Raw genomic sequence first — 54,483 nt, 5'->3', positions numbered from 1 at the left:
AGACGCCACCTTAGGGAGGATGGTTAAGCAGAAGGGAAAAGCAAGATGTAGGAAAATACAAAAATACATTTGACAGTGTGTAAGTTTAACCTAAAAAGTATTGAACTCTATTGTGTATGTGAAGTGTTTAAGAGTGAAGGGCACTGATGTCTGCAATTTACTTGAAACATATCAAAAAATAAGATAGTTGATGGATAATAGGTGTCTGATAAATATAGCAAAATGTTAACTGTGGAATCCAGGTGGTAAGTATATGTATGGGTGTTCACTATATAGTTATTTCAAATTTTCTATATGTCAAATAAAATTTGGGGGAAAATATATTCAGTATGATCCCTTTTATTTTTTAACTACAAAATGTTCTTTCCACATGTTCACGTTTAGATATCTAAATGCATGCAAAGGCCAAGAAAGTTTACACACTAGAATGTCAGAGGGAGGTCGAGGGTCACTTGCTTGTGCTTTATCTGTACTATTTAAATGTTTTTACGAGATGCATAAATGCATTATACGTTACTTGGCTGTCAAAACCAAATTTAAAAAAGAATGAATTTTTAAAAAGTAATAATTGGAAATCACACTGTACTGCCCCTGCCCCAAATACATACACATAAAATTGAATTAAATCCAGTGACACTGATTGAAGAGGGGTTGCTTTGAGGGTTTAGATGAGATAATGTGGGGGGGAGGGCGCCTGGCTTGATTTCCTGAGTTTGAGCCCCACATTGGGCGTAGAGATTACATAAATAAAATTCAAATGAGATAAATGTGGAGCTTATCTGACACATCAGAGGAGCTCAGATAAGGGTGTCTCCCCCCCACCCACCCCGCCCCGCCGTTATCATTACTACCACGAGTCACTGGGCTTGGTGAACTGGCAAGAGCTTTGGAGGAAGTCTTCCGTCAGATATAAAGACCCACAGGAAGTGCGGAGTCACAGCTGAGCACACCAGTCAATAGCCAAATCTTTCTCCTCAGGCCTCAGAGGACCACTGTGGTGTCATGGGCTGGGCGGGGCTTCAACAGACAAGACTTTTGCCCAGGCTGTCAATACCTACCCACTTCCAGACAGAACCCCTGGCACCAGCACCAATGACCAGAAGCCCGGGGGCAGAGATGCCATTCTGCCACTCATTGCCTGCACTGATTTCCAAGCTGTAGGTTGGAAGGCCAAAAGGCATGGAGTTCCTTGTGTCCCTTGAGTTCCTTGTGTCCCTGGGATGCTACTCAATTAAACCTGGGCACCAGGGCTGGCTTCCTGGGCTTGTAACCCCAGCATTTGCACAGGGTCCCTCTGTGAGAAGGCCTTCACACTTGGTTTAATGCTCTGCTGTTGCTTTCTTGAAATTCTTGATCATTTTTGAACAAGGAGTCCTGCATTTTCATTTTGCACTAGGCCTTGCAAACTGCAGCTGGTCCTACTACATGCCTTGTGGTTTGGATTTATTTCCTTAAAGTGGAGACCTTGAGACATTGGGTTTTGTGCTTTATCCTTACGTAATTGAAGAAAACCCTCATCCTTTAACACACTACTATGCACTTGGGTTCCATTTAGTAGGTATTAATTGAGTTCCTAGTAAGTGCTGGATATGGTGCCAGAAGGAAGAGATACAGAGAGAAACATAACATAGGCCAGATCTCAGGAAGCCCTCCTACTATGGTAGACAATTTTATCAGTGGGATAGAGATGGGAATAGAATAGGAATAGTTAGCCTAGCTTAGGGGTCCGGGAAGGGCTTCCTGGAGGAGGTGATGGCTATGTGGAATCTTAAGGAATGAGTAAGGATTAGCCCTATCTATCAAACGTGGTGAGTCCTACCCAGGCAAACATTACAGTCTCAGCATAGAGACATAACATAACAGGATGTGATGGAGACTGCAAAAGATTTATGCAAGATGAACACATAGATGAAATCTTCATTTATAAACACCAGTAAACATAATATGTATTAAAATAAATACATGCATTTTATAATAAAGACCAATATTTTACATAAATAAAATACATATTACCCTGTAAGTTATCTCCACCACTAGATTTGGGAAAACAGCACCAGTTTTAGTTGGGTTTCCGGGGAACTCCAGTGTCTAGATGTTTAGACAACGGGTCAGTCAGCAAATATTTATTGAGCGCCTACGTGCCAGGTGCTGTGCTAAGTACTGGAAATTCAGCAGTGAATACAGAGATGTGCCTGCTGTTACAAAGCTGACATTCCCGGATGGGTCAATACACATTTTGAAATGAATGAGTAAACGAAAGAAAAAAAAAATTATTACCCAGTAATACGTTTTCAGGAGAGGAGCAACATGACCATTTTTGAGTTTTAGCTGAACACAGAGAAATCTCACTTTTTCTGCTAAAATAACTCAAATCCGTGCAACTAGTCGCAACCTCAAAGGTGAGTCAGGCTTGCAAGAACTCAGAGCCTTGGGGGTTGAGAGTCCCAGATGCTGTTTAATTATCTTTAGGTGACACCCCGTATCTGAAAGTTCCAGATGTTCATGCAAGATAAAACCATGTGTTTTTTTTCTGTTTTTTTGCTTTCGTAGGCCTCACCGCCAGCCGCCCGCCAAGCTGCTCCGCACGTGCACTTCGCGGAGCCCAGGAGACCCGCAAACCCAGTTGCCGCAAGCCGCCGGGGCTGCGCAGCGCGGATGCACGCCCAGGCCCGCGTGATCCGGGACGAACCATCTGTGCCCGCCGAGGGGGGGATGGCAGCTCAGCTCCGCGCGGAGTCAGGGCCCGGACGCTAGGAGTCCCGAAGCAGCGCGGCCTGGGGTCCCTTCTCGCAGGACGGCCGGGGAGGGGCGGCTTTGCCAGGGCGACGGGGCTGGAGCTGCGGGCGGGGTCAGCCTTCTCGCGGGTTCCACACCTCCCCACACCCCCCGACGGTGAACTCGGCTGCAAGGCCCGGGCCCACCGTTCCGGCTCCAAGGTTTCCCACCGGGGCTGGGGCGTGGAGATCGCGGCGGCCGGAGGTTCCGTGCGGGAGGTGGGGGACGGGGTCGGGGTGTCTGGCGCCCGTTGGGCACACGCGGTGCGCGCTCGGGGTCGTCCCAGGAGGGACCGGTGGACGCATCACAGACCTCGCGCGTCCCACCGCCCCCGGGCCTCCGGGACCGCACTTCCCGCGCCGGCTAGCATGGCGGACAGAAAACTGGTGGTGGTGTTTGGAGCCACAGGTGAGCGAGCACGAGCGCAGCCCCGCGGAGCCTGGGAGACGTCCCCAGGGTGGGTGGATGGGGCCTGGAGGGAGGGTCCTGCGTCTCGGACCCCTGACCCGGCCAGGGCGGGGGGGGGGGGGGGCCAGGATGGAGGCAGCACCTGGGCGCACAGCCCCTTTCACGTTTTAAAAAAAAATTAACTTTTTCGAATAAGTGGCACGTGCACATAGTACCAAAACTAAATCTCCCTCCCACCTCCGTCCTGACAACCCCATCCATCACTGTCATCAAGTTTCTAGAGTATCCTACCAGACAGGTTAGAGAGACACAAAGATTATTTTTTTTAATGGTAAAGGGTCTAGGGCGCCTGGGTGGCTCAGTTGGTTGAGCGACTGCCTTCGGCTCGGGTCATGATCCTGGAATCCTGGGATCGAGTCCCGCATCGGGCTCCCTGCTCAGCGGGGAGTCTGTTTCTCCCTCTGACCTTCCCCCCTCTCATGTGCTCTCTCTCATGCTCTCTCTCAAATAAATAAATAAAATCTTAAAAAAAAAAAAAAATCTTAGGGCGCCTGGGTGGCTCAGTTGGTTGGGCGACTGCCTTCGGCTCAGGTCATGATCCTGGAGTCCCTGGATCGAGTCCCGCATCGGGCTCCCTGCTCGGCAGGGAGCCTGCTTCTCCCTCTGACCCTCCCCCCTCTCATGTGCTCTCTGTCTCTCTCATTCTCTCTGTCTCAGATAAATAAATAAAATCTTTAAAAAAATAAAAAAACTTAAATAAATGGTAAAGGGTCTTATTTTGCCCCCATCTGTTTTTTTTTTCTTTCCTATATATGTTTTTAAAATCATAGAACAACTTAAGGTATAAAGCACATACCGTACAATTCACCCATTTAAAGTGTGCAGTTCGCTGATGTCTAGTATATACACAGAGCTCTGTGGCCATCACCACAGGCCGTTTTAGAACATTTCGTCACTCCCAAAGGAAACCTCATACCCACTAGCATTTCTCCTGACTTTCCCCAGCCCCTGGTAGCTATCAGTCTACTTTCTGTCTGTAGATTTGCTCATTCTGGACATTTCCTGTAAATGAAATCATACAGGATGTGGCCTTTTGTGAATGGCTTCTTTCACTTGGCATCATGTTTTTGAGGTTCATCCACTTTGGGGTTTTTTGTTTTGGGGTTTGGGGTGGGGAGGAGGAGCAGAGGGAGAGGGAGAGAGAGACTCTTAAGCAGACTCCATACCCAGTGCCACCCTGGAATCACTACCTGATCCGAAATCAAAAGTCGCTTAACCCACTGAGCCACCCAGGCGCCCCAAGGTTCACCCACTTTTCAGCATGTGTCAGTACCCCACTTCTTTTTATAGCTGAATAATATTCCATTTTATGGTAGACCACATCATGTTGATCCACTCATCCATTGATGGACATTTGATTTGTTTCCACCTCTTGGCTATTGTGAATAATGCTGCTGGGAACATTTCATATACAAGTTTTCGTGTAGACATGTTTTTAATTTGGGGGGTGCATGCTTAGACTGGACTTGCTGGATCATATGGTAACTGTGTCTAGCCCTTTGAGAAACCACCGGACTGTTTTTCAAAGTGACTGCACAGGGGCGCCTGGGTGGCTCAGATGGTTAAGCGTCTGCCTTTGGCTCAGGTCATGATCCCAGGGTCCTGGGATCGAGCCCCACATCAGGCTCCTGGCTCAGGGAGGAGCTTGCTTCTCCCTCTCTCTCTGCCTCTCTCCCGGCTCATGCTCTCTCTCTCTGTATCTCTGTGTCTCAAATGAATAGATAAAATCTTAAAAAAAAAAAAACCCAAAACCAAAGTGACTGCACCATTTTATGTTCCCACCAGTACTGTGTGAGGGTAGTTGTACTTGTGCAACTTACCTTTTCCACTCCAGGAGAGTTCATGTTCACCTGTGCAAGTCGTACATACAGATCTGCCACATTCTTTTCAGTCACTTTGGCATGGATCGATCACTTATTTAACCAGATTCTTTTTTTTCTTTCTTTTTTATTTTTTTAAAGATTTTACTTATTTGACGGAGAGAGACACAGTGAGAGAGGGAACACAAGCAGGGGGAGTGGGAGAGGGAGAAGCAGGCTTCCTGCGAGGCAGGAAGCCCGATGCGGGGCTCGATCCCAGGACCCTGGGACCATGACCTGAGCCAAAGGCAGACGCTTAACAACTGAGCCACCCAGGCGCCCCTTTCTTTCTTTTTTTTAATTTTAGATTTTATTTATTTGAGAGAGAGCATGAGCAGGAGGGAAGGGTAGAGGGAGAAGCAGACTCCCCGCTGAGCAGGGAGCCCGACTATTTAACCAGATTCTTACCCAAGGACATGTCATTTGTCTACAAATTTCCACTATTGCAAATAGTGCTACAGCCAGTTTTCTTACACATATATTTATGGATGATTTTTATTTTATTCCTTTTAATGATTTTACTTTTTGTCATTTTTATTTTTTTTAAAGATGTTATTTTATTTATTTGACAGAGAGACAGCGAGAGAGGGAACACAAGCAGGGGGAGTGGGAGAGGGAGAAGCAGGCCTCCTGCAGAGCAGGGAGCCCGATGTGGGACTCGATCCCAGGACCCTGGGATCATGACCTGAGCCGAAGGCAGATGCTTAATGACTGAGCCACCCATGCGCCCCTCTCAGTCATTTTTTTTTTTAATGTTTTATTTATTTTTTCATGAGAGAGAGAGAGAGAGAGAGAAGCAGGCTCCCCGCCTAGCAGGGAGCCCGATGTGGGACTCGATCCCAGGACCCCGGGATCATGACCTGAGCTGAAGGCAGTCATTTTTAAATCTATTCTAAAGGTGTTTTTTTTTTTTAATTTTTAAGTCAATTTTTAAGTTTAAGCACCCAAAGTGGGGCTCAAATTCACGACCCCGAGATCAAGAGTTGCATGCTCTTTTGACTGGGACAGCCTGGGGGCCTCTCAGTCTTTAAAAAAAAAAAAAAAGGAAGAAGATGGTAGGTAATACTGTATTTCTTAAGCTGAGGGGTGGGTACATGGGTGTTGACATCCCTTTGTGTATGCGTTAAATATTGTAATACATTTTACTTATTTATTTTGTACAAGTAAACTCATGACCCTAAGGTTGCTCGTTCTACCGCCCAAGCAGCCAGCTGCCCCATAATACATTTTAAACATTTTTTTAAAGATTTTATTTATTTATTTATCAGAGAGAGAGAGAGAGCACAAGCAGGGGGAGCGGCAGGCAGAGGGAGAGGGAGAAGCAGGCTCCCCACTGAGCAAGGAGCCTGATGCATCCAGGACCCCAGAATCATGACCTGAGTCAAAGGCAGCCGCTTAACCGACTGAACCACTCAGGTGTCCCACATTTCAAACATTTGATAAAAGGTGTGATGCCTGTTAAAACACGGAGGAACTTTGAAAACATGCTAAGTGAAAGAAGCCGGACATAGCAGGCTATATATTGTATCATCCCATTTGTGGGAAACATCCCGAATAGGCAGATGGATACAGACAGAAAGTAGATGAGTGGTTGCCAGGGCTGAGAGGGAGGGCGATAGGGAGTGAGTGCTGATGGGCATGGGTTTTCTTGGGGGGTGGGAGGAATGAAATGTTCTAAAATTGACTGTGATGATGGTTGCATGCTCTGAATATACAAAAAACCACTGCACTGTATGCTTTATGTATTTATTTGACCTGAAGCAGTGAGTCTTACTGGTGAAATTCGAGGCAAGTATGATGCGTGCACAGTGGGAGAAGTCTCAGCTGCCCAGTATAAGTATTTGTTTACTCTGGGCAAAATCAGCCAACTAGTATACAGATTTTCCAAAATACTTTTTAAATAAATACAAATTATCTACCCTTTAAAAGGTGGGTGAATTCTATCTCAATAAAGCTGTTATTTTTTAAATGGTGTAAGGCGTTCAGTGAGGATCACGGGTGAAAAGTGTCTGGGTGTCTGGCTGGTGTGGAGTGTTCCCTTTGGGGCTTCCCCTGAGCAGGACCCCCAGGCAGGTCCCACCCTGCAGGTCTTTCTGTCTCTTCACAGGTGCTCAGGGAGGCTCAGTGGCCCGGACGCTCCTGGAAGATGGGACGTTCAGGGTTCGAGTGGTAACACGGGACCCTGGGCAGAAGGCAGCAAAGGAGCTGGGGCTGCAGGGTGCAGAGGTGGTCCGGGGAGACCAGGATGACGAAGCCAGCATGGAGCTGGCCCTGAGTGGGGCCCATGCTGCCTTCATTGTGACCAACTACTGGGAAAACTGCAGCCAGGAGCAGGAGGTCAAGCAGGTGAGGGCAGGTGGGAAGATGTGGGGAGGCTGGCCTAGGAGCAGGGCATCTTACAAGGGGCTCCCTGGGAGGCAGCTCCAACTTGCTAGAGAGGGGCTGACCCTGCCTGTGACCACTGTCCACTGCAGGCCTTTTCCCTCCTCTTCCATGCAGTCCTCCTGGACTTTAATGAGCGCGGGAGGCAGCTGCTTCCTCTTCCAGTGACTTTTGCTTAGATGTCATTCAGACACCATAGTTTGCCCTTTCAGTGTATAATTCAGTGTATACTCTCAAAGTTGTGCAGCCATCACCACCACCTAATTCCAGAACATCTTATCACCCTGAAAAGAAACCCGTACCTAGGGGCGCCTGGGTGGCTCAGTTGGTTAAGCGACTGCCTTCGGCTCAGGTCATGATCCTGGAGTCCCTGGATCGAGTCCCGCATCGGGCTCCCTGCTCGGCAGGGAGTCTGCTTCGTCCTCTGACCCTATCCCCTCTCATGTGTTCTCTCTCTCTCAAATAAATAAAAATCTTAAAAAAAAAAAAAAAGAAAAGAAAAAAAAAGAAACCCGTACCTATTAGCAGTCACTCCCGGTTCCTCCCTCCCCTAGCCCCCAGCTGATAATCTACTTTGTCATCCAGTAACTTTTTACACTTTCCAAAAAACCAACTCTGTTGACCTATCATTTTGTGATAATAAGATGCACACATTTTAATTGTACTGTTGGATAAAATTTGAATATAAATATACCCACATATTACCAATCTAATCAGAACACATTTCCATCAGCACAGAAAGTCCCCGTGTCCCCTTTGACATGTTGGATGTTTCGGTTTATTCTGTTTTCCATGCACATTCTCTCTAGTTAGTTGGTTATTGAGCCCAGGCAGCACGGGGAGGGATAGGAAACAGAGAATGTGAGACGTGGCCATTGTTCTATCCCACTGAAGATGGGGACACTTGCACAGAGCCCGTCACACACAGGTACTCAGGGATCTGTGGAATGTGATGGCAGAGGAGAGGCACCTGCTGACTGGCCAGCACATTAGCTTTCAGCCCTGGGTCATCCACAGCCAGCCACAGCCCTGCTTTGGACGTGGGCCTTCCCTGCCCTGGGCTTTGTTAGGAAAAAGGGCCTTCGTAAAATAAAGGGAGATTGGACTGGACCACTGGCCTCCAGACTTGTTTTTAGCCTTGACATTGTCTTTGAATACATCTTACATGGAAGCCCATCCCACAAAGTGGAGAGGACAGCTTTTCTGATGGATGGCAGTCTTGGCTCATTATCCCAACTGCCTGTGTTCACATCCCGTGGCCGCCATTACAAGCCGAGTGGCTTAAAACAACAGGAACTGACTCTTCTCCGGTCTGGGGGCCAGAAGTCCAAAATCAAGGAGCCTTCAGAAGGAGGCTCTAAGGGCGATTCCACTCCTTGCGTCTTCCAGCTTCTGGTGGCTGCTGGCTCTCCTCATGGCCACATCCACCCAGTCTCTACCTTCATGTGGCCTTCTCCTCTCCATGTCTCCTCTTCAGTCTCTTACAGGGACCCTTGTCCTCAGATTGAGGGCCCACCTGGGATGATCTCAAGTTCCTTAACTATATCTGCAGATTTTTTCCCCCAAATAAGGTCACATTCACAGGTTCTGGGGGTTAGGATGTGCACATATCTTTTTGGAGGCCACCGTTCAATCCCCTACACATTCTTATGTGGCAGGTGGTGTGGCTGTCCCAGTTTAACCGTTGCCAGAAGGTTAGGTCGCTGGTCCAGGATCTCGAGGCTAGTGCATTGCAGAGCAGGTGTGGCCCCCAAGCAGTGTTTGTGCTTCATCCCTGAGCTGTACCACCTCTTTAGCGGCCTGCTGGGGCCCTTCAAGGAGCATGGCTTTGCATGGAGCAGGCAGAGGTGGGAGAGCTCCGTGCGGCCCTCTCCCAAGCAGAAGACCTACCCCCACCCATCACAGTGCACGTGGGAGGGCCGCAGTTGAGCATATCGGGAAGTACAACCACCCGGGTGATCTGGAGAAGTGACGCTAAGACAGAAGGTTCACAGTGGTGTGTGAGGGCGTGGTACCATGTGCGAGCATCATTCCAGAACAGGGAGCCTTATCAGAGGGTGAAGTGGTGTCAGCCTCTTAGCATCAGGCACAGTGGCAATGGGGGTGGGAGAGCCAGGGCTCTGACTGGGGACACATCCTCCCTCTTAGCTTTGTGGCTTCTCCTTTCTTTCTCACCAGGGAAAGCTGCTGGCCGATTTGGCCAAGCGCCTGGGCCTTCGCTACGTGGTCTACAGCGGCCTGGAGAACATCAAGAAGCTGACGGGTGGGAGACTGGCAGCAGGCCACTTTGATGGCAAAGGGGAGGTAGAGGAATATTTCCGGGACATCGGAGTTCCCATGACCAGTGTGCGGCTGTCCTGCTATTTTGAGAATCTCCTCTCCTACTTCCTGCCCCAGAAAGCCCCCGATGGAAAGAGCTACTTGCTGAGTGAGTGCCCTACTCCTTCCTGAGCGTCCGCTCTCACTGAGGGGAGCTGTGGGTGTTGTAGAAAATGGGCTTGTCCTCAGATGGTTCCGGGTCCAAGCCCTGGTTCCCTCATGTTAGGCCTGTGACTTTGCACAAAGCATGTAACCTCCCTGGGCCTCTGCTTCCTGCTCTGTGGAATGGACGTGACTGACTCTTGCAGGGGCGATGAGAAAATCTGCCAGGAGGCAGTGATGCGATGCTTCGTCCCAGAGATGAGCACACTTGTTACTTCTCCTTCGGGAGTAAAGAGAGGACTTGGAGGATCAGGTCCAGTGGTAGGTGTCACAGAGTAGGAAAACACTTTCTTCTCCGTCTGTAAATGGGCTACAGGGAGCCTTAGGCAGCTCGTGTCCTGTGGTTGACCAGGGTCCTCAGCCGGCCACCCCTCCCCTGTGCGTGAACAGCAGGGACGGTGAGCAGTCTGGGCCTGGTGTTGGCACACTGGCATCGCCCTTTTATAGTTTGCAGAGCTGGTCGGGGATACCTCTTGTGTTCGGACTCTAGCTGAGCTCTGTCCCCACAAAGTCTCTGGGTGACCTGAATGGGCAGCTGTGGTGGACCCTTCTCATGGGCGCGGAAAGTGGCAGGACCCAAGTGCTCCTGCTCTGCCTCCCCAGCCACCAGACCACCTTGGCAGGTAGAGTCACCCACCGACTCCACACATTTAGGGAGCACCTGCCACGTGCCACTCTGGGCCAGTCCCTGGCCTCGGCATCCAGCATTCCTGTTAGCATAGTTGGCTTTCCAGGTCAGGAATCCCAGATACCACAGAGTGCACGGGGGCCAGCGGCTCGGGAGCAGCCCCTTCATTTCCTTCCTGTTCCTGTCTCAGCCCCGGGAGGGTGGGCAGGCCCAGCGTTCGCCCCACTCTATAAATGGAGCAACCAGGGCTCAGGGCGTAAACAGGGGCCAAGGTGGCAGAGCTCGGATCGCATCCTGTTTCCTGAGTGAACCCTCCACCACAGACACTGGGGGCGCTGACCTGTGCCCGTGTCCTGGCGGTGGGCATGGCAGGAACATGTGCTAGCACACCTCCCCTCCCCCCCCAGGCTTGCCCATGGGTGATGTGCCCATGGATGGCATATCTGTGACCGACCTGGGTCCCGTGGTGCTCAGCCTGCTGAAGATGCCGGAAGAATACGTCAGCCGGAACATTGGGCTCAGCACCTGCAAGCACACAGCAGAGGAGTACGCCGCCCTGCTCTCCAAGCACACTGGGAAGGCCGTGCGCAATGCCAAGGTGGGCTCCCGCGGTCCTGGGCCCCGGATTGGTGCCATCCCAGCTCCCACCAGGGGGCTCTGGCAGCCCGTTCTGGTCACTCTCACCCCCAGTGGGGGCTTTATGGGTGGTAGGGAAGCAGTATCTAGGGCGGCCCCCTCACTCCGAGCAGGGTAAATCTGAATTCATCACTGTGAACCTTTGTCATGCTGTACTTGGGAGCCAGGTGTGGCTGCTGAGCCAGGTCTGGCTTAGGCAGTTGACTAACTAGTGAGGAAGTTTCCAGGAAGAGGGGATACGAGGGTCCAAGGCAAGGCATGAATACACAGGGGTGCTGGGCTTCTCTGGGGTGTGACTTGAGGGAGGGAAGGGGAAGGAGACCAGAGAGATGGGCCCCACCCGTCTCCTCTTGGCCTGGCTGGGTGGGCGGGAGGCCCTCTGGCCCCCTCTCCCCGCTGACCCTCAGTCTTCCTGTTCAGAACCCCAGGTGCCTTGTTTCTTATTGGTTCTTCCCATTATGGTAGTGAGACTGACTTATTAAAGAAAATCTGGGAAACTCCCAGGTCATTGAAAGATAAAAACCACCCCCAGAGCCCCCAGACCCGAGCAAAGCAATGATGGGGACGCCATGGCAGGGCGTGTTTCAGGTGGGTCAGACTCCCCAGACTCGGATCCTGCTCCCAGCCCTAACACCCACCAGCGTGTGACCTTGAGGCACAGTCCCAGACCCTCTCTGCCTCAGTATCCTCATCTATAAAATGGTTGCATGAATAATATCTCCTTCCCTGGTTGTTAGGATTGAACGGAGTAATTGATGTTAAGTGCTTCCTTAGCGCAAGGAGGTGCTCTAGAAAACATGCCCTAAATGGCCGTGCATTACGTCTCAACAAAGAAAGGTCTGATGCAGCTGTGGACGATTTCAGGAGCTGAGTTTACATTCAGTTTGGTCAGGAAAGGAGAACAGCTTCGGTTTTTGAGTAAGAAAGTGATGTTTGCAGAGTTCTGGTTTGGAAAGGGCTGAGAAGTTTCCATCTCATGATCTCAAAAGAACTCAAAAGGATTTACGATTTTTTTTTTTAGTAATATCTACACCCAATGTGGGGCTCTCACTCATGACCCCAACATCAAGGGTCGCACACTCTTCTGACTGAACCAGCCAGGCACCCTTTGAAAGAACAGGATTTAAGTTGACTTAAAACAGTGGTTTTTGAACTTTTTTCAGAGGAACTTACTGGAAAGGACTTGGGTCGGGACTGGGTTGTCCACAGCTGGGGTGACAGAGATGCTGACAGACCCAACAGACTCCCCTCTGTTTCTAGACGACCCCGGAGGACTATGAGAAGTATGGCTTCCCTGGCGCCCGGGACCTGGCCAACATGTTCCGTTTCTATGCCCTGAAACCTGACCGTGACATTGAACTGACCCTGAGGCTCAACCCCAAGGCCAGGACGCTGGACCAGTGGCTGGAGCAGCACAAAGGAGACTTTGCTGGCCTCTGACCCCGCCATCTCTCAGCCCCGTCTGGGGGCACGGGGAAGTGTCACAGTGATCCGTTCTTGTGTTACAAAAAAATTATTTTTTAAATAAAGGCCATTGTTCTCACAGATGGGTTCCAAAAGAAGAGGACTTTGTTTCAGGGACTCGGGTTGGGGTGGCAGCTGCTGGGGCATGAAAATTCCAAAAGGAAGCATCAAGTGGCTCAGCACCCCTCCCCTGCCGGGGGTGGAGGGCTCAAAACACAGGATGTAAATGCAGTTATAAGTTTTGTCCAGTAGGTGGGAGACAGCGCTGTGACCACAGCTCTGACTGCTGCTTCAACTACATGGGACCATGTAGGGTCCAGGGCACAGAGGGGATTCCCCAAGCCAGCCAGCAAGCCATGCCTGTTGACCGCGGGTGAGGCCAACCGCATGTTCCTTCTTGGAGCTTGAAGGTGTCACCCTCTGGGGTGGGGCCTTCCCCCTGTTGCGGCAGCCCTGAGATGTGGGTGATCTTCAGAACAGGCCAGGCAGAACATCTGAAGGGCGATGGCAGACTGTGGAGCCGAGGCCGCCAAGACTGCACACTGCTGAAAACGGGTGACGCGCTTCAAGCAAAGGCTGGGGGAGGCAAAGTCAAGGAAGTGACAGCGAGGCCTCGCTGATGGTGTGCGCACAGGCTGGGATGGTGGGTCTCGTTCAACTTCTCCGGCTCACTTTAGAAAAGAGGAAGGTCAACGCCCAGAGAACACATGTCACGTACCGGAGGCCCCGTGGCAGGCTTGTTTTTCATCTACGGATTTGCATAACCTCCATCCTAACCAAGTCCCACCACATACATTCGATCCATTGATTACTTGAAAGAGCTTTTTTTTTTTTTAAGATTTTTATTTATTTATTGAGAGAGACAGTGATAGAGAGAGAGCATGAGAGGGGGAGAGTCAGAGGGAGAGGCAGACTCCCCGCTGAGCATGGAGCCTGATGCGGGACTCGATCCCGGGACTCCAGGATCATGACCTGAGCCGAAGGCAGTCGCTCAACCAACTGAGCCACCCAGGCGCCCCTGAAAGAGCTTTTGTTTGACAATCTAAATACAACATTAACCAAAAAGGTTATGCTCTCCTCCTTGAGCTTAGGTTGGTGGGAGAGCCAGATATAAATATGCATGAATACTTACAGATTGACACAGGGCTGCAGAGAAGAGGTGGCACAGATAATAATGGGAGGAGGGGGCCTACTTTAGGGGGACAGGGACAGCCTCTGAGGTCTGAGGGGAGGGCAGCAAGCCCCCCCTCCCCCACAGGACAGGAAGGAAGACTGACAGTGTGGGCTTCCAAGAGAATGACAGGCCATCTGCGTCCAGCCCCATGTGAGCCAAGTCCCCCAGGTCCCAGGGTGGGAAATTCACCTGCTTGGGGCTGAGACTCACTGTGATGAGATCCGGGAGTGGCCCGAGGTCAGTCCGGAGCCTGGGAGGAATACCAGGTGCAGAGCAAACCAGCGAGCCCACACTGGGTTCCAAAGTGACAGGACCCAGGCACATCGCTGAGCCTCGCCAGCCTGCTTACCTGGTGCTACCTGGCCAGTCTGTTCCGAGGGCACCATGAGATCATTTGTGAAAGCAGTGTCTGACACCTCTGGGTCACCCTCCCTCTCCTGACACACATGGTCAAACCCTGCTAGGCTCCAGTGCCCTTCGGCCTGTTCCCTGTCTCTTGTAAAGGGTGGCACCCACTAACCCCATCCCATGTGTGGCCAAAGCAGCTGACCTCAGTGGCAACAGCCCACGTCCCAAAGCCAATGAAGCAGATAGAACTGTGTGCAACAATCAGATGCTCCACGTGCTATGAACTATCCAACCATGGGTTGGATATGACCATGACCCACTGGTCATTCACCAATGAATGTATTGGGTTACTGCGCACATAACCCAAATCCCCAACAGTAAAAATACTCTATGATGTTATAATGTCATGATAGATCTGTCCAAACCCACAGAACGTACACCACCCAGAGCGAACCCTGATGTAAACTGTGGACTTTGGGTGATGATGACGTATCAGTACAGGTTCATCAGTTGGAACAAGTGTCCCGCTCTGGTAGTGGTGACAGTAGGGGAGGCTGCGCATGTGGGGCCAGAGGGTGTATGAGAAATCTCCGTACTTTCCTTTCAGTTTTGCTGAGAACTTAAACCTGTTCTAAAAAATGAGGTCTTACAAAACAATCCTAGTATTTTGTTTTTTTAAAGATTTCATCTATTCGACAGAGAGCACAAGCAGGGAGAGGCAGGAGGAGTCTCCCTGCTCAGCAGGGAGCCCAATGCCAGGCTCGATCCCAGGACCCTGGGACCATGATCTGAGCCGAAGGCAGACGCTTAACTGACTGAGCCACCAGGCACCCCCCAATCCTAGTATTTTAAACCATCTGATCTGTAACGGACTTTCATGGCGACCCTCTTCCCTTGTCTCTTGGCAATAACTAAATGGGGCTGGAGAGAAACCCAGCCCTTCCCGCACCCTGGACACTGAAGTTGAGGTGCCCTGCCTGTGCCGTCACTGCAGCAAAGACGCGCACGTGGGTCATACCCAGTGCTGGGAAGTCTGGTTCAGCACTACACAGAAGGGATGACTCCAGGCACCACAACCCCCTGCTGCTGGTGGAGGTGGCCCAGCTAGATGGATGCCATGCGTGCCTGGTTTTCTGAAATCTGGTGCCTGAAATAGAGTAGTTAGGTGTCATTTCTCACTTTCCTAACTGTGGTAAAATATAAAGTTTACAGTTTTAGTCTTTTTTTTTTTTTAAAGATTTGAGAGAGAGCAAGAGAGAGACAGGGAGGGGCAGAAGGAGAGGGAGAGAGAAAGTCCAGCAGACTCATGCTCAGGACAGAGCCTGACACTGGCCTGATCCCAGGATCCCGAGATCACAACCTGGGCTGAATCCAACAGTCGGACACCTCACTGAGCCACTCAGATGCCCCCCGTTTTAGTCATGTTTAAGTGTATAGTTCAGTGGCATTAATTATATTCACGGTTGTGCAGCCCTTACCACCCTCCAGCTCCAGAACTTTCTCATCTTCCCAAACTCCGTTCCTATTAAACACTAACTTCCCATTCCCTTCCCCACCCCACCCACTCCCTGGCCCCCCATGAACCATTCTACTTTGTGTCTATGAGCTTGACTACTCCTAAGTACCTTATCTAAGTAGCTGCCAACATTTTAAAATGAGACAGCTTTCAGTGTTATTGATAATAGCCAAAGACTGGAAATAACTCAGATGCGTATCAGGGAATGAATGGAAAACAAATGTGGTCTATCCACAGAATGGAATTTACTCAGCCATAAAAAGGGGAACTGATTCATGCTACAACAGGAATGAACCTTGAGACATTATATGAAGTGAAACCAGAAGGAACCAGAAGAGGTCACATACTGTATGATTCCATTTATAGGAAATGTGCCAAATAGGTGGATCATAGAGGCAAGAAGCAGATTCGTGGTTGCCAGGGTCTGGGGGACCTGGAAATAGGGAATAACTGCTAATGGACGTGGGGTTTCTCTTCGGGGTGACGAAACTGTTCTAAAATTGTAGTGATGGTTGCACAGCACTGAACTAAAATCCACTAAATTGTACACTTTAAATGGGTGAATTGTAGAATACAGGTAACCTCAAAAATGAAGTAACTACAATCTCCACATAAAAATCTGGATGCCCAGGGCGCCTGGGTGGCTCAGTCATTAAGCGTCTGCCTTCGGCTCAGGTCATGGTCCCAGGGTCCTGGGATCATGACCCGCATTAGGCTCCTTGCTCGGCGGGAAGCCTGCTTCTCCCTCCCCCACTCCTCCTGCTTGCGTCCCCTTCAGACAGGGCAGCTGATCTCCACCACTCCCTATGGTCTCCCGGCACGAGGGAAGCAGGTCAAGGCCCATTCACTTTATGTAAAGTTGCTGACTGGCTCATCTGCGACCCTTCATGAGGATCATGCCAAATAGACATAACTTCTCATTAAAAAAGATACGGGTTTGGGACACCTGGGTGGCTCAGTTGGTTAAGCATCTGCCTTTGGCTCATGGCATGATCTCAGGGTCCTGGGATTGAGTCCCACATCGGGCTCCCTGCTCAGCGGGGAGCCTACTTCTCCCTCTCCCACTGCCCCTTCCCCTGCTTGTATTCTCTGACAAATAAAATCTTTTTTTTTTTTAAGATTTTTATTTATTTATTTGACAGAGAGAGACACAGTGAGAGAGGGAACACAAGCATGGGGAGTGGGAGAGGGAGAAGCAGGCCTCCTGCTGAGCAGGGAGCCGGATGTGGGGCTCGATCCCAGGACCCTGGGATCATGACCCGAGCCGAAGGCAGATGCTTAACGACTGAAGCCACCCAGGCGCCCCTAAATAAAATCTTAAAAAAAAAAGATATGGGGCGCCTGGCTGGGTCTACTGGTAGTGTGTGTGACTCTTGATCTCGGGGTTGTGAGCTCAAGCCCCACCATGGGTGTGGAGATTACTTAAAAATAAGATCTTTGGGGGCATCTGGGTGGCTCAGGCAGTTAAGCGTCTGCATTCGGCTCAAGTCATGATCTTCAGGTCCTGGGATCGAGCCCCGCATCAGGCTCCCTGCTCAGCGGGAAATCTGCTTCTCCCTCTGCCCACCCCCCATTCATATTCGATCACTCCCACTCCCTCTCAAATAAATAGTATCTTTAAAAAGTAAAAAAATTTTAAAAATTAAAGATCTTTAAAAAAAATAAGAGATACAAAGTACAGGTTTCCCAGCGCTAAAACATACCTCAGCAAGAGCTATAAGTATCCGAATTCAGTGACAGACCCCAGTGCAGCAGAAGGGCAGAGCGAGGGTGGGGCAGTCTCTGGACACCTAGGTAGCCAAGAAGCTTATGAGACTGGAGGGGATTGTTGTCTTTGAGGAGGGGTTTTCATGACAGAGAAGCAAGCATTCAAGTCCACTCAAACCCAAAGGCCTCAAGAGGAAGAGAATGGCTCAGGTGGGAAACAAATCCGAGCAGAGACCTGCCGGTGGGTCGGAGCCAGGCTCCAGTGCCCAGGTCAGCCTCACCCACGCATGCACCTTTCCCTCCCCACCTACTTCTCCACTCCTCTCTGTGCCCACCAGCTCTTCCCAACCTCTTCACCCAGCCCCGCAAGGGCTCCCACAGCTCACCTGCTCAGCCCAGAGCCCTGGTGGGTCTGAGCTCTGTGCTCAGGGCCACTCTGGTTGTGCCAGGAATCGGGGCTTTTGTGAGACAGCCTCAGCTGGGAGCCCCAACTAGTTAAACTACAATGAGCAAAAATTTTAACAAAATAAATAAGTAAATAAATAAATAATCACTGTTGCTCTGAAAATAATAGAAAAATCTAGTGAGGGAGACAGTGACATGCACATCTTCTCGTGGGCTCTCTGAATTTCAGAACATTCAATCCAATCAGCACACTGTCCCATGGCAAGCTCCCTGCTCTGGGATCTGGGCTGGAAGGTCAGGGCTTGTCAGAGCACCACCCAGCCACCAGTGTGTGTATGCTCCTGGGCTGGTGCAACTCTGGACAAGGCCAGCTACCTCTCCAGCTGGCCCCAGGAAGGCCAGCGGTGATGTGGGACAGCCCTGTCAGTAGACAGAACACCAGCAACCCCACTGCTAAGCCCCCTGCAGAAAGTGGTTTGAATTCAAATTTCAAAGAAGAAATGACCACAATTTATGTTTTAAGTATCTTTTTGCAGTAATATCTTATTTACATTGATACAGAATCATTTTACATTCTTAGACAGTAATAGATACTTTATTTTAGTAAATTATGAAGGAAAGCAAAAAGGAAACTATTCATAAGTTTTCTCCATTAGCCTGTCTTACCACAGGGGGAGGACCTGGAAACATGGAGCCCGTATGTCCTACAAGCCGAGGCTGGGGGACTGTGGTTCGCTCTGGCTGGACGGTGAAATCTGCAACTGCTCAGACTGTGCTTTCCTTTTCTGAACAAACATTTCTACAGAAGACAATGATTCTCAGCATTGAAAAATTTACACACACTTCTGAAAACAGACGTCAACAGTGTGAGTGGTGAGAACCAAGCCCCTGGCAGGCAGAGGGGCCAGGGCACTGGGTTAACAGGCTGTTAGCCTGCTGGGCCCAGGCTGCAGCCGTGACCACCTGTGGTCCAGCAGAAGGGCAGGAGCCCCACGCCTGGCATAGAACAACAGAATTCAAGTCAGGGATGAAAGGTCACCCCAAACACGGTGGAAGGAAGGACTATCCGTCCTGATAAAGATCACGGCCCACATGGTCAGGAATGGCATCTCCAGGGACGCCCTTGGTATGTGCCTCCCCAGGCCCCAAGGTGCCCACGTTCCAGCTGCTTGGGATCTTTGGGAATTAAAACAAACTCCAGGAAGGAAACAGGATGTCTCTGCTGAAGGATGGATGATGTGGTGGGGCATGCAGGCCCCAGGTTCCTCAGAAAGACAATCTGGAAGGAAAGACTCATTCCAGAACCTCCCGGAGGTTTGCTCAGAGGGAAATTAATCACTTGATGACTCGGTGCAGCTTAAGGCTTCATTTTTAAGCTGTAAGCATGGCCTTTAATTCTTTAACTAATATCTCCACATTTGATTCCAAATTAGAGTTTTAGCTCTGGAAGAGATGTCCAGTTGTTTTATTCCGCCTGAGCCAGAAAAGGCCACATTACCTACCCATGGACAGGACAGTTGTACCATCCCTTACGCATGCCACACCCTACTGCCCAGGGGCTGTCCCATGACCGTTCCGTGGAGACGTATGTTGTCACATGATTTTGCTGTTGCCCTCTGCAGAAAGGAGCCCGGTGCTGCTGTTCTGGAATCCTTCTGGTGCCCTGGCCATGAGGAGGGGCTGCTACTCCCAGCCTAGTTTCCAGTGGACCGTTTTCCTGAGCCAAGACACAAATGGTTACGTTTCACCAGCATCCCAGGAGGAAGACACCCTGTGGGTGAGCTTCTGTTATCCCTGGGAGGGGGCTGCACCAGGAGTCCCAGCCACCAGGGACCAGAAGAAGTGAAAAGCAAGTCCCAAGACATCACAGTGAGCAAGCGTAACTCCCGGCAGCCCCCTGAGGTTTACATGGCCCTGCGCCTCCCAGGCAGGATGGGTGCTATGAATCAGACAGAAGGCTGGGGAGATCTGAGTTCTAGGCCTGGCTCTGCTATGACTTGCCCTCTGTGACCGTGGGAAGCCCGGTTCCCCTGGCAGCTGGTGGAAGGAGGGCTGTGAGGCGCCCCCCACCCCCGTGCAACCTCTCCAGAAAGTGGGCATGACAGAAGGCCAGCTGGGGCAGTCGGGTTCAGCCCAGCGCTGCTGGCTGAGGCTGCCAGCTTGCCCTGATGCAGGCATCTGCACAGACCAGGAGGCCTGGTTTTGAGTAGAGCTAGATACACCACACCTAGATTGGCACCTCTTCTAAGGCTGGGAGTAGGGAGCAGGGGTATGATATTGGTTAAAGTGAGGGAAAACAGGGATTAGTTCACAGGGATACAAAGGGGAAGAAACCTCAGGGTTTTCCTACCTCGGCTAGGTATCAGGAGGTAAACATTTTCTTAAGTTTGGAAAGGAATCCCTCCTTGTCCTCCCCAGCCTCAGGCCTAGCCTTGCCTCCTGCGGAGCTATCCATGGTCCTGCCACCTGGGCACAAACAGCAGAAAGAACTGGGGTGAAGGGCGCCACCTCCAGGAGTCCCATCCCTGGCCCCGCCTACCCACACCTGGCCACCCAGGGGCTGGTCACTCAAGAAGCCACCAAGCACCACCCTGAAAGGGGAGGGGACCACTCCCAGGCTGGCCAGGACAGCCTCGCCTGTCAGATGACTGAAGCAAATGGGCCACTCCGTGCTTTAGTGTATCCCAACTGCTCCTCAAGTCACTGGCCCACAACAGGGAAACAAGACGCAGAGAGGGACAATGACCAGCTATCTCCATCGTAACAACTGTCACAACCGCCAAGTGCCAGATGCCATCCAGGCCAGGCCACACAGATTTCACGGGAGCTCATTTAATCCTTTACAAGTAAATGTCACAGATGAAAAAAAATAAAACACAAAACACAAATGCACAGAGAGGTTAGGTAGTTTGCCCAAGGTGACAGCTGGTAGGTGGGAGGGAGAACGGAGTTCAAACCCAAGCAGTCAGGTCCAGAACCCAAGCTCTTAAAAACCTTGCCACTGACTCTTGGAAGGTGAAGAACACGTGCCAAGACCAACCTACCAGCTTCCATGCTCCATACATGTGCACCTAATGTCTCCGGGACACTCAAGGAGGGGACTCACTGCCTCGTGGAATCCCACAACACGTGTGATTCTTCTAACCTATAACGATGGCAGCGGGGGACCCTGTATGTCACTGGGCAAACTCCCTATCAAGAGCATCTGAGGGGCACCTGGGTGGCTCAGTTGGTTAAGCCACTGCCTTCAGCCTAGGTCATGATCCCAGGGTCCTGGGATCAAGCCCCGCATCCAGCTCCTTGCTCAGCAGGGAGCCTGCTTCTCCCTCTCCTCCCCACTCATGCTCTCGTTCTCTCTCAAATAAATAAATAAAATCTTAAAAAAAAAAAAAAAAAAGAGCATCTGAGCCAGATGCTCCAGACAAAGGGAAGCTGCTCTGCTGTTTCTTCAGGGCCCAAGCAGAGGCTACGGAGATCAAGGCTGCCGCATAAGCACATCCTTTTCAAGATCTGCCAACCAGTAGGCAGGTAGGGCATGTGAATGCCACGAGCTAGACTATGCACCCATACTCAGGATTTTAAACTGTAGAGCACATCACTGATGCGCTAGGACGCATATGCCAAGTACAGTGTGTGGCACAGGAAGAAATGGTCATGGTCCCCAAGGTCTCAGCCAGGGTACCAGGCCCCAAGCAGGGGTGGGCAGGGCTGTCCTGGGTTCAGCCCCCTGGGCAGTCCCGTGCACCTGGCATGCTCTCAGAGCTTAGAGAGAGAGCAGTGGCCCGAAACAAGGATGTGCTAACCAAGGTCGGAGCAATCACCAAAGCCAAGGAGGCCAGGTGATCCCCAACTCCCAGGGGCCCCCCACGGAGGACCTAGGCACTGAACAATCACCACAGCAGAGGTGCCACTACCACAGATGACAAGGCCATGTGTGCCTTCCCTTAGTCCCTTCTGTCCCTGTTCTTACATAAAGGCTTAAGTAACAAAGACCCTCCTAACACAAAGCAACACACAAACCAGAAATTTCCCATCACTCCTGGGCCTCCTCAGACACAGGAGAGCAAGAATACTGAATTTCGTCATGTTCTTGTTACGGGGATGACAAATCTTTATGTGTGTGCATGCATCGCTATGTTAGAGCTGGTGGAGCTTTTAACACGTGCCGAGTACCATGTCAGATGCTTTCCCTACTTGATCTCATTTGATCATGTAAGGACCCCGTGAAGTATGTGCTATTATCGTTTCCAACTTACAGATGCTACTGCTGAGGCCTGGAGAGGGAAGTGATTTGCCTAAGGCTTTCCAGCTAATAACAGCAGAGCAGGGCCCTACATCAGCGGACCTCAGAACCCAAGCTGTTAGCTACCAGTCACGATGGGGCACAGAAACACTCAGACGGCCGTCACCCTCCTCCCCCAACTCTGCTGTCCTTGTCACCAGAAGGCTGGAAGCAGTTATGCCCCATGGCGACAAGCATGTGAGCCACGGTGGCCAAAGTCCCCAGAAAAAGCATCTAGTTAACTGGTTAATGATTCACAACAACAACAAAACAAAACAAAACACAGACACACGTCCAGAAATTCTCACCCCCTACAACCAGGAACATCATCGCATCTATTTTATGTTTTTAAAGATTTTATTTATTAGAGAAAGAGAGAGAGAGCGCGCATGCAGCTGCAAAGGGAAAGGGAGAAGCAGACTTTCCGCTGCGCAGGTAGCCCAACATAGGGCTCGATCCCAGGACCCCAAGATCATGACTTGAGCTGAAGGCAGACGTTTACCCGACTAAGCCACCCAGACGCCCCTCATCTCTATTTTAAATTTGGATATAAGGACTACAGTCTCATTCAGGAATAAGGTTTACTGGCAGGGACATCAAAGGATATAAGCACTGAATTTACAATTCTGAACCAAGCATCAGGAATAAACTATGTACACAGATGACAAAGTCTATAAACACATGGCTTTTCTAGCCTAGGGTAGGTGTCCTTACAGGACATCCTGGACGCTCAGGTGCCTGCTGATCTCAGGACTAGGATACCAACAAGGGCACTTGGCTTCCGAAGCTTCTCTAAATACAGCCAGTATTTGACTTTTGCCTTTAGAAGAGGAAATGCCCATAGTGGAAGCCCACTCCAGCTGAATGGGCATTACACGAGCATTTCTAGTCTACACCTTCAGAAGGTGACCCCAGCCAGAGGGGCTGCCCAGCCAACACAGAGGTCCAAGCTGAGGCCACAGGTCTCCTCTTTCCTGAAAAGGGCTTACACTCCCATCCCTCAGAGCATCTCTCAGCTGATGGTTAGGAAAATGAATTCAAATAAACTCAGCCAACATTTACTATGAGCAGCCTTGCACCAGGTGCTATGCAAGGTGTTGGGGGATTCAAAGAACATGCCAGCTTACTACAGGCAGGGATCCCAAGTCAGAACTGCTTGATGGCTGTTTATATTTAAGGTGATACCAGGGGAAGAGTAACAGGTAATGCTCATCCCATGAATATGTGCCACGTTTTGGGGCCAAAATGTTTTCTCCATGAGCACAAAGTCCTAGTGTTATGAGGAGGGTCTGGCACATATCTGGGGTTCAACGCTTGCCACCTTCTCTCGTTATCTGTAAGCTGGCTGAAGGCAGGGACCCTGTCTGTGCACGTCATTTCTTAGTACAAAACAAATGCTCAATGAACATGTGTCTGAAGAAACAGGGCAACAGGATTCCAGGATCTGATTTCTGAGGACTGGGTCACCCTACAGGTGGAGGCACAGGTCTTTATTGACAGCCTGGCTCCCTGAGCCATCTACACGCACAGGCTGAACCAGCAAGAGTACCTCTCATTCTATTAAAATGTCTTTCCCTTCATCTTCTTCCTGCCTCCACCCTGTGTAAAGGTCAACACCATCAACTATGTCAGAAAAGAGAAACAGCAGGTGGGATACCCAAATAATGAGCTCTGAAACTGATTTCTACACTTACAGGTAAACGTACGTATGTGTGTTGTCACCAAGAATTAACGATGATCCAGAAACATAAATAAGCCACACTGTCTTTAACTCAAAAAGTCACACAGTAGCATCAGACTGTCCTGATTCCCCGTGTCCTACTGCTTAGCCTTGAGCCCTAAAAGTCCCTAAGCACACCGCGACTTTCTGGACTTTCTGGTTCACAGACTGGGAAAGAAGTTAGGCTCAGCCATTAAGGTTTTCATCAGCTGCATTAGGAACCAAAAATGATCAAGGGATACTAAATCCCCCCCCCCCAAACTTTAGGTCAGTTTCCTATGTAACTGAATCTATCCCAAATGCCTTCCAGGTGCCCCTTCCCCTAACGAAAGCAAAGACACCCAGGAATCAATTTGTATCTGTGATGACTCTCATCAGTCTCCAAGGACACCCTGACTCATGTGTATTGGAGGCTGTTAAAAAAGTGATCTGAGGGGCACCCGGGTGGCTCAGTTGGTTAAGCATCTGCCTTCGGCTCAGGTCATGATACTGGGGTCCTGGGATTGAGCCCCATATTGGGCTCCCCGATCAGCGGGGAGTCTCCCTCTGCTGCTCCCCCTGCTTATGCTCTCTCTCTCTCACTCTTTCCCTCTCTCCCTCTGTCCCAAATGAATCGTTTAAAAAAAATAAAAATAAATAAAAAATTATGTCTGGGAGCCAAATTTTCCACTGGAATACAACTCTGAAATGACAATGAAAGTGAATGGGAAAAGAAAAATAATTTGACATACCTACTATACTTTATAAACAACTTTTAGAAACGCATCCAGTGCATATATTAAAGTTAAGCTACACTCAGCAAAACTATGTCAGTAAAAATTTAAAAAGAACTGGCAAAGTGTCTGGCACACATGAGGTTCCCAACAAAGCCTGGCTGAACAAGGGGAAGGGAATGAGCTATCAGGACAAGGAACCATGAAAGCCACAAGGGTCAGAAAGACACTCATAAGCTGACTCTATGACCAACTCTCAATTTAAACGACCAGAGAGGAACTGATAAAAACACCAACATTCTAATATAGTGAACAAGGCCCACGTCACCATCGTGGGCTCACTCAGGCAGATGTCAAGCTCCCCGTAGGTGGTGAGAGGAGGAAAGCTAGGGTGTCTGCAGAGCAAGTCATGCTAGGTGACTGGGAACGGTTGCAATTCAGGAAGACGCTGGAGGAGCACAACCAGAATTAGGTGGAAGAGCTATTCCCACTTCTTTTTAGTTCAAGAGATGTTAACAAGAATATAAAAGTTCAGGCACCAAACCATTCCATTTGGTCAGGCTACAGACAGGAATTGTGGTGGCTGCTTTTGCACAGAGGACTTGGTCCCCTGGACTCAACGAAGCTCAACAAAGTCCATGCAGAGTCCATTGCTGCTGGGACCGCCACCCCTGGGCTCCCAGGCCAAGCCCTCCAACTCCCTGGGAAACTCCCACCACCTGCTCCGAGTGACCATTCGGGCTCTGAGGACATGGGAGGGGCGTGCACGACCCAGACAAAAACACGACGAGGCAAAGAGGAGGAAGCATGGGCGGCTGAAGCCAGCACACTTGCACAGCCTGTCCCCACCAAAGGAGGACCAGCACTCCTCCGCAGCGCACCCCCCACCTCCCACGGGAAGAGGTGCCATGGCCACAGTGTCCTTCACCAAAGCTCCCACCTGCCAGCATTTTGGTGTCAAATCACTGACATGTAGATACACTCCACAGACAGAGCATGACACTGGAGTGCAGAGTGAATGAGGCATGTGCTCATGGCCAGACGAACTCAAGAGTCAGACCTGCTGTGCACAGGCGGATCTGCAGTCACGTGACCGGCTTTTTTACTGAGGTCTCGGTGAGGCGCTCTGGGTCAGGACTGCAGAAAGCCTTCCAATCCATCTTCTCCTTCAGCCGCTACAAGGAATGTCATGTAGGGTTGTGCCCAAGGTCACAAGGCAAGTGGCAGAACCGGGGATAGAACTCAGCAGAGCAGCTCTGGGAGACATACGGCTGCTCTCTGGCAGGAGGCAGGCTGGCGCTCTCTGACCTCCTGACCTCTGCGCACACAGAGCAAGTCAGGGTGGCTTTACTCGGGAGCGCGGCTGGCACTCAGCTCCTCCTAGCTCACAGCTTCCCTTTTTTTATAGTTTTTTTTTTTTTTTTAAGATTTTATTATTTATTTGAGAGAGCGAGAATGAGAGAGAGAGAGAGAGCACATGAGAGGGGGGAGGGTCAGAGGGAGAAGCAGACTCGATCCCGGGACTCCAGTATCATGACCTGAGCCAAAGGCAGTCGCTTAACCAACTGAGCCACCCAGGTGCCCCAGCTCCCCTTTCTACCCTGCTCCCTGCAAACGGAAACCCCAACATGCTCCGGAACCGTGTGTCCGACGACTGAGAGGACTTCCGCACGCTGCCGTGCCGCCTTACCCGTGCTGGTGTTGGTGATGCCGTTCACTGTCCCCTCCACGTCGGTCTCGTCCTCAGCGTAGCTCAGGATCAGGCTCTGCTGCCGGCTTGTCAGTCTCCTGTGGACCAAACACAGTTGAGTGTTTCCTCCAGGCAGCCCTTTAATGACGGGCTTGGCCAGTTCCCATGTCAGCATGTGGGAAATGTGGGGCCCCCAACCCAGGCAGGGAGACACACCCTGAACCTAAGAGCCACACCCTCGAAGCTTCAATCAAGAAAATGGAAACTGCTATGCTCATCACGGTGAGCACCCCATCACCTATCGAACTGTCAAATCCTTGTTGTTCACCTGAAAATTAGCATAGCATTAAGACAAAAGAAAATCTCCTAAAATACCCTAAGCTGTTTTTAAACAGCTGCCATAAATACTAAACAGTTTACTTAAAAGGGGGGGCCTCTTACAAGTGTCTTATGTAGGAAGTTAACTAACTAAAAGGAGTCCCGTTAAGCCAGTCTTTCCCAGAGGGGTGGGAGGCCCCAGCACTGCGCTCAGACCTTCCTCCCAGAGGATGCAGATGTCACGAGCCATGATCCAGTTACAGATTTGCCTCTCCCAGCAGACCCCCAGTGCCCTGACAGCAGTAATAGCAAAAAGGACAACAGCAGCTACAGCCACATATGCCCGATGTATTACTCAATTTCTGGGCAGCTAATGAGTCCACTTTTTTTTTTATTATGCCCACTTTGCAAGGGGGAACTCGGGCAGGACACACCTGGCTAGAGGGAGGAAGCAGCACAAGCCTGCACAAGCCTCCGTGCTCACAGCAGCGGACAGCAGGCCCAGGCCGGGGGGCTCAGCACAGGGCCCGGCAGGTAAAAAGCCCTCAACCGGGCCCTGCTGGGTGGGGAAGGTGCGGAGATCGGGCGGACCTCACCATGGCTACGTGGGCACGCACTTTGGAACTCTTATCTTGATGTGAATGTAGTGATCTCCATAACCGTAGCTGTTAATCCGGGGGATGCCCTTCCCACTCATCCGAATCTTCTGGTCTGTCTGAATCCCAGGGGGGATCTATAAAGAAAGGAAATCTGTGGTTTGCCTTGGTCTCCAGTTACTCAAATGGAAACATTTCACTACATAAAGACTTACTCCTAGGAAAGAACTGCCATTCAGGTTTCTAGACAACCACATGGAAACTGGCTAAACTGGGGTCCGTCCGGAGCAGAGCCCATGACAGGGACTTGCAGGCAGGCAGTTTGGGGAGATGAGCCCACAAGGAGGAGTGCGGGAGCACAGAGAGTAAGAGCAGAGAGGAGGCAAGGCCCACACAGGGGCATGCTGCTGAGGCTGGTGCCTGGTGCCCGCAGAGGAGCAGATTCGACCCAGGAACTGCCTTCCCTGGCGATTCCACAGTCAAGGCCCACAGTCTGTGATTCGAACCCAAGGAATGGCCTGACCTTCCTCCTGCCTCCCCCAGACCTCATCTCTGAGTCCCTGACATGCTGCTTGCTCACAGGTTCTGTCACTTCTCAGCTGTTTCAGAAAAAAAGAGTGATGAAGTACAAGACTGGCAAAGACATCCCCGCCCTCTTACCGTCACGGTAATGGTCTCGTATAGGCCCTGTGCTCTGGCTGTCCCTCCAAGAAGAGCCTGAGCTATGGAAATAAAGAGGTCGGAGTGGATGTCTGCACCGTCCCTCCGGAACACAGGGCTTTTCTGCACCTAGGGCCAAGCACAACAGATGCAGTCACGGGCGGAGAAGTCCTCCCTGAGAAGGACAACAGCCCCACATCCCAGCAGCCTGGGTACAGGCCCTGACATGTGTTACGGTGACGCTGCTTCTGTGTGAGGAACAGAGTAACGAGGGAGAGAATGTACTTTTGCCAAAGCAGAACGTGGCCCCAGGCTCCAGGAGTTACACCAGATTTGTTTCTATGCTGCAATGCAAGAGTGTCAGTCTCAGATCAAGCCGTTCAACTGACAAATAAAAAAGTAAAATTGGCTTTTTGAACATTACAACAAAAATCTTACTCTAATGGAAGGTTTACACAGACTAGTACATCTACAAAGGCAAACAGTTTATTCTCCTAACAGTCATTTGGTACAAACTACCCTCAAGACAGATGGGCAGCACGGGAATGACTCCGACTTTGTAAGCACTTTTCGGCATCAAAGACACTCCTTGCCTCGCAGCCATGCCCTCTCTGTGTTCTTGTCTATTATCACATGGGAGTGGGGCCTACCTGTCGTAGAGCCTGGCTTCCAGCAGGTCACCTTTGTCTTGTATCTCCTGGTCTAGCAGTTCACCCTTTACAGTATTTTTATCTTTCTTTTAAATTATGAAGTATTTCACACACATACGAACAGGCAAAGTAAGTAACATCACACACACACACACACACACACACACAGTGCCCACAACCCAGCTGAGGTACCAACCCTCCAGCCCCCCCGACCCCGAGTGACCACCACGATGAATGGAGGAGTGACCGTTCCTACATATACACACGTGCCCCCAAATAATATGTAGCACCATCTCACGTGTGAACTGTTGACCGTGTCCCTCCCTGCCTCTGCTTGCAATCCGCTTTCCTTCCCTCACTGGTAACTGAGAAGTCTCCAGATGTGTCGTGCTGACACATGTGGCTCTGGTTTCTTCCTCTGGCTGCTCTGAGGCACTCTGGCCCGTGTGGTGCACTCGGCCATGTTCTTCTCCCTCTTCTCCGAGGGCAGCAGGCTGTTGTCGGAGTCTCACTGCTACGAGCGAAGGAGTCTCGCACGCAGCCTGCGCGGCCTTCCTCAGGCGTGCACCTGGCGGGGCTGCCAGGACAGGGCGCTATCCCCCTCACCATCCCCCCGTTCCAGAAAACCAGGTCTGCTCCTGCACACGGTATGTAAAGCTGTACCTTTGGCACTTGCTATCTCCACAAACAATTCAATACATAAGTTAAAAACACAAGGAGATGTGTTCTGCATTTTTATGTGTGCTATGTTTCCAACCTGTAAACATCTTGAGGAAACTTTGCTCTGTCCAAACCTAGCACGAAGGTCTGACGTGACGGATGTTTAACAACCCTACTGAGGTGGCCACTGTTGCCCTTAGAAACGCAGATGGCCAGATATGCTCCCATGAAGCGCCAACCTCTCTCTAGCGAGAAGCCCGGGCTGCACCCACACCCAGAGGGAGAGGGCTGGAGAGAAGCCGTACAGGCAGAGCACCTACCCTGAATGTGATGAAAATTTCCCTTTTTCCTACAGGCATCCGCACAGTCTGGCCATCCTCGACTCCTATAAGGAAGAACAAAAGTTCAAAAGGGAAGAATTATCTTGGGACCTCCCAAGGAATTTTCTGCCCTAGATCCATTTACAAACCACTGACTTGCTTACTCATGCCTGTGAGGAGGAACACAATTACATACAGTACGTCCAACGAGTGTAACTTTTCAAGGGTGCAAATACAGCAACTGATAAACAAACAAGAGCACCTTCTATTCATTTATCCAAGTGTACTGGACCCCTACTCCTACCAGTCTGTGTAGTATTTCAGTGAGTTCAGAGTCTAGTAGGGGAGAAAGCTATCGACCAAAGAGTTAACACTAACAAACGCATCATTACAAAGAGGATCATGTTCTTAGAAGGAAAAGACAAAGGACGTGTAGGGAACAGGGAGAGTTCCAGAAGGCTGCCCCGGGGAAGCGACACTTGCGCTAGGAGCTTGGGGAGAAGAGTTAGCCTGCTGAAAAGAAGGTGGAAAGTGAGCTTGAGACACAGGGAGTGGTATACGCTGCTCTGTCCTGGGAGGCATCACGGCCTGTTCAAGGAGCTACGTGAAAGTCATGCAGGGCAGGCAACCAGGGGAGACTAACAAGACGGAGGCTGCAGAGGCCAGTAGGGGCTGAGACTGGAGGCCTTACTCCACCCCAACAGTCACAGCATGATCACCCTGCAGGGGAAAGCCCGCCCCAGGAGAAAGCCAGTTGGGGAGAGCAGTCATAGGCTGCCCCTGGGGGCCAGGAGGGAGGAGTGGTGGTGCAGACTGGGCTGGCAGTGGGGACCATGCTGGTCTTGACGACAGAAGGTGGAGGAGCCCCACAGGAGCAGAGCAGACGTGTCAGGTCCCTTCTGCCCAATGTGGCATGCAAGGGTAGCCCGTAGCAGAACTAGTGCAAAGATGAAAATTCAAGGAGATTCTAGTCCGCCCCTCCAGTCCAGGGCTCCAGGCCCTTAACCACAGCTTCTCCAACAGCCCAATCACAAGGAAACGAAGGCCTCAGCTCTCCCAGCCCCCAGTGCATGGAGGAGCCCAGGACCAACCGGCAGGCACGGGGATCACCACTTTCTTCTTCTGCTTGGCTTGTCCTGCTCCTCTGCATACCACGCAGGGAGTCGTGATGATGGAACCTCGGCCCCCACATCTCCGACACGTGGAGCGCATCACAAAAGGGCCTGTATTTATGGTTTCCTAATAAAGAGAAGAAAAATAGAACCTTAAGCACACAGGTTAACTCTAACGGCCAAGCCTCTGGGGACACAACATACATCACAGAAATGTCTCACTGAAGACTCATGTTCTGTGTGAACACGCACTAAAACACGCCACCTCAGAGCACAGGGGCAGGGGCTCACGTTGTCAATCTGATCTTCTAGAACATGCTAACTTCTCAACGCCAAATCACCAAGCTGATTATATGAGCTCGGAAAATGAGATAGTGCTTCTCTGTAGAGGTTCCTGAAATCCCCGGGGAGATGAACAAATACATCTTAAAAAGAGCACTGCTCTTTTTGGGCGCCTGGGTGGCTCAGTGGGTTAAGGGTCTGCCTTTGGCCCAGGTCATGATGCCAGGGTCCCGGCTCCACGGGGAGTCTGTTGCTTCTCCCTCCCCCTGCTCTCGCGCTCTCTCTCCCCCTCTCAAATAAATATCTTTTTTTTTTTTTTAAGATTTTTAAAAATTTATTTATTTGACAGAGAGAGACAGCGAGAGAGGAAACACAAGCAGGGGGAGTGGGAAAGGGAGAAGCAGGCCTCCCGCCAAGCAGAGAGCCCGACGTGGGGCTCAATCCCAGGACCCTGGGATCATGACCTGAGCCGAAGGCAGATCTTAACGACTGAGCCACCCAGGCGCCCCCAAATAAATAAAAATTAAAAAAAAAAACAAAAACAAAACTTATGTTTCAAAGGTACAGAAAAAAACCTCTACACATATACCCTTCTGTTCTGATGCTTCTACTCTATAAGACAGAACCCCAAAGGTGGAACTGCTGGGACAAATAATTATTATATTTAAAAATTTATGTGTCAGAGACTCTGGACTCCGGGAAACAAACTGAGGGGTACAGAAGGGACGGGGGTGGGGGAATGGGGTAGCTGGGTGATGGGTATTAAGGAGGGCACATGATGTGATGAGCACTGGGTGTTATATGCAACTAATGAACCGCTGAACACTCCATCAAAAACCAGTGATATACTCTATGTTGGCTAACTGAACATAATAAAAAAAATTTAAGTGTTACATTTACTTGCACATGGTACAAAATTCTAAAGTAAGAAAACGAGGTACAGTGAACAGTTAAGTGTCACCCCACCCCCGTCTCCTAGTTGTTCCAGGCGCCCTCCTCAGAGGCACAGCCACGGTGATATGCTTGTATATCCTACTCTATCCGGACACACGCATTTCGAGCCATCTATGTGCACATTACGAGTTTTCAGTCACCCAAGGCAGCACTATGCACACGGTGCTGCAGCGTTTCTTTGGGTTTTTACAATTAAATGATCTCAGAAAGCACTTCTCACCAGTGTACAGCATCCTGTGACCTGGATGCACCACGATTTCTCAGGCCACTCACTCCTGGTGGTTACTGAGGCTTCAGTATTATACACAAGGCTGCAGGGGACACCCTGTACACATGCTGCGTCCCGAGTGTGGTCTGTAGGGTAGCTCCCCACAGAGATGCACACACAAGGGTCTGACGGCTCCTACAGTTGCCATTCCCATAAGCCAGAGTGCCGTCAGGGAATGTGCACACTCATGTCCCACAGGCTTGTTGGCACGGACTGTGACCATCTTTGAAATGCCTGCCCCTCTGGAGGGTGAGCCAAGGGTATCTGGTTTCCACCTGCAGGTCCCTGCAGGCTGCTGAGAGATGTTCACCACCCACCCACATTTCCTCTACGGTTCACCTCGCCCAGTTTTCCTGATGAGCTGCTGGCCTTTCCCCCGTTATTCTGAAGGAGCTCTTTACATATTAGGGACACTACCCCTTTAGCAAACGTGTTACAAATATTTTTTCCTAGTCTTCAACATCACGTTTTTAGAGAAATATACTTCGGCTTTACTACCTTATCTCAATCTCTTGAGAAAAAAAAAATTTTTTTTAAAGAAGTTACAGCAATTCAGGGCATTGGAGAAAGGACCTTTGAAGTGAGAGGGAATTGGGAACAATCAATGAAAACTATCCGTAACAAGTGGCAGCAACTCAGCTCCCAAAACTGTAGCCACGGGAATGCACGTGCTCCCCAGGAGCGCCCTCTGGAGGACTATCCACTTGATTGCCCACCGAGCAGCAAGCTGGTCCTTTTCTCAACAGGACCAGGTATAACTTTGGGTACACCCATCAGTGGACTCTTATCTGGCCATCAAAAATAATATTTAGAAATACTCAGAGACATGGAAAAATAAAACACATGAAAAGTGTGGGAAAACTGCAATGTATGATCCTCAACTGTTGAAAATTACACACATACAAGCAAAATTATTCAAAATGACATGACAAACTAGAAAATACACAATTCAAATCGTTGACGAAGGACTAATTTACTTAATTTAGAAAGAGCTTCTACAAATGCTGGGGCGCCTGGGTGGCTCAGTCCATTAAGCGTCTGCCTTTGGCTCAGGTCATGATCCCAGCATCCTGGGATCAAGCCCCGCATCGGGCTCTGTGCTCAGCGGGAAGCCTGTTTCTCCCTCTCCCTCTGCCTGCCTGCCTCTCTGCCTAATTGTGATTTCTCTCTCACTCTGTCAAATAAATAAACAAAATCTTTAAAACAAAACAAAACAAAATAAGAGCTTCTACAAATGCCTCAGAATAAGACCAATTACCCAACAGTGAGAAGGAAAAAAGGCTGAAGAGACATAAAGGAAAACTGGTCCTCAAATTCTCAAGATGTTCAACCTCACACGTGACAGATGCAAAATGAGCATGAGAAATGGGGTTATGTAAAGGTACTCAGTGTCTGTACCAGCACAAGATCAACAGGTGCCTGGCTAGGTAAGGGATGGTGCATCTGTGAAGGAACCGCTGTGGCCATGCAGACTGGGGCAGCTATGTACACAGAGTGTTTGCCAAATACACTGAGAAGTAGAAACAAAATAAAATACTGAGGTACAAACAGAGCTAATTGTATTATACTGTTCATATAAAAAACCGTGCGTATACGTACACGCATCTAAGACAACAGGGGATGCTTCTGAGGAGTGGAAACACAATGGCTGAGAGCTGACAATGGGAGGGACACTTATTTTACATTATTTACAATTGTACCCACTAACTTTTTAATGATTTGCATATATTACCTATTCGAAAACTAATTTAAAACAAAAATAAAGTTCCATTTTTTAAATTTTTTAAAAAAGATTTTATTTATTTATTTATTTTAAAGATTTTTTTTATTTGACAGAGAGATACACAGTGAGAGAGGGAACACAAGCGGGGGCAGTGGGAGAAGGAGAAGCAGGCTTCCCGCTGAGCAGGAAGCCCGATGCTAGGCTCGATCCCAGGATCCTGGGATTATGACCTGAGCCGAAGGCAGACGCTTAATGACTGAGCCACCCAGGCGCCCCAAAAGATTTTATTTATTTGAGAGAGCGAGCATGACCGGTGGGGAGGGGCAGAGGGAGAAGGAGAAGCAGGCTCTCCACGGAGCAGGGAGCCCTATGTGGGGCTCAATCCCAGGACCCTGGGATCATGACCTGAGCCAAAGGCAGATGCTTAACCAACTGAGCCACACAGGCGCCCCTAAGATTTACTTATTTTAGAGAGAGAGGGAGTATGTGTGCACTGCATGTGCATGTAGGGGGAGGAGCAGAGGGAGACAGAATCTCAAGCAGACTCCCCGCTGAGCACAGAGCCCAACGTGGGGCTCAATTGCTCGACCCTGAGCCTATGACCTGCGCCAAAATCAAGAGTCAGACGCCCAGCCAACCAAGCCACCCAGGTGTCCCCAAAAATGAAGTTCTTAATCAACTGGACAAAAACAAACTTAAGATGCTAGAGTGGTGGGATTATCAGGGACTTCTACTTTTTTTTTTTAAAGATTTTTATTTATTTGACAGAGAGAGATGCAGCGAGAGAGGGAACACAAGCAGGGGGAGTGGGAGAGGGAGAAGCAGGCTTCCCGCTGAGCAGGGAGCCCGATGCGGGACTCGATCCCAGGACCCTGAGATCATGACCTGAGCCGAAGGCAGACGCTTAATGACTGAGCCACCCAGGCGCCCCGGACTTCTACTTTTTAAGAACTTTTCTGCTCTCAAAGACAACTTCTACCTTATACCAGCATACACACACAATGACTGATTTTAAAGGTGGGTAGTAGAGAACTTCTCAATCCCCTCAAACAGGAATCCATCTTAATGGAATACAAACATAATCAGTGAAAACCTAACTACAATTAAATATATAGAAACATAATCATAGTGAAAGGGGAGAAAAAGAATTGACCCAAATAACTTTTGAGCACAGTATTTTAATACACCTTCAATCAAAAGATGAAAAGAACTCTAAACAGCAAATGCCAGTAACTAGGACTATTTTTCACAGTGGTCTGAGTAACAATCCTAAAACTCCTTTTTGTGTTACAGGGTTGAGCAAATGAGTAAATATATTGAGGATAATCAAAGCCAGACTTCTCTGTATCAGAAAAAAGTTTCATATACAGATAGGCAGAAGACTAGATGAACCTTGTGGTATTGGGCTAGAAGTGGAACTATCACGTTGAACTCACTGGTTTGTCAGAGAGATAGTGGGTGGAGGGATAGGTGTGTGCGTGTACATGTCTACGTATAATGTGAATAATATGGAAGGAGGTACAGATATGGGCATATACATGCGTGTTTGCACACAAGCACGCACATATGTTTTTCCCAGGCCTAGTCTGTGGGAGGGCGTAGAAGCAGCAAACCTCCAGACGCAATGAGCACACCCAGAGCACAGGTCTTGGTTTCTAAATCCCAGGAGACACTAGAAGCAACCAGGACCCCTTGGAGAAACGACTGGCTCAAGGGTATGGCAGGAAAAGCACAAGTTGAGTCTAGAACATCCGACTGTGATAGGAAGTGCTCAAAGAATGAAGAGGACCTGTCAAAGGATACACAAGCCAGCTAGAAGGGACTCTACAGGCCAAGTCAAGAACAATTTGAATATCGAAGGCAGTAATTATACCGATTACAGCCCAGTGAATAAAATAAGAACACCTGAGTTCATACTGCTATAAATGAATGATAAATACATCAATGGAGAATAGAAAGTTCTTCCTTTCAGAAGAATGCCAACTAAGACAGAAAATCACCATCTTGCGACTGTTCCAGTAATAACTAATTGGCAAGAATGATCAATGGACACCACAACTATTGGGTGAAAGTTTGATGAGGAACCGGAGATTTATAGAGTGTTAGGGTACCTCACCACAACTTCCTCATTAATTTCAAAGGGAAAATTAATAACTTTACAGTGAAGAAAGCTGGTGGACACCACCTTAACTAACTACTAGTGCTCAAATGTCACATTACCACTAACAGGACAAACGGACACCTTATGACTCCTGACATGATCCACTGGAAAGGGATGTGGTGTTTCGCCAAAAACACATAATCTGAATCTTATCATGAGAAAATATCTGATGAATTCCAAATAAAGGGCATTCTACAAAACAGCTGGCCTGTAATCCTAAAAAATGTCAAGGTCATAAAGAAAAAGAAAAGCTGAGGAACTATTTGATATTAAAGGAAACAAAAGACATGACAACTAAATACCACACAAGATCCTAGCTTGGATCCTGAACCAGGAAAAAAAGGAAACCATAAGGACAAATGAAAAAATGTGAGTGCCCGCTTCAGCAACACATATACTGAAATTGGAACGATACAGAGGAGATTAGCATGGCCTCCGTACAAGGATGACATGCAAATTCGTAGAGCGTTCCATATTAAAAAAAAAAAAAAGGAAGGAAGAAGAAGAAGAAAAAATGTGAATAAGTACAGATAATGGTATTGTATCAACATCAAAGTTTCCTCATTTTGACAAATGCACTAGGGATATGTAAAAGAACATTCTTGTTCTTTGAAAATACATAACACAGATGACAAAGCAAATGGGACAGAATGCTGACAACTGGTGATCTGGCTAAGGAATAATGGAGTGACCCTTTATACTGTTCTGTAAGTTTGTATTATATAAAAAATTTATCGGGATGCCTGGGTGGCTCAGTTGGTTGGGTGTCTGCCTTTGGCTCAGTCATGATCCATGAGCCCATGTTGGGCTCCCTGCTCAGCAAGGAACCTGCTTCTCCCTCTCTCTCTGCCTGCCGCTGCCCCTGTTTGTGCTCTCTCTGTCAAATAAATAAAATCTTAAAAAGAAAAAAAAAAAGAAAGAAAAAATGATGATGCTTCAAGCAAAATTTAAACCTCCCTCCCTCCACCATGGTTTCAAATTACCAAAATATCCCCAAGTGTATTTTCAGAGAGGACAGTGCAGTACCACTGACCAAGACAGAGCACTCAGGGAAAAAGAAGGTTACAGCTAAAACAGTCCCAGCAAATTACGGCCTCTCAAAGCACTAAGTACTGCCAGGTAACCAGCCATGGGAGCACAGAAAGCAGGATGGTGAGGAAGAGAGTGGGCGGGCCAGAGGTGGGAGGCCCCGAGGGAAGGGGTGGGGATGGGGGCTCTTACCATTCCGGAGCCGCCACAGTAGTGGCAGTTCTGCAGCTTGGTGCCAGGCTCATTCCCCTTGCCGTCACACCGCTCACAGGTGTCAGTGATGTTCACGGTGAACTCCTTGTTGACCCCCTTGGCTGCTTGATTAAACGTCAACTCCATGATGTACTAAAGAAATCAGAGGACAGCCGGACATCTTTCTTTTGATAATTACCAACATGATCCTCCACTTCAAAAAGCAAAGGAGGGCAATGGTCAGCAGTTTCCAGTTCTTTTTTCTTTTAAGGTAGTTTTATATTTACAAAATTGAGGAGGAGGTAGAGAGGTCACCCACACACACCCCCACCCCACCCCACACATGTACAGCCTCTCCCATCATCAGCATCACTCACCGGAATGTACATTTTTTTTTTAATCAAGGATGAACCTATATGGACACATCATAATCATCCAAAGCCCACAGTTTACATTACGGTCCACCCTTGGTGGTGTACATCCTATGGGTCTGAACAAATGTCCATTGTTATAAAATCATAGAGTACTTCCACTAAATGTGAATTGCACTAAAAAATCCTCTGTGCTCCACCTACTCATCTCTTCACCCAGCTACACTACTTTCTAACTATTTTACTTATCTATCCTCGGCCTAATAAGAATGGATGGGACTCAAGTGATTCTGCCGTACTCCTCAGGATTTTTAAAAGGGAATGTTTGTTTTCAGTGAAAATGTACTTTTCAACAAACTGTTCACAGATAATATTTGGACACAGTCCTTAAAGACAGCTGGAAAGATCCACAATCATAACTTAAGTCATAAAACATCCCCCCTCTCTCTTCAACTCTGATCATGTCTTATTAGGACATAAATATGCCGTGTGTCTCCCTACTGGATTGAGCTCTCCTAGAATAATGTAGCAGGCCTTCAAGATAAAATACTTACACCCCGAGAGCCTTAGTCTTAGGCTGCCTGATTAAGCAGCTGCAAGAATATAGTTAAAATGAATGTACACATATTACCTATATGATTTTACTTAAACATTAGAATGATTTCTACCAAAATGGCAGCTTCCAGATCATTCTATTGAGCTGCTATGCCTTTTTCTTTTTTCTTTTTCTTTTTGAGAAAAAGAAACTGATAAAATCTGTTTGCCTCACATTGAACAGCTAAAATGTGAATGATTCTTCAAAATAAGGAGCTTACCTCCTGAGGCTGATTGAATACACTCTGAAAATCTCCAAAAGAAGATGATGAGAATTCCCCAAAGATCTTCCTGAAGAGCTCCTCTGGGTCGACAGTGGGGCCTCCCTTCCAGTAGCTCTGTCCGGAGCTGCCGGCCCCAGGATCGAAGCCAGCAGAGCCGTACGCATCATACTGCTTCCTCTTCACTTCGTCACTCAGCACCTACCGGAAAGGCCCAACAGTCAGGCCCGCCCGAGTCTCCCAATGCCCAGAACACAGACATGAGTGCACACCAAGTACAGATAAGGGGACTGTAGCAACATTAAATTTCTTGGTTTTGACAAATGTACTGTGGTCATGCAAAAGAATGTTCTTGTTCTTAGAAAACACACACTGGATGACTGAAGAATAAAAAGACAGGTCTGTGACTTACTCCCAAATGGCTGGTGGCATGCACGCGCACGCGAGCGCACACACATACACACAAAGAGCAGATATGTGACACTCTATGTATCCTGAACCCCTGAGATGCTCAAAGTCTGGGGAGAAGGTCACTCTGGAATGGCTCAGCAGTCATCCACAAGTACGTACTTCATCCCTCTGATTACATTTCAAATTCCTCAAGGGCAGCCTTCTACTTTTACAATCCCCACCAGCCCCAGGAGACAGCAATGCCCTAAGTAAGGGCGTCATCAAATAAGTATGGGATTAATTAATCCAACCAGGAGCTCCTAGACCCGACTATAAATCCCAACGACCTGGGAGCTCTGTTAATACAGATGATTAGATCCTGTTTTCTCGTGAGATGCCAAGTGGGATCTAGCGGGAGACCTGGGAATCTTTTCTTCACTGAGGTAATCTGGCATGGGGAACACAGCCTTCACACGGGACCTCACGACGTGTCAGGCCACCCTGTGCCACACACTCGGATGTACACAAGCAGCTAAATGACGGCGGCTGCACACACACGTAGGTCGTGTTACCTCATAGGCTTCTGCCAGCTGGGAGAACTTCTCCTTGGCTTTGGGATCGTCCTTATTTGTGTCTGGGTGGTATTTCTTGGCCAGCTAAGGGAGGAAATGGTAAATTACTATGGACACAAGATGATGACTAACAGTGGACCCCAAAGACAGTCACAATCTCACCTCCTTTATAGCAGTTGTTTAAGATTTTGTGACCAACAGCAATACTCAGAACAAGGTTTAAGACTTTAAAATAAACCTGTCTCTTCAAATCTGAGGCATACACGCATTTTCCAACCACAACAAATGTCTACCAAAAATAACAACTGATCCTTTAGAACTTGGGCACCTTTACGAAAGCAGTGTAAAACAGTGTGTCCAACGGACTACCATCTACGTAAAAAGAGAAGACACTAACTACCAGCTGTACAAACTATTCTGAAAGAACACACAATAAACTGGTAGCACTGATTACAACAGGAGGGATGTAGATAAACGGGAAGGAGGGAGGCTTTCCACTGTATACTCCTTTGTACCTTTCAAATTCTGAATAAAGGAAATATACTGCCTATTCAAAACACAGGTTTAAAATATTAAAAAACCCGCTCGGCTGTCCAGAGCATACAGGTGTGCTGAGCTGCTCTAAAACAAAGGTGACCCTGTGGCTGCTCTGAGCAGTGCTGCGCACGTAGTAGGTGGTTCACTGTGTGTGCCGCGGCTACCGATGCCTTCCAAGCCTGGCTTACCGAGGTCCCTCACGTGAGGAAAGGAGGCACACAAAATGCTAAAGCTTACTGGAGAAGCTGCGTGGCTCTGACACCCCGAGTGGCTGCAGTCAGGATGCGGGAAGTTAAGCGCAGAGCCTCAGGATCAGAGCACCCAGAGCCACTGTCTGCTAGCCCTGGGATCTTGGGCAGAATGTCACTATGCACAATTTCCTCATCCGCAAGATGACAATAATGGTATCTACTTCACAGGGCTGTGGTGGGGATAAAATGAGATAACGCATATTCTACAAGGAGCAGAAGGCCACTGGGTGTTATACTCAACTAATGAATCGTTGAACACCGCATCAAAAACTAATGATGTAGTACATGCTGGCTAACTGAACAAAAAAAAAGAAAAAGAAAAAGAAATAAATAAAAATAAAATGAGCACAAGGCATGACACACAGTAACATTCAACATCAGCTATTATTAGAACATAAAAGGGAGCAGAAGGACATGTTCAGGAGGTGGGGGCATCTAATAAGTTCTGACAGGAATTTTAAATTGTCAATGATGAGCCAAAACTTCCTGATTATTATCAGTATACCCCAAACCATCAGGATGACCACTGTGAAATACAGCACCGAAGCAGACAACCTTAGGTGAGGTACTGTGTCCACGGCTTAGGTGAAAGGAATGAGGGGAGATGTCATATGTAAAGATCAAGTTTGTGCCAACTAAAGACAAAACAGCGTCACGGCTCAGAGTGCCAAATGAGGACCCAAAGGAGTTCAAATTCAAGCAAGTTCTCAGACACATCACAGGGCTATATGACATCACGGGGCCATGCTGGAGACAGAAGGACAAAACAGTCTCATTTTAGACAAACACGATCATGTGAGATTCATATGGTTTCAAAGGGGATTGGGTACATTTTAACGTAATTTTTAAACACCCATCACAGTTAAAAAAAAAAAAAAAAAAGAGGGGTGTCAGCACATTATCAAAGTCTAAGAAACATGACAGGATTCTTTCCTGTGACAGGGAACTCACTTTCACCCAAGGTGGAGTGTACCATGACCAAGAGCTCTCGTCAATGGAGAGCTCTTCGTTAGAGTAAGTCTAACTCCTGCTTTTGGTTCATAGGTCACTTTAATCCCCTTTTACAAATCAGCCTGGCAAATAATTGACCCCACAGAGTCCTTCCTTTACAATAAGAATCAAACAGCTCTCAATCTTCCATGGTAGCAAAAGAAAGCAATACAAGTCCCTAAGCCTACAAAGAAAGAACTGGTCATGTGCTACCCAACTTTGGTTTCCAGGAGGATGGAGGGTGCTGGCAGGTTGCCAGAAACATCCACCCACTCCCCCAAAGTCAGGGAGACAGAACAAAGGCAGCAGCAGGAGAAGCTCCGCCACTGCAGAGTAGGGCTCCACTGGTGCCTCTGAACTCAACCTACTTCTGGAGATGCTGGTCCTCACACCAGCTCGTGGAAGCAGGCCAGAGGCTGTGTGTTAACCCCGAAGCAGGATCTCCAGGGACAGCCAGTAGATCATCGTGGGCCACAAAGCTGGTCCCAAAAGCCAGGTAAGACAGAGCGGTATACTCATGAGATTAGCAAAAGAGAGATCTTTTGCAGTATTTTAGTCTCGTGTATGACACATATTGACTGATGGGGCCTTGGCTGGATGTCATAACCTCTCCAGGCCTGTCAGGAGGATGGAATGATGCAATACACCCAAAGCTTTCATCAAGGTCTGCCCCCAGAAATTTCTCTATAAAGGCTACTATAAAAATGTCCATTTTTAAATTGCACAGCTTTACCTGATCTTTTCATTTCCACACCTAAAAACTTCAGTGGTTCCCTACTCTCTTTTCTCACATTATAGATTTTATTATTTTTAAGTAATCTCTACACCCAACGTGGGGCTCAAAGTCATGACCCCAAGATCAAGAGGTGCATGCTTCACCAACTGAGCCAGCCGGGCCCCTCCCTGCTCTCTCTTAAATTAAGTTTCTAGTGCTTACAAACAGCCTCATGTGTCCCGATAGTTTGGCCCCGGAGTTCACTCCTCTCCCACTCTTACATCTGGTACCTTACCCTCCAGCTCAAAAGAAGCAGCATGTTATTCACTGTCCCAAGCCAGGGTCTCTGCCTCCTACCCCCGTGCCTTTGCTCATTCTATTACAACCCAGTAATGGACAAAGAATCTGAATACATATACAGCAAATGGCCAATAAGCATATACAAAGATGCTCAACATCATCAGCGACCACAGAAAAGCAAATTAAAACCACAGTGAGACACCACTTCACACTCAGTAGAGTGGCTATAATCAAAAGGACAGACAAGGGGCACGTGGGTGGCTCAGTCAGTTAAGCGTCTGCCTTCGGCTGAAGTCATGATCCCAGGGTCCTGGGATCGGGTTCCCTGCTCAGCGGGGAGCCTTCTTCTCCCTCTGCCTTTCCCCCTGGGCTTGTGCTCGCTCTCTCACTCGCTCACTCACTCTCTCTCAAAAAAATAAATAAAATCTTTTAATTAAAAAAAAAAAAAAAGGACAGACAAGAACAAGTGTTGCTGGGGATGCAGAGAAGTCAGAACCCTCCGACGGTGGGAATGTAAAATGGTGCAGCCATTCTGGAATATTCCGGCAGTCCCTCAAGAGATTAAACACGGATTTATCATGTGACCCAGGAATTCCACTCCTAGGTATATGAACATACTCACAAGAAATGAAAACATGGGTCTACACAAAACTTATACGTGGATGTTACCAGCAGCACTACTGATAAATAGAAAAAAAGGGGAAACAGGGCACCTGGGTGGCTTAGTCGGTTAAGCATCCAACTCTTGGTTTCAGCTCAGGTCATGATCTCAGGGTCATGAGATTGAGCCCACATCAAGCTCCACACTCAGCGGGGAGTCTGCTTGAGATCCTCTCTCTGCCCCTCCCTGCCACGTGTGCACACACACGTTCTCTCTAATAAATAACTCTTAAAAAAAAAAAAAAGACTTTAAAAAATAAATAAATAAAAATAAAAATCTTTGGTTCTTTCTCTCTTTTTTTCTGAAGCATTAACCAGCAGGGCACTATGTGCTTGAGGAACAGTCCAGGAACACCCATTGTTCTCATCTCATTCTACACTGTCAGCCGCACGGGACCCATACGTATGGGTAGATACACCTCACTGGTGAGCAGACTAGACCAACAGCATCCCTTCTACAGTCTTGTCCCTAAAATCTGGCTTCCATACAGACCTGGTAATAGGCTTTCTTGATCTCCTTCTGGCTGGCATTTCGGGGCACTCCTAGTATCTGGTAATAATCCTCTTTGGCCAAAGGGGAGCTCGTGTGGAAGGAGGCAGTACAAACAAAAGGGTAACTTTTTACTCCTAAAAAAGAAAAAAGGAAAGAAAATCACTCTGGGAATGTGCTCAACAAAAGGAAATTGTGAGTAAACAACCAGCCAGGTTATACCTGTGAAGGAACGGAGATCATAGCTTTGGAGTCAGCTTTCCTCCAAGCCCTCTGGAGACCAAACTCACTGCACTTCAAAAATGGCCAAGGCCACTGTATATAATGAATATAAAACAAACACCACTGGGCAGGGCTGATTCTGCTGGATCACAATACAGTGAGGGGGTACCCTAATTACACCACCAAAGGAGCAGCACCCCAGATGCAGGCTATACCTGGGGGATGATTAAAAAGGGACCTTGTCCCACTGTTACACTACCCCAGCACTGCCACATGCCAGGTATCTTCACGAATGCTTTGTCTCACTTAATGCTTAACAATTCCCCAGGTTCCCTCCCTTCACCATGCAACCTTGGGGATCTGCTTCTGGGGTGGTTCTCGGAGGGTGGTCCCTGGACCAGCAGCACCACCAGCTTGTAGGAAATGTCCATTTTCAGGCCCCACTCCAGACCTGAATCAGAAACTCTGGAGGTCCAGTAGGCTATGCTTAATTAGCCCTCGAAGTGATTCTGCCACAACCTCAATTTGAGGACCACTGTACTAAAGAAATGGTTCTTAGTGTTTCAAGTCACAGATCTAAGAGAATCTGATAAAAGTGCTCCCCTCCCCTAAAAACAATACACCTATATAGACACACAGGGTTAAAAGGCGCTAGGCCTGAACCTGCTTACCCCAGAGCAGCTAATGGGTCAAAGCCCAAGACAGGCAGCCATATGCCCTTTCATGCTTCTGGCATCAGCACCAGGAGGACCAGCCACCAGCAGACACACTCTGCCCCACTCAACTGCCCTCGGGGCCTGTGGTAGAGAACTAAGCTGGACTGGTCTGTCACCAAGTGAAGCAGGGGAGCCACCCCACACCTTGAGCCCTGCCTAACCCCCAACACATCCTGTGACAAATGAAGATAGGCAGGGCAGGGCAGGGGGTGAAAGGGAGCCATGTTAAGGCATAAGAGTCGCGACAACTCCAGGTTTCCAAGTCAGACTTCTGCCTACAGAGAAGCTTCTGGATTCACCATTCATTCATTCAGCAAATACTCACTGAGCATCTACTACTTGCCAGGCACTGGGTTCTGCTCCAGGAATAGGTAGCAGACCATTGAAAGGGAACTGCCCTTCTGAAGCTTACGTGTATTCAAGATCTTAACACTGTAGTAGGCACTGAGGACACAAGATGAAGAAAAAAGCCAAAGCCAAGGAGCTTACAGTCCTGCAGAAGAGTGTGGGAGGCAGTGTGCAAAAAGCTTTTAGTATACAAGGACATGCAGAGTCACATACAAAGAGTCACCTAATCAGGGTTTCTCAAACTCACATTGTTGATGATGGGACTGGATTCCTCCTGGTGGAGGGATTTTCCTGTTGTTATGGGTTAATTCTGTCCTCTTCTCAATTCACGTATTGAGGCCCTAATCCCCAGTGCCTCAGAATGTGATTGGAGGCAGGGTGTTTAAAGACAACCCTGCCAAAACACTGATCTTGGACTTCTAGCCTCTAGAACTGTGAGGATAAATGTGGTTCTTTGTTATGCATCCCTGGCCAATTAAAATACCTGTATGTCAAAGGATGCTGAGTAGCACCCTGGCCAACTATTTATAAGTAGCACACTCTACTCCCCCTCTACCCCTGCCACACGCTGGCACCTAAAAATGTCTCCAGACAGGGGCGCCTGGGTGGCTCAGTCGTCAAGCGTCTGCCTTCGGCTCAGGTCATGATCCCGGGGTCCTGGGATCGAGCCCCGAGCCCTGCTCGGCCGGGAGCCTGCTTCTCCCTCTCCCACTCCCCCTGCTTGTGTTCCCTCTCTCGCTGTGTCTCTCTCTGTCAAATAAATAAATAAAATCTTAAAAAAAAAAAAAGTCTCCAGACATTGCCAAACGTCCTGTAGAGGGGAAAATCATCCCCAGTCGAGAACCACTGACGATCCAACTGAAAAAGTTCCAGAAAGGTCTTTTAAGGCAGCTGCTGTTAAGCTGTAGAAATTAACCAGGCTAAGGAAAGGTTTGAATCCGCCCAGAATTACACCTACAGTCCTGATGTTATTTGAAACAGCTTCCCCTTTACTGCTCAAAAGTGCTTCATTTGGCTGCAAAATCATGTATCACCTTTGGTTCACAGGAAAGTCCCCGTGCATTTAGTAACTAGTGATGTAACTAGATTTTATGCATGTAGAGGGGTGGTTAGAGGTAATGATGCTGATGATGATTAATGAGGGCTAGGACTAAACCGAAGGGCCTTTGAGCTATACTAAGTAGTCGGATTTTATCATGCAGGCAGTAGGGAGACACTGCAAGTGTTAAACGGAATCGATGGGCTTTCCATGAGAAAGCGCTAACAACAACAACAACAAACTGGAAGCCTGGGAGACCACTTAAGATTAATCTGAACACAAAACACAACCAGGGGTGTTGAGGCTATCCAGGAAGCAGGCCAGATCATCAGACAGGAGAATGACTAGGGAACACGACCAACAGTACAATTCAGACACATGGTTGGTTCAACGTTTCTTCCTTCCTTCTCTCACTATAATGGGTGTCATCCAACACAGAACAGAACCATCAATGCTAAACACTTAGAGGCTTAATACATACTAATTCAGTAACGCCTCCAGAAATTAAGAAAGCTGGTTTTGAACCAAGGCTCCACCATCTTTCTGCTTTGTCACATTATACAAGCTGTCTAACATCTAGGCTTAAGTTTCTTTATCTATACAATGGAACAGCAACAGTGTCTATCACATGGAAATGATCCATGCCTGGTACATGGAAAGTGCTCAATAAATGTTAGTTTGTATTTTTATTACAATTACCCATTTAAGGACTTAGCAAAGACTGTTAAGTGTGCCCTTCAGTTAAAACCATGTGGTGGAAAGAGCATAAGCTATTAAAGGACAGCCCTGGGTTTGGGACAACTCTTCTCATCTAGCTTTATGACTTCAGTTTCCCGTTCTTTAAAATGAGAATGACGACACCCTTCTTGCAAGATTGTTACCATCAAGCGAAATGGGTCACAAAGTGCCTAGCACCATAACAGGTGCTCACCGAAAAGTAATTACCTCCTCCCTTCCATCAAGAAGGTGAAGGGAGAAGACGGGAACGGAATAGTGTAACGGAGCAGCGGCAGGCCGGAAAAAGACTTCTAGAAATGTTGACAGAGAAGTGAAGGTTGTAGGCCTACGGAGCGTTTCACTACCGCCGCCGGGCTCCATGTAGCTCTCCCCTGTTCACTTCTGAGAAGCCATTTGGGCCTCTCTGCCTCCTGCTTGCCAGTCTCTCCAAGCAATTCCTCTTACAGGTCAGAAGACACCCTCCACCCCGCTACCCCCGCAGCCGGATCGAGCCACTCCCTTCCCGGCCTTAGAGCTCCCACACTCGGGCTCTGGAACCTGCCCTCACCTTTGAAGCTGACACCGGGTCTCAATGTCAGCAGCGCCCCGGAGCCCCGAGCTCCCAAGGAAGGCGCGAAGGTAGTGACGTTCAGCTTGTGGCCCAGCGAAGCCCCCACCACGCCCCCCCTGGGCGGCCGGGCGCCTCTCCCCGCTGTAGCCGGCAGCCGGGGGGTCCCCACAGCCACCAGCAACCAGCGTGTGGAGCACCGCGCCGCCATCTTGGCCCAGGGACACGGCGCCTGCGCCACCCGGCTCAAGGAGGCCTCGCGAGGACAGCGCGCGGCCGCAGCGACGGAGCTTCCGGAGGCGGGGCCTGGTGCGCGCGCACGCACGCACGAACACAGGCGTCACGCACGCGCAGTGGCACTCAATGCGTCTTTCTTGCCAACGCCGAAATGAGATTTGCTCTGAAGAGCGCAACTAGGTATACTGGCCCTGAAGAACCTCGTCATTCTGTGCTGGGTGGCAAGATTGTACCTTATCTGTGTAAAGACGTGTTTGAGGGTAGCTAGGTGTGACTGTTCTGAGGGTCCCGGCCAAGGGCGGGACTACGAATCCCGCCGTGCAATGCGGCCCTCAGTCGCGCGATCCCAGCATGCAGTGCGCGTCTTCCCCCGCCTGACCCGAAACTGAACAGCTTGCGTAAGTGTTACTCACCTTGTGTCCCCTCGAGCGCTCAGGGCCTCTGCCCTACTTCCAAAGCCTGGCCTCAGGCTCATCTTCTCTCTGGCTGATTCCTCACGGGGCGGACTTTAATCGCTCGATTCCTGTCCTAAGCGTGTTAGTCTCCTCCACATCTGTAATGAGCTTGACGGTCACGGAGGGAAAGCCGAGCCCCGCACAAACCAATGTAATAAATGTTGTGAGCATCTACTATGTGGCACGCACGTTCTTCTAGACTACTGGGGATACAACGATGAATGACATGCCATCCCTGCTCTGGGGGAGCAAACGATGAATCGAGAGAGACGGGGTCCTTAGCAACTAACCTAACATGACCAATGCTGTCGTCGATATAAAGTGTTAGAGGGGAGGAGTTTCTGAAACAAATTGGGGGGTCTGGAGGGTCAGGGAAGGCATCTGAGCGGTAACATTCCGGTTGAACTTTGATGGCAAGTGCGTCAGATAGAGGTGGAGGGGACAAGTATTGCAAGTAGCAGGAACTTCAAACGCAGACGTCTTAGAGATGTAAAAGTGCTTGCCCAGTATGTTTAAGCCCTAAACTTCGGGTGTGTGACTGGAGTTGAGGCTAGACAGGTAAACATGGCCTAGTAAGCCTTGCAAAGGAATTTCAACTTATACACACCCGACTGTCACCCCCAAACAATAAGAAGGGAACCCGAGGTTCACTGATGGGTTTAAGATGATGTTTGCTCCTTGCCCCTTCTGCCCATTGTACCCAAATTTTTGTGGATGTGGATGTTAATCTAGGTAATAGCCATAGCTTTCATTGATAAGATTCACCACAGGCTCTGATATTCAAAGAAGGTTTAAAAACCACTGGTCTAGGGGTGCCTGGGTGGCTCAGTTGGTTAGACGACTGCCTTCGGCTCAGGTCATGATCCTGGAGTCCCGGGATCGAGTCCCGCATCAGGCTCCCTGCTCAGCAGGGAGTCTGCTTCTCCCTCTGACCCTCCCCCCTCTCATGTGCTCTCTCTCTCTCTCTAATCCATCTCATCTGTTTATAACCTAAAACAAAAAACAAACCACTGGTCTAGGTGCGTGGGATTGAGCCCCAGGGCCCCTACTCAGCGGGGCGTCTGATTCTCCCTCTCCCTCTACCTCTCCCCACCCCCACCCCCCTGCTTGTGCTCTCTCTCTCTCAAATGAATAAATAAAACCTTAAAAAGAAATAAAAAATGAAAACCACCAGTCTAATGAAAAAGTTTGTAAAATGCAAGAAGTAGTTGAGAGTTTGTGCATAAGGAACCTAGAGTGGAGGCATTTTAGAGAAACAAGGCAGAGGTTGTCATGACATGGGACGTGAAGAAAAGAGTTTATTTAATATGTTCAACGAATATTTAAATGTCTTCAGCATAGTGGTTAAGCGTATGGCCCTTGGAGTCAGATAGTTTGGAGCTAAATCCCAGCCCTGCCACTTACCAGCTGTGTGTCCTGGGGCAACTTCCTTTACCTCCCTCTGCCTCAGTTTCCTTTCTCTAAAATGGGGACATAATGGTAACTACCTCAAAGGATCATCTGAGGAATGAGTGAGATAATCCACATAAAGTCTTCATACAGTATTTGGCATGGAGTAAGTACTCAATATATGTTAGCCCTATGTGCCAGGCCCTGTGCTAAGCACTGGGAATACCAAGCACTTGCCCACAGGAAGCCCAAAACCTAGGGGGAAAGAGTGGGTGAGGGTGCTGCGTGAGAAGTACAACTTTCAGGAATAAACGCGGACAAGAGGCAAAGGGGCTTTCATTTACCACCTCAGAGTGAGTTAGGAACTAGTGGAGGCTCACTAATATGAAAACTTTGTCAGCTTTGTAACTTCCTCATATTTTTGGTATTTTAGTTTCCCTCCCATCTATTTCCCCATAATGATTAACAGTAAAAAAAAAAAAAATCACACTAAAAGGGGGAGTGTGGTTTAGTTTTAGGGTATAGCAGGAAGGCTGATTGCCGGGGAGCCCGCATTCCCTCTCAGGAAGTAGAGAACCCCCCAGGAAATGGAGGGGGTGCCAGTGACTACTGAAGGAGAGAAAGATGGGTTTGGGGAGCCACCAGAAAGACGCCCTGATGAGATCAGCCTAGGCATGTATGAGGTCCCTTTCCCTGCTAGTCACTACAGAGAAGCAGGAGATGATACAATTAGTAAACATGGGTAAGTTACAAAGCTGTGGAAATCTTCACAGCAGAGGTCCTTGATCCATGGTACCTGAATTACCTTGATTGGATAGATGGTTGGGGGGACAATGAATAAGCTTCTTTCTGCTCCCCTAACACCAAACTGAAAAACCCAGGGAAGGAGCTGGTTTGGGGAAAAAGATGAGTCACTGTTGTTTGGACTCATCATGCTTGAGATGTCTGTGGGACCAATTTCAGACTTGGTGGCTAGGGAGAGATCTGAAAAATTCAGCTGTGTTAAGAACATTCTCTTTCCGGGGCGCCTGGGTGGCTCAGTCGTTAAGCGTCTGCCTTCGGCTCAGGTCATGATCCCAGGGTCCTGGGATCGAGCCCCGCATCGAGCCCCGCATCGAGCCCCGCATTGGGCTCCCTGCTCTGCGGGAAGCCTGCTTCTCCCTCTCCACTCCCCCTGCTTGTGTTCCCTCTCTCGCTGTGTCTCTTTCTGTCAAAGGAATGAATAAAATCTTAAAAAAAAAAAAAAGAAAAGAACATTCTCTTTCCAATTTACAAAGAGCTTTGTCATATTTTCTATTTTGATCACAATCCTGTGAGGTAAAGCAAAGCCTATTCCTGTACTTAGAAATGGACTCCCTCCCCCGCCACATCCCCTATACACAACAAAATCAGCTCTGAAAGATACAAAACTCATCCAAAGTCACAGAGCTAGTGTGTGTGGGTGAGCCAAGATCCATACCCAGGCCCCCTAACAAAACCCAGAGCTCTTCCCTTTAAACCATGAACCTTCCTGTCATTGTGATCAATAGTTCCTAGTCAGATAGCCCTTACTAGTTTAGAGTACTTTCTCACGCTGAATTTCCTCTGCTTCTCACAACAAAAGGGAGGCATGGGCAAGTATTTATTACCACCCCACCTACAGAATGTTTCCCTGCCTTCCAAAGACTTCAACTGTGACAGGACACAAAATGACCCATCCCAGGCTTGTTGCCAAAAACTGGGAGGAGCACACGGGCCACATCTACCCACATTCCTCCAGGCAGAATGTGTCATGTGTCCATCACCCACTGTCCCCCCTTCTCCAGTCTAAAGCCAAAAACTTTAGCTTTAAGGAGAAGCAAATGTTACTTGCAAAAGGCACACAGGCTCACAAGCATCTCCCCCTCTGCACTTGTCATTTCACTGTTCCACGGGGTCCTTTCCCTCTCTCCTGAGGCAGTGAGATCAGCGAGTGCTAGTAGGGAGGTTTTGTTTTGTTTTGTTTTGAAGTTGATTTATTTATTTAAGCAGTCTCTACACCCAATGTGGGGCTCGAATTCCTGACCCCAAGATCAAGAGTCACACGCTTTTCAGACAGACAGCCAGGCGCCCCTAATAGGGAATTTTAAGTATGGTCTAGTCCGTGATTTCCTGCAGACACTGACCATCCAAGCCCACAGTGGGACTAGCTGAGTCCATGGCTATCCAATGGGATGGCTGTTCCCCTCCCCAAGTGAGTGAGGATCCCTTCTAGGGAAGACAGAGAGGCCTGAGCCAGTCTCTGCAGAGGCAATAAAAGACAGCTGTTTCTCTAGTTGTAGCATTTCCTTTCCTCCCCAAGCGACTATAGGACAATTCCAAGGGTGTGTGGGATGTGTGACCCAGATGTTCCCCGGCATGAATGACATCTGCTGTGGGAGCAGTTCCCTACAGAACAAGGAGACAAACTGTCCTCGCCTTGATTCCGTGTGTTCCCCAGTGGGACCTCTGTGCTAATGATTTCCTAAATGTCCCTTTAAATAAACCACAGGTGTCTGGCTCACAGCTAAATATTCTTCTGCCCAAAAGAGGCTTAAGCTTAAGCGATGTTTCACAAACCTAAAAAAATGAAAGGAATTCTTTTTTTTTTAAAGATTTTATTTATTTATTTATTTGCCAGAGAGAGAGAGAGAGACAGCGAGAGAGAGAACACAAGCAGGGGAAGTGGGAGAGGGAGAAGCAACTCAGGTCATGATCCTGGGGTCCTGGGACTGAGTCCTGCATTGGGCTCCCTGCTTAGTGGGGAGTCTGCTTCTCCCTCTACTCCCCGCCCCTGCTCGTGATCTCTCTCTCTCTCAGTCTCTCTGTCTCAAATAAAATCTTTTAAATCAAAACAAATCACTAGGTGTAGTAAAACTTCAGAGCCCTAGGAACATGTGGGTACGCCTCCATTTGAGAAACAACAAAATAATAACGCAAGGTGCTCTGACATGCTGGGATGGGATACGGAGCGTTTTCCCCAATTTTTGAAATGTATTTTGTTGCATAATTGTTTTCTGTGCTAAGAACTACAGCACTTTTCTGCACCACCTCCTGAAATGAACAAGGCAGGGCTTAAGGTATGAAATTTTTTTTTAATGTTTTCAATGTGCATCTTTTTTTAAAAAAAATAGAGTTTGTTTATTTGACAGACAGAGAGAGAGAACACAAGCAGGGGGAGCAGCAGGCAGAGGGAGAGGAAGAAGCAGGCTCCCTACTGAGCAAGGAACCCAATGCAGGGCTTGATCCCAGGACCCCAGGAACATGACCTGAGCCCAAGGCAGCTGCTTCACCAACTGAGACCTCAGGTGTCCTCAACGTGCATCTTAAACAGTCATTTCAGGGGCAGATTACTAAATCTAAGGAATTTGTTGTTGTCACTGAATCCATCCATCCCTCTCTTTTTTTTTGACAGAGAGAGAGACCGCCAGAGAGGGAACACAAGCAGGGGGAGTGGGAGAGGGAGAAGCAGGCTTCCCGCCGAGCAGGGAGCTCAATGCGGGGCTTGATCCCAGGACCCTGAGATTATGACCTGAGCTGAAGGCAGACACTTAACCGACTGAGCCACCCAGGCACCCCCATCCATCCCTCTCTTGCAAAAATTCTGACTTGTGGAAACCACTAACTTCACAGAAGATTAAGGGAACATCAAGATGGAAACTTCTTTTCTTTGGCATCACAGTTTAAAATAAGGATGCAGTGGGGTGCCCGGGTGGCTCAGTCGTTAAGCGTCTGCCTTTGGCTCAGGTCATGGTCCCAGGGTCCTGGGATCGAGCCCCACATCAGGCTCCCTGCTCGGCGGAGATCCTGCTTCTCCCTCTCCGACTCCCCCTGCTTGTGTTCCCTCTCTTGCTGTCTCTCTGTCTCTGTCAAATAAATAAAATCTTTAAAAAAATAAATAAATAAAATAAAATAAAATAAGGATGCAGCCTGAGGCTCTTTTAACGTTTTTGTGCCTTTTTTTTTTCCTTCCCAATTTTTTCCTTGCTGCGTGTTCTCTCCCACTAATATCCTTTCAGGTACATAAAGTGTTTTGTTTTCTAGAAGGAGAACTTCACTACAATGGATTCCTAAATTCCTGTTTGCTGGTAATTATTCTTGGAAACAGCACTTGTGAAATGTAAATCATCCTGGCCCCAAGTTAACCAGACATCCTTGTTTTGCTGGAATTTGATCCACCTTTTGATAAACTGTCCTTTAGGGTAGAGAGAGGTCTTCCAGTATCCTTGTAGAAACAGCCAAGTGGAGTCACTAGGAGTATAAAGAAAAAAGCTGGTAATTTATAGGCTCATGGGACTGCAAGGCATCTTGGAAGCTGTCAGTTCAACCTCTCAATTCACAATTTATTCTGCTCAAGCGTGCAGCAGCCTTCGAGCGTTGAGGTCTCTACCAGAATCACTCTCTCCATCTATAATAGATCTGGGAATGCATGAGATGGCAAGTCTCTGGGCCTTGATGTTCTTCTGTCTCTTCCTTCTCCTTGCTGTGGAGCTTGGGTTGGTGGCTGTGGGAATGGGAAAGCTGACATTCTTCTACTCTGTTTCCATCAACCCTCAGTTTAGGGAAATACAATCACATGACTCAACATAGCCAGGGGCATGGCATGGTTCATTTCTCTCCTGGGAGAGAAGGTCAGAGGTCAGAAGCCTAGGTGCCAGGGCCAGGCAGGTAAAGGGTGGGTGGAGTAGTGGCATATAGGTTGAGGGATCAGTAGGAGTGTGGTGAATGGGAAAACATGCAATGATGGTGGCAGGTGGTACTCAGTGAGCCCATTTCAGCCATGTGGGGATGTGGACCTAGCCTTGCCAAATCTTTCCATTTTTCCAGAGAGGCTGAAATCCAAACCTTTAGGAAATTTACCAGTTTTTAAAACATCATGTGAACCAACTAAAATATATCTGTGAATCAGATTTGGCCCACAACATGACCATTTGTTACCTCTGGGGGTTAAAGACTTTTCTGACTTGCCCATTTTAGGCCCATCTGACATAATGATAAATTAAAACAAAGCAAAACAAAAACAAACTCAGGGATAACAATGACGTGACATCAAGCAAATATGGAAGGTTTACTGAACCTTTGCTGTAGATGTATAGTTTATTTATTTATTTATTTTTAATTTAATTTTTTTAAAAGATTTTATCTATTTATTTGAGAGAGAGAATGAGATGGAGAGAGAGAGCATGAGAAGGGGGAGGGTCGGAGGGAGAAGCAGACTCCCTGCTGAGCAGGGAGCCCGATGTGGGACTCGATCCCGGGACTCCAGGATTATGACCTGAGCCGAAGGCAGTCGCTTAACCAACTGAGCCACCCAGGCGCCCGATGTATAGTTAATTTATATTTAAAAAAAAATTAGGGGCATCTGGATGGCTCAGCTGGTTAAGCATCCAACTTTGGCTCAGGTCATAATCTCAGGGTCCTGGGACTAAGCCCGGCGTGGAGCTCCGCGTCGAGCCCCTGTCAGGCTCCGTGCTCAGCAGAGAGTCTGTTTAAGGATTCTCTTCCTCTACCCCTACCTCCGCTCATGCTCT

The 54,483-nt window shown here is 48.7% G+C and overlaps 2 protein-coding genes and 1 non-coding gene across 5 annotated transcripts; 2 read left to right on the top strand and 1 right to left on the bottom strand.

Annotated features, from left to right (window-relative positions):
- Positions 1–2,107: 2,107 nt before the first annotated feature.
- Positions 2,108–12,772, top strand: NMRAL1 (NmrA like redox sensor 1). 2 transcript variants are annotated; one of them, XM_035022158.1, is made up of 6 exons: positions 2,108–2,399; positions 2,551–3,183; positions 7,210–7,448; positions 9,663–9,912; positions 11,001–11,191; positions 12,490–12,772. In XM_035022158.1, exons 2-6 carry the CDS (start codon positions 3,144–3,146, stop codon positions 12,667–12,669), a joined length of 900 nt encoding a protein of 299 aa, XP_034878049.1. In that variant the 5' UTR covers positions 2,108–2,399; positions 2,551–3,143; the 3' UTR covers positions 12,670–12,772. The 2 variants fall into 2 exon arrangements, with proteins under 2 accessions (XP_034878049.1, XP_034878048.1); XM_035022157.1 differs by having other exon boundaries at positions 2,114–3,183.
- A 5,581-nt stretch (positions 12,773–18,353) lies between these two features.
- Positions 18,354–47,123, bottom strand: DNAJA3 (DnaJ heat shock protein family (Hsp40) member A3). 2 transcript variants are annotated; one of them, XM_035022155.1, is made up of 12 exons: positions 46,875–47,123; positions 43,268–43,401; positions 39,322–39,405; positions 38,360–38,560; positions 37,174–37,326; positions 30,544–30,691; positions 29,453–29,517; positions 27,823–27,951; positions 27,184–27,299; positions 26,249–26,346; positions 20,194–20,309; positions 18,354–19,560 (listed from the first exon to the last, which is right to left on the bottom strand). In XM_035022155.1, the coding sequence occupies exons 1-11, from the start codon at positions 47,083–47,085 to the stop codon at positions 20,206–20,208; spliced, it is 1,443 nt and encodes a 480-aa protein (XP_034878046.1). In that variant the 5' UTR covers positions 47,086–47,123; the 3' UTR covers positions 18,354–19,560; positions 20,194–20,205. The 2 variants fall into 2 exon arrangements, with proteins under 2 accessions (XP_034878046.1, XP_034878047.1); XM_035022156.1 differs by lacking the exon at positions 20,194–20,309 and having other exon boundaries at positions 46,875–47,122.
- On the top strand, positions 36,326–36,432 carry LOC118022017. Its single transcript, XR_004682354.1, has one exon. It is a non-coding gene; the product is annotated as a U6 spliceosomal RNA (small nuclear RNA).
- Positions 47,124–54,483: the final 7,360 nt, after the last annotated feature.

The sequence above is a fragment of the Mirounga leonina genome, unplaced genomic scaffold, assembly GCF_011800145.1.
Source record: "Mirounga leonina isolate KUSES-001 unplaced genomic scaffold, KU_Mleo_1.0 Mir_175, whole genome shotgun sequence".
Classification (NCBI taxonomy): domain Eukaryota; kingdom Metazoa; phylum Chordata; class Mammalia; order Carnivora; family Phocidae; genus Mirounga; species Mirounga leonina.
The sequence above is the reverse complement of the archived record's forward strand: the minus strand, read 5'-3'. Positions and strand labels throughout refer to the sequence as shown.

Coding starts and splice junctions, on each gene's coding strand:
- DNAJA3 (XM_035022155.1), bottom strand. CDS start 47,085: ATGGCGGCGCGGTGCTCCACACGCTGGTTGCTGGTGGCTGTGGGGACC. Junction 37,327..38,359: donor TATTCAATCAGCCTCAGGAG/GTAAGCTCCTTA, acceptor TGATTTCTTTAG/TACATCATGGAGTTGACGTT. Junction 20,310..26,248: donor CATCACCAACACCAGCACGG/GTAAGGCGGCAC, acceptor GTTTGTGCCCAG/GTGGCAGGACCATGGATAGC.
- NMRAL1 (XM_035022158.1), top strand. CDS start 3,144: ATGGCGGACAGAAAACTGGTGGTGGTGTTTGGAGCCACAG. Junction 7,449..9,662: donor AGGAGCAGGAGGTCAAGCAG/GTGAGGGCAGGT, acceptor CTTTCTCACCAG/GGAAAGCTGCTGGCCGATTT. Junction 9,913..11,000: donor TGGAAAGAGCTACTTGCTGA/GTGAGTGCCCTA, acceptor CTCCCCCCCCAG/GCTTGCCCATGGGTGATGTG.